Source organism: Coptis chinensis, chromosome 2, assembly GCF_015680905.1.
Source record: "Coptis chinensis isolate HL-2020 chromosome 2, ASM1568090v1, whole genome shotgun sequence".
Taxonomy (NCBI): Eukaryota; Viridiplantae; Streptophyta; class Magnoliopsida; order Ranunculales; family Ranunculaceae; genus Coptis; species Coptis chinensis.
The window spans coordinates 49,316,331-49,388,419 of record NC_141457.1 but is presented as its reverse complement, the minus strand read 5'-3'; the positions used below and the strand labels follow the sequence as shown (position 1 = coordinate 49,388,419).

The following is a 72,089-nucleotide window of genomic DNA, read 5'->3' as shown; positions in this document are numbered from 1 at the left end:
AACTCTTACGTATAGAATTGAAATCTAATCATGCAAATATAACTTACTCATACATTACTAGATACATTAGCATGTGAAGATATTCTACTCATACGTATAGAAATACTAATAGGCAAGGTTGTATCATCAATAAATACTTCAATACATACAGGCAAATACACATCAGTAATACATATACGTAGGCTAATAGGTAGATAGATATTATGTATATGTATATCTACATTAACAGGAAAATTGTAATTACTCATACGTATCTAGATACGGTAGCATGCGAAAATACTATACGTACAACTATATCTACTAATAGGCATAGACAGAACAGATACATAAACTAAACAGGCAATGTATTATATATAGAGTAATATACTATTTGTGTTTTGCATAATAATTCGATTTCATCAATACTCATTGAGATTGCGAATGTCATATAGAGAGCAGCTTCACCCCGCAGGGTTTAGAAACAACTTACCAAACTCATATTTTAACCCTCGTTGGAATGTTCTCCTCTTTCATGAAAAAATCGAGTTATTAAACAAGACAGATTACACATACTTATATAAATACGAAACATGCACAAAAGTCACTTATACGTATAGATAGATATAACCATGTAAAACAGTACCACGGGCATGTATATATACATTAATATGCAATTCATAATCAATTAACCTCATATATATATATTAACCGGCGTATTCACATGATTCATACAAATTTCTAACCTAATACGTAAATAATAGTCAATTACCTACTGCGTCATATAGCTACAGTCATGTGAAACATGCAAATGTATTATAAATTTTGGAACCTGTAGCATCCCGCAAATCTGCCAAGAAATGAAACTGTTGTTTCAACCCACGAACGTTCTGAATCAAGAAGATAGTTGAAGTATCATTAACAGGTGTAGAGAGTTAGGCCTAATACTGGAACCAGATAGAACAGGAGGTGGTTCTATGGAAAAATGATAAAAAAAGCAGACAAAAATCACTAGCTGGGTAGTCTTGGCGGATCTTGGCGTCGTATCAGCGCGCCGATAGTAATCGGGTACAATTGGCTCAACTTTTTACAGTAGTCTTACACTAGTGTATAGATGAGGCTCCAGGTCCTAACTTTTGGGTCCTGTAAGTGCAACCAAAAACCCGATCAGTGATCAGTACCAAAACACGAGAAAAATTCAAAACAAACAAAAACGACGAAAACACAACAAATGAAAGGAATGAAGGGAAAGAAGTTGGGGGGTTTCCCCTTGGAGCAATTCCCGTATGTAAACAAAGGTCCTTGGGTCTTTAGAATGGCAGTGGCGCCATTTGATCTTCACACTTTGCAGGTATTAAAGATTTGATGTCTCTACTCCGTTCGGTGTAAACTCAAGTCCTTACTCACATGTCTTCATACGTTTAGCTCGAGTAAGAATTCGAACCAACCTAAAGTCTAGGACAGCTTACAACTTATTTATGCTCCTTAGGAAACTAGTGAGTAAGTTTTTATTGTGGATTTGCTAGCTAAGGTTGCTGTGTTTTAAAACAACTTCGGATACTAAAATTGCGAAATACCAAAAGGAAAATGGAAAAACTAAGATTTTTAACTTGTAATTTATAGGAAAGAAAGAGTAGAGGATCATGATTTTCATGCAAGGACTCATTATACTCCCTAAAATTCAGATTATTACCATCTCTAAGCCGTTTTGGGTTCATTATCAAACCTGAAACAGATAGAACGTCGATCCTTAGCAAGATGAACTCATCTCTAAGTCCATTTCCCTAGCATAAGGAGTTGAACTGGGATTTCATCTCTGAAATCCCATCTCAACTCCTAGACTCATACAACATATTCCCCAGAACTATGAAAATAAGAGGTTAAAGAAGACTGTACAGCTGCCCTGCATAAAAAGGAGGCGACGCGAAGTCCTTCTTAATTTCCGCACCTCAAGTTTGGTGGGACACTACCATTTTGGGGTAGTGTGCTATATGTGTCCCAAGTCCGGCGCAGTGAATCCTACTTCTAAGAAATTTATACGAATCCTCACATAAGCGTCGTTAGCCCTCCACCTTGGAGGGTTTTAGCTCATGATCCTTGGATTGTTGAAAGCTACAAGGTATAGTTGTTAGTGAGAGAGAGAAATAAGAAAGGAATGCATAAAAAAAACTAATTACCTAAAGAAAATAATGAACTTTTATTTAAGAACTCATCATGTTCTCTATTAATACTATTACAAGCTTTCTAATAAAACTAAAAAATAAAACAAGACAAGAAATGGAAAAAGTAAAGCCAAAAGAGAGAAGTAAATTCTCTCAAAATAGCCCCCCTAATACATAAGAGAGCTTTCTCTCTTCTCTCACGTGAAACACCCCCCTCATTTACTTTCCTCTTATCCAAACACTAAACCCCCTTTTGACACCTTGCATTTTCTACATAATTATCACCTAAATCCAACTAACTTCATTAATTGCATACAAGGTGTCAACTTTGTCCCAATTATTTGCACATTTGTCTTGACTTGTATGATGACTCATCAAATATTGCGGGCCTGCATAAGGGTCCATGTGCAGTGTCCAGTGGCATTTTTACAACTTCCCGCCTATGCGTAGAGTTCGTCGCACTGATCGTCTGAGCAACTCACTTATCACATTCGGAGTCCTGGTTCAAGAGATATGAGCTTTGGAAGTTTGTTGCTTTTGTGCACGTAATCCTGTTTCTGACTTGATTCTGTACTGTTTGAGTCTTTGGACTTTAGTCCGAATTTGTTGGGCTTCACATGTGCTTAATTGGAAAGCTTATATATACTCCTTATTCTGTGCTTAAATGCTAACTTTATCATCATTTTTTACGTTGGTTGCTCCAACCTGCAAAAACACGAGAATACGATTATTTCATGATTATTAAGCACAAAATTAACCGAAATGTTACGTCTCTACAGGGTTTTATAATACAGTTTTGGGTGCTTATCATTATATATATATAGGGGATGGATCCGTTTACCATGGTTTATACCACCCCCCTTTACAAGATGAGTTAAAAGCTAATATTTTGTGGATATGATTTACTCACTATGGATAGATACTCCACAAAAATTCGGCTCATTTGGAAACGTCTAACCTATTTAAAAATTGTTGACAACTTTGAATCTTTTTTAACGGCCTAGATTTTTCGATTTTGCAATCATCTTTTAACATTGTTAAACACCATCAAATGAGTTGAAATTTTGTGGAGGTGATCTTCATGGTTTGTTAGACATATATATATATATATATATATATATATATAATACTTATTAAAATGACATACACAAGATTTTGTCGAGCCATATATATCATTTGGAATGACATAAGACTTGTTTCATGCCAAATCAAGTTTGCTCTAATCTAACTCTACATTGTTTATGTTACACAATAGTAGACATAATTACCTCATGTCCATGACACAAGATACTTGTTTTGCACATCCTTACCATCCCCATAAAAATTATAGTTAAATCTTAGATTATAACCATAAGGCAAGGTGTAATGTTAAAACACAGCTACTCATATTACTTTTAATTTTACATCATTCAGGTGTCACCAATATCGCCTATTCTATTACTCTTTGGCTTGCCCTCTCACTGTAGTAAAAGATTTTGTTGCTGTGAGGAGCCTTTTCTAATAGCGCTAAATCAGCTCCAAAATTGCATTTTCTCCATTCCATATATGTATGAGCTTACAAAGCACTATCTTCCTGGATGATTGCCTCCATCTAGGTGCATGTTCCCATGGAACTGAATCTCCATCGAAGAATGTATCCTAATTATGGTTCCAAGTCTTCTCTACCACTTAATTATGGTGCAGAAAATTTCACAGTGGTTTAGCAGGCTTGGAGGATATTGGAACCTATTAGAAAACCTCTTAGGTCGTTGAGTACTTGAAAAACCACCAATACATCACCAAGAAAAAAATAAAAATAAATAAACTTCCAAACATTATAAAACATAAATAATGAACCGAGTGTGTTACCATAATTAAAGGTATTTCACAAATTTATAAAAATATGCACCTAAACAAAAGGTGATGTATCATTAACCGAGTATGAAACCATCAATCTATCGCAAAAATACAACATCAAAAGGAGCCAATAGGAAAATTTGATATGAAAAATAGTGAATCCAATCCTAATATAAGAGATATGAGGTGTTACTTCACTGATATTATAGAAATCCATGTGAACACACTCACTCATGAAGTAGAATCAAGGGATTTTGATCCCCACCATACGACTTTCTTTAACGGCACACACACATTTCAAAATATTGTGCGGCACACACATTTCATGATATTGTGTGGCAAGCATGATAGGATAGATATTGTTATGCCAATATACTAAAAACCATGCTTCGAGACAACGTGAAGCTCCATCTCTTTTTGTAGCTCTTCCCTCATTCTTTGGAATTGTTGCAGTATGGGTTATAATAGGGAATACAAATTACTACTTTACATGTGCTTTTTCAATGAACATAAAATGCTAAAGATATAAGAAAGGAAGAAAGACAATTGGTAGAAAATAGTTATGGATCCTTATAGAGTTGATTTTCTTAAGTTATGGGTGGAATAGGTCTCTCTATTCAAGGATATTCAAAAAATATTTAGGTGCAACACGCACAATTTTGACTTTCACTTTTCTGTTAGTTAGCAAGTGAGTATTGGTCCAAAGGATGAAGGTGTTCTATTCATTTTGCTCTTAAGCTCATAGAGTTGATGCATATAAACAAATAGATATCTCTAAATATACAAAATTTGTTGTCTCTAGTAATGTAGTATACTCCTCTAGCTAATGACTACAAAGTTAATAACAAAGTCAAATTTTTGAAGAGTTTGGTGTTTGGACATTGGGTGTTGGTACACTCAACCTATTTTTGCCACCTCCTATAATGTCACGTTCAAAATTTCATAATGACTGAATACCAAAGACACGTGGCATATACAATCATTACAAAACTTCGAGGCGTGGTATGGACTAACCAAGCAAAACCACCTTTACACACGCAGAGGAAAAAAATTCTACAAAATTCTCCTTTGTATTTTCAACATTTTCATAAACTTAAATCGTGTCATAACCTAGAAATCATAACAATATATATATATATATATATATATATATATATATATATATATATATATATATATATATTTTTTTTTTTTTTTTGCTTAACCGAGCTACTTAACCATCTCGACGAATACCATAACAGTTAAGTAACCCTTACGCCTCAAGACAATTTAATTCCTTCCCTCATAAGGCATTAGTTTCTATAGCGCGTAAAATCTACTAAAAACATGGTATAATACTATAATTTACATCAGGATTGTTAGTTCCTCTATACATTGTGAGGCATCCTTTTTATCAAAGTTTACCAACAAATGAAATAAACTTACCTTGTTCAAAAATCTTTATATGGTGATCCGCCCCTACAAGAAAGTATGTATGTTTACCATCCTGCAAAACATATTTTTAAACGAATAAAAAATAGCTAGCATTTAAAATATTTCAAATTTAACCACATAGGATTCATTATAACATTCCACACAAATATCAGACCACAATAGTCACCTCTACACACTATTGTGACTGACACACAAATATCCATCCGTCTCCTTACCATTACCAACACCCACTCTCAATAACAGGCAACCATCTCAGTCGAGATATCAACTCAGGCTCACAGAACGCTGAGAGAGTTGGATCTATGCGTTCGCGTGCTACATATCATATCTCTCGCCTACTCTTGAGGTCGAAGATTAAAACAGCCACTCTTAGGCTAACGGGCTATACCTATCCACCTTGGTGATCAGTCAAGGAATTTTTCTAACACCTTGAACTTAACAAGGAATTTTCAACATGCATTCTCATTAATGCCAAGCCCAATAAAAATATATTAAATCAAATCAGGAGTAGGAGTCATGGTGGACTAGGGACTACAAACAAGCATACAAATTATTATCTTTAGGCATATAAAAGTTTACAAAAGAAAAATATTCAACTTATAACATGGCAATCAGCAAATCACCGATAGGAAATTCTCAAGAAACCAAAACAGTATCACAACTGGAAATAAAATGAAAACAAAGTACACTAAGGCAATTACAAGCCTCTTTAGGGTATACCTTACAATACCCATTTATCAATACACAATCCAAACTTCATCAAGCTTCTTTAGGTATAATACAAACTTAATCATTCAATAACCATTTATAAATAATAATACAAGCTTAATCCATTTAAATTCTTATATCCTCTTCGGAACCCCTAAGTTCCTGTGGTAGCACCACCACCAATAAATATTAGATTTCCACAAAATCTGAACGTGACCACCATCACATATAAATACAATACCACAAGACCACCATTTAGTTTAAACAGTTCAAAGGAAAACAACAATACTATTTAACCTTTAAGTACATCAAGACGAGTAGTTCCTCTTACTTTTCGAGACTCACGGGATAGTTTCTCGTTTAAGTAGAGGCATATAGTTTCTTGACTCGTATGTAAAACACAAGATCATATATGGATACTACATCTATCGCATGCGTATATCGGTCACAAAAACAAAAACATAATATATACTATAGCGGTTACACTTTCAACTAAGGCTGCCTACGTATCCAATCTTTCAAGATTAGAATCAAGCCTTATGATAAGCACCCAAAACTGTAATATAAAACCCCGTAGAGACATCACATTTTGGTTAATTATGTGTTTAATAATTATGAAATAATTGTATTTTCGTGCTTTTGCAGGTTTGAGCAATCAACGTGAAAATGAGGATAAAAGTTAGTACTTAAGCAAGGAATAAGGTGTCTACATGAAGTTTTCCAATTTAGCCCACTTAGAAAATATTACGTAGCTAGAGATATTTCCTAAGTGGGCTAAATATGTCTACATAAAATCTTTTCTTGTAATATATTTCTCATTTTAAAGTACATCTCATGATAAGTTGTTTAAGCCAAAACTAGTGTAATCTAAGTTTAGTAACTTGCATATTAAGTCACCTAGGAAAGTAGGTTAAATAATATTTGTAAAATCTTACTCACATAATTCCCTTAACGAGAAATTTTCATTTGGTTGTTAACTAGAGTTATAGCCTTTTGGTTTGGAACGAAACCACTGCTCGAAATAAATTACAACGTGCATGTGAGCGAGGTGTTTGAACAAATATTCTTGAGTGTGTGTGAGAAAAAGTTTTTACATATGCAAAAGGATATATATCACCTTTACGTAGCTCTTACTTTATATAAATATTAATATTCCGAACCTCATATATTCCCCAAGGCATATCTAACACTAGCACTGGTAAAAATATTTCCAACAAGTTCAATCAACATTCATTATGAATTAATTGTCCTATTTCAATAAGAGAACTTATCTAGAGCTCTCCTCGAAACTCTAGGGTACCAGTCTCCACAACATCTAAGCATAAAATTCCTCAAGCAATTCAATAAAGCGATCAGAAATCAATATGTATAAATCTCATTATATATATATATATATATATATATATATATATATATATATATATATATATATATATATATATATATATATGGGGAGGGATACAGCCACAGGTACTGTAGCCACATTCTGGGCACAGTGAATCCCAGCCATTTATCTGGTGCAATCCAACGGATGTGACCAAAATTTGACCGAAGCAATCGCGAGTTCTAAATCACGAAATATGGGAGGGTATTTTAGGAAACAACAGTTTTGTGATCATTAGCATGACATGTCATTGCCTCAATCCATTTTAACACGTAGTCAATAGCTACCAGTATGTAGAGAAAGTCATGAGAATTTGGAAAGGGACAAATGAAGTCAATGCCCCACACATCAAAAAATTCAATAATTAAAATTGGATTTAAGGGCATCATATTGCGTTGAGTAATGTGTCCTAGCTGCTGGCAGCGGGTGCATGCTTTGCAATGCTCATGTGCATCTTTAAATAGTGTTGACCAATAAAATCCACACTGTAGAACCTTGGCCGCAGTTTTCTTACCACTGAAATGACCACCGCAAGATTGTTCATAGCAGAAGGATAACACGTCATTATGTTCCCAGTCGGGAATGCAACGACGGATCAGTTGGTCAGAACAATACTTAAAGAGGTATGGATTATCCTAGAAATAAAATTTCATAGTGGATAAGAACTTTTTCCAATCTGTATGAGTCCAAGATGAAGGGACCTCCTCGGTAACTAGGTAGTTTACTATATCGGCATACCAAGGAGATGAAAATACGGAATACAAGTGTTCATCCGGAAATGAATCACAGATGGGTTCGGCATCATTAACGAGTCATGATAAATGGTCTGCAACCACATTCTAGCAACCTTTTTTATCTTTAATTTCTACAGTAAACTCTTGCAAGAGGAGGATCCAGCGGATCAACCTCTGTTTTGCATCTTTTTTCGCTAATAGGTAAATCTAAGTTACCGCGATGGTCAGTGTAGGATATTGTGGAAGAACCAACTAGGTAAGGACGAAACTTATCCAAGGAATATATACAACTGCAAGAAATTCTTTCTCAGTGGTGGTATAGTTACGTTTGTAGGAACCGTTATTTCATAATGACTATTTCTACAAACTGCGAACACCACGCGCAGCGAAATTAATGGGTGTCCACGATTTGTAATTGGAAAACATACTTTTGATAATCGATTTAGATAACTCTGAGAATCCAAGCTTTATGAAATCCGAAATCAACCTCTTGATCTTCTGTTGTATTCCTTTAGAATAGATTGGATGTTGTGCGGACAACGATCTACCAACACCCTTCTTTCTCTCAAGATCAAAAACAAATTCAGATCTACTTTTCTTGCCTCTTTTTCAAAACAATGAATAGTGAATTTTGGCAAAAGAGAGAGTATTCTATTTATAGGCTACAACAGGGACCATGAGGAGAAATTAGGGTTGGGCCTCCTGACGGGCTTGGGCTTCCCATGTTCGCCCAGAACACACGGCCCAAGTCCGTCAACAAATGGCTTATTCCACTAAAGGTCATTGTTGCACTACCGCCCTAATCCCAAATTACGTGTCAGTGTTTATGGGATCCATATTATATGCTCGTTGATCTCCCCATGTTTAAGATATCGAATGTCCGTTGATTAAGTTAAGTTACTGACAACTACATTAATCAACTTCTTATGTCCTTGAGTAGTACCACTCAACCTCATTGTCATGTCAGAATAAATCCACCTGCAGGGTTTACATGACAATCTTTTTGAGCTCCTCAAGGGGACATCATCAACCCGACTTCTTGTGGGGCACGGATTCCTTCTATAATCAATAGTACACCTTACATACAATGTTATTACCCAATCCATCGAGTTTGTTGATTCACAAATGAATCTCACTCATTGATGATTTAAAGCAATGTACAATGCATGTAAGTGCTCATTATTATATCCGGATTATGAGGACAAGCATCCATAATAACAGAGGCGTTTGTTCTCTTATATAGTCAGTATAAAGATAAACAACCTCACTTGGTCCTGTTCAATACACACAAAGTGTACTAGTGTAATCCTATAGTCAAGATAGACTAATACCAGATTATACTACAACCGTACTAATGGTTTGTCCAAATCCATCTAGGTTGTGAACGATTACTTATACTTTATAAGGTACTGATGATATGATCTTCTGTTTGTTCACACCATATCATCTACAACATAAAGTATTAGACACATGCATATAACTAATAACATATATAATATGCATAACATTTGTCCATATGATTCTCATTCAAAAAATGAAGAATTAGAGTTAATACAAAAGTAATGCTTTTAGTATATAACCCTATCAACGTTAAGCTTCATTAAGAGTTTTACTAGCGTAGTAAAGGACAATTAACTTGTTCTCTCGGCATTGCCCTAGACAACTCTAATAACGTAGTCACCGCTACACACATTAATTCAAAAGGTTTAGACCAATCAAGTGGTTGAATTATAGGAGCCGTAGTCAGGGCAGGTTTTAAGGTCTCAAAAGCTTGTTTGCAATTGAAAGTGAAGTCAAAGACGACATCTTTAAGCAGGAGATTTGTTAAAGGTCGAAAGCAACCTTTGAGAAATCTTAAATAAATCTTCTATAGAACCCTGCGTGTCCTAAAAGCGCATGTATGTCGCGAACTATTTTTGGTATAGGAGGGGAAGCAATTTTTTCAATCTTAGCTTTATTGACTTCAATTCCATCCTTTGAAACAATATGACCTAAAACTATTCCTTTTGTAACAATAAAATGACATTTTTCTCAATTAAGAACGAGATTTTTCTCTTCACAATGTACTAAAACTTTTTCAAGATTTGATAGACAGCTATTGAAATAATTACCATATATTGATAAATCGTCTATAAAGACTTCCATAAAACGTTCAACCATATCACTGAAAATGTGATGCATACAGCGTTGGAATGTACCAAGTGCATTGCAAAGGGTAAAATGCATTCATTTATATGCAAATGTACCAAAAGGACAGGTGAATGTTGTTTTTTCTTAATCAGCAGGATCTATGACTATTTGAAAATATCTTGAATAACCATCAAGAAAATAGTAATATGCATGACCCGCTAACCGTTCAAGCATCTGGTCGATAAAGGGAAGTGGGAAATGATCCTTATGAGTGACCACATTAAGTTTGCGATATTCAATGCATATTCGCCACTTCACTAGAATACGAGCGGAGATGCATTCATCTTTATCATTTCACACAACTGTAATGCCAGACTTCTTGGGAACAATGTGTACTGGACTCACCCAAACACTATCTGAGATAGGGTAAATAATACCGGCATCGAGTAACCTTAAAATTTCTTCATGTACCACATCCTTCATGGTGGGATTTAGACGACATTGTGGTTCACGTGACGTTTTTGCATTTTCTTCAAGATGTATGCGATGGGTGCACACGTTAGGGTCAATGTCCTTAATGTCATCGAGAGACCATCCAATAGCAGAACGGTGTTCTTGAATGACATTAATTAAACGTGATTCCTGATCGGCAGTCAATTGTGATGATATGATAATTGGGTGACTACCATCTGGATCAAGATGTACGTATTTTAAGTCCAAAGGAATAAGCTTTAAATCAGGGGGGAGGAGCCGGTATTAAAGATTCTTAAGGAAAGTCGTCCTCCATAGAGAAAATAGATTGATGTTCGTCCAAGTCGCTTGATAAGACGGTAGTAGGGTCAACTAGTGGTATTGACTCTAATAACTCGTTTACATCCTGTGAATAATCATCAACATCAAATTCATAATCACCAAAGGAAAGAAATTGGTGTACTTCATCGTCAGGAAAAGAGTGTGTGAAATATTCTTGTACAAGGGTGTCAACCAGGTTAACCTCACCATCAATGTCATTCTCTGGAATTTGTTTCATCAACTTGAACACATTAACCTCGACTGAAAGATTTCTGAAGGACATAGTCATAGAACCATCCCTACAGTTTATGAGAGCATTAGCAGTTGCTAGGAACGGATACCCTAATATGATAGGAATGAAGTCACAAGCAACTTCTGTATCCAAAATGACAAAATCGATGGGATAAAAAAAGTCTTGGACTTTTACAAGGACGTTTTCCATAATGCCTTTTAGATACTTAATGGAACGATCGGCTAACTGTAGAGTCATCGTGGTAGTCTATCAGGGTCGTATATTTGTCACCTAATGTGCATGGAACTGTTAGTCTATCAGGGTCATTGTATTTGACTATACCATTGTATTCGGTGATTGACGGAAATTGTTCGGTAAGGAATGCTTGTTGAGGAACATTTGTTCTCCTTTTTGTGGTGCACATATCTTTTAGAAATTTTGCATGTTTTGGCAATTGTTTTAGGGCATCAAGAAAAGGTAAGTTGATTGTCAAATTCTTAAAAGTTTCTCGAATTTCATCAAAATTTTCGTCGGGTTTATTCTTTGACAAATAGGCAGGAAACGATGCCTTAGGGCGGAATTTGGCATAAGGGTCCGTTTGCTCATTTCCCAATTTTTTAGATGGTGACTTTGTTGAACTTGGTGTTTCCATCGTAGGTTTATTATCGGAAACAGATTCATTGGAACCTCCGGTTACTTTTGTTTGATCATCTGGCATACGGATTTGATTGTCAACAGTTTTGCCAGATCGAAGAGTAGTTATTGCATTCACCTCACCTTGGTTTGGAGCATTTGTACTAGGTGCATTGGTGAGTTCACAGGCAGTATTCGCTGGCTTAGGGTTTGGAACTGCTTGGCCAAGAAACACGCCTTTCTGACTATTTTCTTGCGCTAATTGTTAAAGTGATTGTTGAATAGACGTTAGGATTTGGGATTGTTGGTTCATGTAAGCGAAGAAAGTCTCACTTGTCCTATCAGTAGTGAGAGGCATAGGTTGTGCAACAGGGACTAGTTCACGATTATTGCTGAGAAGTTGTTGATTATAACCAGAATTTAGATTGGCTAGAATAAGGCTACGGTTGTTTTGATAGTTAGCATTGGAATTATTTTGAAACTGATTTTGACTTTGTTGGTATTGCTGATTATTTCCTTGGCGGTATGGAATAAAGTTGTTGGGTGGTCGAACAGTGGATTAAGCGAAACCCGGAGGAGGCATCCGTTGGTTATTCGGGCCAAGCGAAATTCGGATGTTGTCTCCAAGGTGCATTAGGAATGTTGAATGCACATGCCTCCTCCTCCGGTTGGTTGAGTAAGGGGGGCATATAACAAGGGACAATACGCATCAGGATGGTTAGGACTAAGACAAAGGATACATGGTGAAGTGTTAACGTTCATGACCTGTTGTGGAAGTTGATCGTTTATTTGAACTGCAAGGGCATCTACTTTTTTAGTGAGAGATTCTATCAGATTTTTTAACTCAAGATCGGGTTTTACCTCAAAAATAGATGTAGCTTTTGTAACAGTATTCTTAGATGATCTAGAAGAATCAGTGTTACCCCAATGTGTACCTCTTATAGCTTGTTTTTCAAGAAAAGTATATGCTTCAGTAGCTCCTTTGTCCATGGAGCAACCGACGTTCATTATATCAAGAGTTTCTTTTTGATGATCGGATTGTCCATTAAATAATGAATGAACAAGGATTGCGGTGTCGAGCTGATGATGAGGACATTCAAAAAAAAAGATCCGTAAATCGACTTCATGCTTCTGTAAAAGATTCATGTGGATTTTGACGAAAAGAATTGGATTTTCTAAAGCATTTCAGTAGTTTTCTTCTAAGTGTAAAATTGTAGCATGAAAGCTTGGACAAGTTTATTCCATGTTTCTATGGATTGTGGTTGTTTTCCTGCTAGCCAATCTGACACTTTATCCGCTAAAGTGAAAGAAAACAACCGAAGCAAGAGTTGTTCCTTAGAGACGGCTGGATGGTGAAATGTTGTGGCTACTTGCTGAATCCTACGGAGGTGATTGTACAATTTTTCATGATCCTATAAACAGGTAATAAACTAAAAATGTTGGGATTCGAAAATCGCCGACAATATTCTCGAGTTTGATGCATAAAGAAGGTCCTTCCTGTAATGTTGTATAGAAGTCCGAAAGGGGCTTCTCAGCTGGTGGAGTGTCGTCAGCCATAACGAAAGAATGTAATGCCGGCAAGGGATCTTGATGATTATTATTAATAGAAGAAAAACTAAGTCTGCGAGAACTTACGCAATTGCTTATCGTATTTTCTCTCCTACAATAAGTATGTTCAAATTCTTTATTATTACCAGACCTTAATCTCATGCAAGCATAAAATTAGATCTTATGCACACAAGGAACTTATTATTACTTGAATTATATTATTTTCTGAAGCATTCAAAGTGAACAACGTAGGCATAAGCTACCGCTAACGAAAGCGATAAAGCTAGGAATACGGTGCATAAACCAACAACCAGGTCACAAGAAAGACGAGGGAGGATTTCCATGCAAGCACAGTTCTAATTAAGTAACCTCAATCTTTCAAGTTTCCTAGACACCATTGGAATATGTTAAAGATTTATGGGATTTTTTTTTTAATTAAATTTATGCAAGGGATTAGGGTATAATTTTTTTTTAATTAAAATTTATGCAAGGGATTAAGCTAAGGTACATTTTTTTTTTTAAAGATTTATGCGGTAAAGTAAAATCATGCAATCATGGAAATACAACTCTTACGTATAGAATTGAAATCTAATCATGCAAATATAACTTACTCATACATTACTAGATACATTAGCATGTGAAGATATTCTACTCATACGTATAGAAATACTAATAGGCAAGGTTGTATCATCAATAAATACTTCAATACATACAGGCAAATACACATCAGTAATACATATACGTAGGCTAATAGGTAGATAGATATTATGTATATGTATATCTACATTAACAGGAAAATTGTAATTACTCATACGTATCTAGATACGGTAGCATGCGAAAATACTATAAGTACAACTATATCTACTAATAGGCATAGACAGAACAGATACATAAACTAAACAGGCAATGTATTATATATAGAGTAATATACTATTTGTGTTTTGCATAATAATTCGATTTCATCAATACTCATTGAGATTGCGAATGTCATATAGAGAGCAGCTTCACCCCGCAGGGTTTAGAAACAACTTACCAAACTCATATTTTAACCCTCGTTGGAATGTTCTCCTCTTTCATGAAAAAATCGAGTTATTAAACAAGACAGATTACACATACTTATATAAATACGAAACATGCACAAAAGTCACTTATACGTATAGATAGATATAACCATGTAAAACAGTACCACGGGCATGTATATATACATTAATATGCAATTCATAATCAATTAACCTCATATATATATATTAACCGGCGTATTCACATGATTCATACAAATTTCTAACCTAATACGTAAATAATAGTCAATTACCTACTGCGTCATATAGCTACAGTCATGTGAAACATGCAAATGTATTATAAATTTTGGAACCTGTAGCATCCCGCAAATCTGCCAAGAAATGAAACTGTTGTTTCAACCCACGAACGTTCTGAATCAAGAAGATAGTTGAAGTATCATTAACAGGTGTAGAGAGTTAGGCCTAATACTGGAACCAGATAGAACAGGAGGTGGTTCTATGGAAAAATGATAAAAAAACAGAGACAAATCACTAGCTGGGGTAGTCTTTGGCGGATCTGCCGTATCACAAGACGATAGTAATCGGGTACAATTGGCTCAACTTTTTTACAAGAGTCTTACACTAGTGTATAGATGAGGCTCCGTGTCCTAACTTTTGGGTCCCTGTAAGTGCAACCAAAACCCGATCGTGATCGCATTCAAAACACGAAAAAATTCAAAACAAACAAAAACGAATTTAAAACACAACAAATGAAAGGAATGAAGGGAAAGAAGTTGGGGGGTTTCCCCTTGAGCAATTCCCGTATGTAAACAAAGGTCCTTGGGTCTTTAGAATGGCAGTGGCGCCATTTGATCTTCACACTTTGCAGGTATTAAAGATTTGATGTCTCTACTCCGTTCGGTGTAAACTCAAGTCCTTACTCACATGTCTTCATACGTTTAGCTCGAGTAAGAATTCGAACCAACCTAAAGTCTAGGACAGCTTACAACTTATTTATGCTCCTTAGGAAACTAGTGAGTAAGTTTTTATTGTGGATTTGCTAGCTAAGGTTGCTGTGTTTTAAAACAACTTCGGATACTAAAATTGCGAAATACCAAAAGGAAAATGGAAAAACTAAGATTTTTAACTTGTAATTTATAGGAAAGAAAGAGTAGAGGATCATGATTTTCATGCAAGGACTCATTATACTCCCTAAAATTCAGATTATTACCATCTCTAAGCCGTTTTGGGTTCATTATCAAACCTGAAACAGATAGAACGTCGATCCTTAGCAAGATGAACTCATCTCTAAGTCCATTTCCCTAGCATAAGGAGTTGAACTGGGATTTCATCTCTGAAATCCCATCTCAACTCCTAGACTCATACAACATATTCCTGTAAACTATGAAAATAAGAGGTTAAAGAAGACTCGCGCGCGCGGCTAGCCCAGGCATAAAAAGGGAGGCGCACGCGAGTCCTTCTTAATTTCCAGACCTCAAGTTTGGTCGGACACTACCATTTTGGGGTAGTGTGCTATATGTGTCCTGAAGTCCAGGCAGTGAATCCTACTTCTAAGAAATTTATACGAATCCTCACATAAGCGTCGTTAGCCCTCCACCTTGGAGGGTTTTAGCTCATGATCCTTGGATTGTTGAAAGCTACAAGGTATAGTTGTTAGTGAGAGAGAGAAATAAGAAAGGAATGCATAAAAAAAACTAATTACCTAAAGAAAATAATGAACTTTTATTTAAGAACTCATCATGTTCTCTATTAATACTATTACAAGCTTTCTAATAAAACTAAAAAATAAAACAAGACAAGAAATGGAAAAAGTAAAGCCAAAAGAGAGAAGTAAATTCTCTCAAAATAGCCCCCCTAATACATAAGAGAGCTTTCTCTCTTCTCTCAAGTGAAACACCCCCCTCATTTACTTTCCTCTTATCCAAACACTAAACCCCCTTTTGACACCTTGCATTTTCTACATAATTATCACCTAAATCCAACTAACTTCATTAATTGCATACAAGGTGTCAACTTTGTCCCAATTATTTGCACATTTGTCTTGACTTGTATGATGACTCATCAAATATTGCGGGCCTGCATAAGGGTCCATGTGCAGTGTCCAGTGGCATTTTTACAACTTCCCGCCTATGCGTAGAGTTCGTCGCACTGATCGTCTGAGCAACTCACTTATCACATTCGGAGTCCTGGTTCAAGAGATATGAGCTTTGGAAGTTTGTTGCTTTTGTGCACGTAATCCTGTTTCTGACTTGATTCTGTACTGTTTGAGTCTTTGGACTTTAGTCCGAATTTGTTGGGCTTCACATGTGCTTAATTGGAAAGCTTATATATACTCCTTATTCTGTGCTTAAATGCTAACTTTATCATCATTTTTTACGTTGGTTGCTCCAACCTGCAAAAACACGAGAATACGATTATTTCATGATTATTAAGCACAAAATTAACCGAAATGTTACGTCTCTACAGGGTTTTATAATACAGTTTTGGGTGCTTATCATTATATATATATATGGGATGGATCCGTTTACCATGGTTTATACCACCCCCCTTTACAAGATGAGTTAAAAGCTAATATTTTGTGGATATGATTTACTCACTATGGATAGATACTCCACAAAAATTCGGCTCATTTGGAAACGTCTAACCTATTTAAAAATTGTTGACAACTTTGAATCTTTTTTAACGGCCTAGATTTTTCGATTTTGCAATCATCTTTTAACATTGTTAAACACCATCAAATGAGTTGAAATTTTGTGGAGGTGATCTTCATGGTTTGTTAGACATATATATATATATATATATATATATATATATATAATACTTATTAAAATGACATACACAAGATTTTGTCGAGCCATATATATCATTTGGAATGACATAAGACTTGTTTCATGCCAAATCAAGTTTGCTCTAATCTAACTCTACATTGTTTATGTTACACAATAGTAGACATAATTACCTCATGTCCATGACACAAGATACTTGTTTTGCACATCCTTACCATCCCCATAAAAATTATAGTTAAATCTTAGATTATAACCATAAGGCAAGGTGTAATGTTAAAACACAGCTACTCATATTACTTTTAATTTTACATCATTCAGGTGTCACCAATATCGCCTATTCTATTACTCTTTGGCTTGCCCTCTCACTGTAGTAAAAGATTTTGTTGCTGTGAGGAGCCTTTTCTAATAGCGCTAAATCAGCTCCAAAATTGCATTTTCTCCATTCCATATATGTATGAGCTTACAAAGCACTATCTTCCTGGATGATTGCCTCCATCTAGGTGCATGTTCCCATGGAACTGAATCTCCATCGAAGAATGTATCCTAATTATGGTTCCAAGTCTTCTCTACCACTTAATTATGGTGCAGAAAATTTCACAGTGGTTTAGCAGGCTTGGAGGATATTGGAACCTATTAGAAAACCTCTTAGGTCGTTGAGTACTTGAAAAACCACCAATACATCACCAAGAAAAAAATAAAAATAAATAAACTTCCAAACATTATAAAACATAAATAATGAACCGAGTGTGTTACCATAATTAAAGGTATTTCACAAATTTATAAAAATATGCACCTAAACAAAAGGTGATGTATCATTAACTTCGAGTATGAAACCATCAATCTATCGCAAAATACAACATCAAAAGGAGCCAATAGGAAAATTTGATATGAAAAATAGTGAATCCAATCCTAATATAAGAGATATGAGGTGTTACTTCACTGATATTATAGAAATCCATGTGAACACACTCACTCATGAAGTAGAATCAAGGGATTTTGATCCCCACCATACGACTTTCTTTAACGGCACACACACATTTCAAAATATTGTGCGGCACACACATTTCATGATATTGTGTGGCAAGCATGATAGGATAGATATTGTTATGCCAATATACTAAAAACCATGCTTCGAGACAACGTGAAGCTCCATCTCTTTTTGTAGCTCTTCCCTCATTCTTTGGAATTGTTGCAGTATGGGTTATAATAGGGAATACAAATTACTACTTTACATGTGCTTTTTCAATGAACATAAAATGCTAAAGATATAAGAAAGGAAGAAAGACAATTGGTAGAAAATAGTTATGGATCCTTATAGAGTTGATTTTCTTAAGTTATGGGTGGAATAGGTCTCTATTCAAGGATATTCAAAAAATATTTAGGTGCAACACGCACAATTTTGACTTTCACTTTTCTGTTAGTTAGCAAGTGAGTATTGGTCCAAAGGATGAAGGTGTTCTATTCATTTTGCTCTTAAGCTCATAGAGTTGATGCATATAAACAAATAGATATCTCTAAATATACAAAATTTGTTGTCTCTAGTAATGTAGTATACTCCTCTAGCTAATGACTACAAAGTTAATAACAAAGTCAAATTTTTGAAGAGTTTGGTGTTTGGACATTGGGTGTTGGTACACTCAACCTATTTTTGCCACCTCCTATAATGTCACGTTCAAAATTTCATAATGACTGAATACCAAAGACACGTGGCATATACAATCATTACAAAACTCGAGACGTGGTATGGACTAACCAAGCAAAACCACCTTTACACACAGACGGAAAAATTCTACAAAATTCTCCTTTGTATTTTCAACATTTTCATAAACTTAAATCGTGTCATAACCTAGAAATCATAACAATATATATATATATATATATATATATATATATATATATATATATATATATATATATATATATATATATATTTTTTTTTTTTTTTTTGCTTAACCGAAGCTACTTAACCATCTCGACGAATACCATAACAGTTAAGTAACCCTTACGCCTCAAGACAATTTAATTCCTTCCCTCATAAGGCATTAGTTTCTATATAGCTGCGAAAAATCTACTAAAAACATGGTATAATACTATAATTTACATCAGGATTGTTAGTTCCTCTATACATTGTGAGGCATCCTTTTTATCAAAGTTTACCAACAAATGAAATAAACTTACCTTGTTCAAAAATCTTTATATGGTGATCCGCCCCTACAAGAAAGTATGTATGTTTACCATCCTGCAAAACATATTTTTAAACGAATAAAAAATAGCTAGCATTTAAAATATTTCAAATTTAACCACATAGGATTCATTATAACATTCCACACAAATATCAGACCACAATAGTCACCTCTACACACTATTGTGACTGACACACAAATATCCATCTGTCTCCTCGCATTACCAACACCCACTCTCAATAACAGGCAACCATCTCAGTCGAGATATCAACTCAGGCTCACAGAACGCTGAGAGAGTTGGATCTATGCGTTCGCGTGCTACATATCATATCTCTCGCCTACTCTTGAGGTCGAAGATTAAAACAGCCACTCTTAGGCTAACGGGCTATACCTATCCACCTTGGTGATCAGTCAAGGAATTTTTCTAACACCTTGAACTTAACAAGGAATTTTCAACATGCATTCTCATTAATGCCAAGCCCAATAAAAATATATTAAATCAAATCAGGAGTAGGAGTCATGGTGGACTAGGGACTACAAACAAGCATACAAATTATTATCTTTAGGCATATAAAAGTTTACAAAAGAAAAATATTCAACTTATAACATGGCAATCAAAGAAATCACCGATAGGAAATTCTCAAGAAACCAAAACAAGATCACAACCGAAATAAAATGAAAACAAAGTACACTAAGGCAATTACAAGCCTTTTAGGGTATACCTTACAATACCCATTTATCAATACACAATCCAAACTTCATCAAGCTTCTTTAGGTATAATACAAACTTAATCATTCAATAACCATTTATAAATAATAATACAAGCTTAATCCATTTAAATTCTTATATCCTCTTCGGAACCCCTAAGTTCCTGTGGTAGCACCACCACCAATAAATATTAGATTTCCACAAAATCTGAACGTGACCACCATCACATATAAATACAATACCACAAGACCACCATTTAGTTTAAACAGTTCAAAGGAAAACAACAATACTATTTAACCTTTAAGTACATCAAGATTTAGTAGTTCCTCTTACTTTTCGAGACTCACGGGATAGTTTCTCGCTTTAAGTAGAGGCATATAGTTTCTTGACTCGTATGTAAAACACAAGATCATATATGGATACTACATCTATCGCATGAGTATATCGGTCACAAAAACAAAAACATAATATATACTATAGCGGTTACACTTTCAACTAAGGCTGCCTACGTATCCAATCTTTCAAGATTAGAATCAAGCCTTATGATAAGCACCCAAAACTGTAATATAAAACCCCGTAGAGACATCACATTTTGGTTAATTATGTGTTTAATAATTATGAAATAATTGTATTTTCGTGCTTTTGCAGGTTTGAGCAATCAACGTGAAAATGAGGATAAAAGTTAGTACTTAAGCAAGGAATAAGGTGTCTACATGAAGTTTTCCAATTTAGCCCACTTAGAAAATATTACGTAGCTAGAGATATTTCCTAAGTGGGCTAAATATGTCTACATAAAATCTTTTCTTGTAATATATTTCTCATTTTAAAGTACATCTCATGATAAGTTGTTTAAGCCAAAACTAGTGTAATCTAAGTTTAGTAACTTGCATATTAAGTCACCTAGGAAAGTGGGTTAAATAATATTTGTAAAATCTTACTCACATAATTCCCTTAACGAGAAATTTTCATTTGGTTGTTAACTAGAGTTATAGCCTTTTGGTTTGGAACGAAACCACTGCTCGAAATAAATTACAACGTGCATGTGAGCGAGGTGTTTGAACAAATATTCTTGAGTGTGTGTGAGAAAAAGTTTTTTACATATGCAAAAGGATATATATCACCTTACGTAGCTCTTACTTTATATAAATATTAATATTCCGAACCTCATATATTCCCCAAGGCATATCTAACACTAGCACTGGTAAAAATATTTCCAACAAGTTCAATCAACATTCATTATGAATTAATTGTCCTATTTCAATAAGAGAACTTATCTAGAGCTCTCCTCGAAACTCTAGGGTACCAGTCTCCACAACATCTAAGCATAAAATTCCTCAAGCAATTCAATAAAGCGATCAGAAATCAATATGTATAAATCTCATTATATATATATATATATATATATATATATATATATATATATATATGGGAGGGATACAGCCACCACGTATCAGAGTAGCCACATTCTCAAGGCACAATGAATCCCACCATTTATCCGGTGCAATCCAACGGATGTGACCAAAATTTGACCGAAGCAATCATGAAGTTCTAAATCAATTAAATATGGGAGGGTATTTTAGGAAACAAAATTTGACCGAAGCCAAAAATAGAATTTGCTCTCCAAATAGAATCGCGATTGCTCTCTCCTCTCTCTTTGTCTCTGCTGAGAAATCGAAAACCTCAAAACCTTTATTTGCCAATGGCGACTGAGCTAGAAGAACTCCTTCAATTCCTTTCTTTCCCTTCTCTACAAGTAACTTCCATATTACTCTCTTCTCTTGTCACTTTTCAACTAACCATGAAAAAGAACACATCTTTTATTCTCTTTCTTCTGTTACTTTACTTTGTTAATTGAATTTCATTTTTATGTTTTTCCAGGTAAAGAAGGGAGCTGTTGATATAGTGAGAGATTTGACAGGTTCTGAAGATGGATTGCAAGCTCTTACATACTATTCTCAGATTGTGTTTCCTTCACTGTCTTGTCTCTTGGCTGAAAATAAGGTGCCCATTTCATTCTGTAATTTCAGAATAATATATGTATGGGCTACTCAAATTTTTTCCTATGTTTCAGGAGATTTCAGAACCTGCAGCTCAAGCTCTTGTCAATCTATCTGAAAATTCGGAACTATCAATAAAGATGATTGAATATGAGTATTGTATGGCTCTTCATAAGAGTATTGTCTAGCAAGCCATGAGCTCTGCTTATATGTTTAATTATTACCAGCAATGTATGGCTCCATTTGATAAGGACTTGTTTTTTATTCTTGTTAATCCTGAATTTGAAGCCCCAACGAAGAAAATGAGGGCGGTATTACCGACTGAAATCAGTATGAAGGAACATATTTGGAACAGTAGTCAAGCAGGAGCGTTGGTTGCATCAGTGCTTCAAGGAGATTTGAGAGTATTGGGTAAGGCAATGTCATTGGACAAGATTGTTGAACCCAAAAGAAAAAGGCTTGCAACGCGTTGTTGTTAAAGGCAAGTGTCAATAACTTTGTCCCCTGTTGTTACTCTGCTTTGCATTTGAACAGAGTTCTTAACTTCTTTTCAATAATCTAGAACCTTATAGACTGCTCAGATTGGTATGCTTTACTTTGACATATTTTTCTGTTGTCTCTCATTCAAAATTGAAATGGCACTATGTTTCCTATTAGATAGTCATCTGCGTAGAAATCACATTGTCTAAGATGTAGAACTTTCATTGTTCATTAACTAAATGTTACCATTTTTTGGAAGTTAGGGTCATCAGTTTGATGGTTTAGTGGTAGTTCTTGGCTTCACTGTTGTTGTAGGTGGCAAAATAGGTTAAGTTGTTCAGGTTGACGATAACCTTGTTCATCGTTCATTAACCGAATGTTACCAGTTTTTGGAAGTTAGGGTCATCAATTTGGTGTACTTCTTTGCTTCAATCGCCGCTGTAGGTGGCAAAATAGGTTAAGCTGTTAGGGTTGATGATAACCTTGTCAATGAATTGTAAGGATGACCGGAGTATTTGCAACATGTAAAATCGGACTTTATAATCGCGTGTGACGGATTTGTTTAGTTAGTAGACTAATGCCTCTCGAATGAGTGCTCGCTTAATTTGTGAATGTGGCTTAATTAATTGCGGCATGAATTGTGGTGTAGGACACGCTTATAATTTATGAGCAGGTATTTTCTTCATAAATAATAGGAACTGCCTATTCTCATGTTTTTAATGTCAAAAAATAATAAGTCGATTAGAAGAATACACAGTTATGTTGTGATAATTAAATTATTTGAAAGTTTTGTCGGACAAAAGTTAGTTGAATAGAAAGACCATAATAGCATCTCTTGGTGGACAAAACTACAAAGTGAATGGTACAACTAAATTTGGGTATCTCGCTACACGTTTCACAATCTTTTTCTCGCAAAGAGATATTTGGAAGGTGGAGCTTTATTTATTTATTTATTTATTTTATTTGGTTAAGTTGGGTTTTCGGACAAACATTCTCCATCAGTTCAAGTGCTAATAGACAAAATTTGAAACAGTAAAGTGATTGGAAAGACAGAGACCATTAACACCATTAAGCATAGTTTCATAACTATATTCTCAAGGATCTGTTTCATTCTATGAATTAAGTTGCTCGTGTGTTTTTTGCTTCCCTATGTGACGAGTACCTATTTTGAGTTTATTCCAATTCAAAGGTATCTTCTCCCCGGGTTAATCAGATTGGCACGGTTATAGAATCCATTCAAGCAAAGACTAGACTCAAAAGTCAGCGGGATGGGGTGTGATGGTTAGCCATCGAAGTGGTGAGACAGAGGATAATTTTATTGCAGATCTCTCTGTTGGCTTGGCAAGCGGACAGTTTGAATATGGTTCTCCTTAGCCCGGTAGAAATGTTTTGTAATTTTCTTCGAATGTTGAGTTGATTTTTTTTTATTTTTTTCTTACAGATTAAAACAGTGCTCCCTGCCGAATGAGCGGCCGGCTAAGTATAATCAAGTATTTCTCTCTTTCCTTTTCGTAGTTGGTCGGCTTATCTATGTAAAATATGAAAGTGGCATAGCTTTCCGGTTCTACATAATGCAGCTTATATCTTTTACAGTACTACCAAAGCAAAATAAATCGTTCGAAATGCAACAAGACATTTGGTCATGTATACTCTACTTGTAATCTTATTTAATGATCTCAACTTTGATGCAGCTTTTTAGGCATTGAAGAGGAGCTTGGGAACGTCGTTATATTTGGGTGAAGCTTCGGATCTCCTTAGAAAATACCGGATCACACCTAAAATTTTTATCTTAAAAATAATGCATTGAAGCAAATTCACCACAAGGTTGAGAATGGAAACCAATGATTACCTTCGATCTAAAAAGCAAGTTTTTCGGACATTAGAAGTTTTTGGGTGCAGCCAACCAGCTTATATAGGATTTTGATGAGGGACCTCTAGGGGTGAGAAATCATGTTCTTCGTGTGTTTGAATAATCTTTTCGTGAGGGATCTGAGAGATATTTTACTTGACCGTAAGAATCTTGTTTCCATTTGTATTTGTTTTGGTTAAAATGTAATGGTATAATGTTGAATGTGATATGTGTAACCCAGATCCGGACCTCAATTCCCTTGTTTTAAACAAAGTTGTTTGTAGTTTCTTGTTTGTGAATTTCTATTGCTGGGTCAAGAACAAAATTTAAAAAGTAGTTCTCAGAAACATCGTAAATGTTTCTTGTTTGATTTGATCTCAGACCTCGCTTGCCAAATTTTGATTTTATCTATCCCGAACTGCTTATAGACATCCTCTAAATTCTTCCCCTTTCAACTTGGACAAGAACGCGGACCGTTTTTTCGGTAAAGACAGGAACGTTACTTGTAAGAAATGAATACGTACTGGCATGATCACTCAATCTATGTCACTGTGACCTTAAAAACGTACTCACCTTTGGGTAATTGGATACAAGTCAAGTTTGTCAAAATCCTCAATAGCTATTATGATGGGGAGACACGCTGACAATTTTAGGCTGGTCAAGTGAACGACGTTTGTAGACATCACGACCCTATCATGTTAGAATGGTCGAAATCGTGAATATTTTTGAGCCATGTATATATAATTCAATATACTAATTTTATACCTCATGGTGATTTATAGTTTGTGTTTTTGGTATTCACTGCCCATTTTATTATACTAGCCAAGACGCAAAAAAATATTACGTGAGGAGAACTTAAAAGTTTTAGAGTTGGCTTGCTTTTCGGATGCTTTCAGAACTTCAATTCATTAGGTAATTAGCTCCAAGCATGTCTGTGTCAATGTGCGTGTGTAATCTACTAAGTTCATATTCTTTTGAAATCCCTTTTAAGTGAACTATACCAACATAGCGACTGCCAATATCACCATGAAACGAATGCACTTACTTATCCATCACATGCAATCAATAATGATAATTCTAACAGACCAAAAAACAAAACATGAAGAACGGACAAACTGACTTAGAATTAATCTCTAAATAATTGTACCAAACCAAACACGCACAGGACATATTATGTGATATGATGTTCCCTAGAGAAGGACCTATAAAACATCTACTGTCACTGTCACTCTAACCTGTAGGAATACTAACAAGTGAAAAAGCACAAGTTAACATAACAAAACACAAGTCTCTATTGCATGCAAGTTCACAAAAAACGCAACGAATGGAGTTTTCGACTGCTTCTAAGAAAACATCATCAGCTTCGATTGTTTGCAGGAAATCAGCATCTTTAAAGAAGATTTTAATAGCATTCTCCTTCATATATGCTGCCGCATCAGGGCCACGATGACCATCAAACACCCCAAAGAAAGCACTTGGAGTTGGGCAGCTACAGATTGACCCCAAGTACGAGGATAAGTCATCAATCTGAATGTGTTCATCTTCCATATATCTCCGCAGACCAATATAAGCATAGCTACCAGAACGGATGGTACAAATTGTAGATCAGAACATTCAATGGTGCCATCAGGGATGGAGTCAGTAGGCTTCGATTCCTGAACAATAAACAACTAAGATCAGTCATCTTTTCCTAGATACCTAAACAAAGATCAATTAACAACTCGCCATAAAGCATCCTATCCACTTCATCAATCTATAAGCATAAACAAGGAAAACACTAGTGTCCAACACAGTTCCACGAGAGTTTCACTTTGCTTAGGTAAATTATAGTTTTTCAGGGCATCATGTTTACATTCATTATTCAGCCTTAACAAACAGTTCTTGACAAATTGTATCTTCATAATGATGCACAACATCACCCTGTCCTAAAAAATCATGTTTGTCATGTCTCATACAGTGCCTTTTCACTCTTAAGTATAAGTTGATCATTCTCCCCTAGTTGTGGATTTCACTTCTTGTTGGAAACTAGAAGTACACTACTACTCTTAATTTGCTCGTGGAATCTTGCAACTCAGACAATTCTTATTTTTCCTATGGCATGCCTTATCCAACTACTTTTAGACTGTCTTTGTCCGCACTTCAATCTCTTGTACAAGGTGATATCCAAAGAAACAGGTCTCTATCCTTTCATTTTCCAGAATTCAATCTCCTACTTGTCAAGTGTGTGTGGTGGAGAGTGGGTTTTATCTTTAGGCTCGCGAATTTCTGTGTCACTGTGAAAACAAAAGATAACATGGGTCGCAAACCAAAGTTTCACACACTCTACACTAATGTCACGTCTCCTAAGAAAGAAGCTACATAGTTAAACATGCAGTTAGACAGATTCTTATTGAAAAATAGTTTATCAATCAATTATGATTATTCATGAACCTACTCTCCTCTCTTTCTCACGATGTCTCTCTCCTCACATAAAATCTCACGGACAGTTCAAAACACCTAGTTGTAAAAACAAGTCTTAACTCACAAACTCGTTCTTTCATCAATAACGCCCACAAACAAAAACTCTCCTTAAAAAATTCAAAATTTCCAACAATTCTCACACACACATACATAAAATCAAAAGCCCAGACCCAAATTCACAATTAAAAAAATATATATCATACCTTTTGGTTGATATAATCAACATTAAGAGCTAGGTCGGTAAGTTGAAGAGTACCATAACCAAGTTGAACATCAAGTTGTTCTAAATCAAGATCACCAAGTATATACTGCCCTAATTTCTTCTTCAAATGAATCTCCTTTATGGATTGCACACAAAAATTTTTGTTTTTGCTTTCTCCTTTATAGATTTTGGAGAGAGATCGGTGAAATTGGAGGAGAGAGAGATCGGTGAAATTGGAGAGCAAATTCTATTTTTTGCTTTGGTCAAATTTTGTTTCCGAAAATACCCTCTCATATTTCCTCATTTAGAACTCGCGATTGCTTCGGTCAAGTTTTTGTGACATCCGTTGGATTGCACCAGATGAATGGCTGGGATTCACTGTGCCCAGAATGTGGCTACAGTGCCTGTGGCTATATCCCTCCCTATATATATATATATATATATATATATATATATATATATATATATATATATACAAATAAGGAAACCATCGGCTTAGATCATCTAAAAATAGTTACAACAAGTTCCAAATACTCCCACAATAATATATATATAAAGTTTTAGCTCTAATGATGCACGATGAACCTATAAGTCAAACTTGCTCAAAAACGAATTTTACATTTTCAGGTCACCAAAAACTATCTTAAAAACCATGTCGTTCAAAATAAAAACCATTATCTAAAAGTAGGCTACAAATAGTGTACAAAACACCCAGGAATGATATAAGAAGCTCTTAGTTTATTTCTAGAAATATTTCTGAAAATAGGTTCGTGCACCAAGAAAAATGACATGGTATGTTTTCTAGCCAACTTGTCAAAGCAAAATCTTTCCCTACATTCATCCAAATGATACACCACTTGATTATTTATAAACCAGGATATGTAAACTTACTTTTTCGTGTAGAACTCGAAGTCCCAATCTCAATCCTATCTTGGAGTAACTATAGCTCGTCCACTAGGGAATTCCTATTGGTTCAAGGCCTTGTTGCATATGGTCAATGCAATCACATTCTGTGAAACGAGATTAGTATAATAAATAATAAATCATTCATTTATGGTTTTAGTTTTTTTTTCTCATCCTTGCTTAAGGACAAACAAAATGCTATTTGGGGGTGGTGATCAGCTCCCAAATGTGCATTTTATTATCCTTACATTACTGCATTACAACCCTTTTTACGCATAATGAAAAGACAAATCATAGCTTTTATTGCATTTTTCAGGTTACAGAGCATTTCAGACCGCTTATCATAAAAGTTACATCTTAGCGCCAAAATGAGCCTTATTAATGCTTATTATGAAGACTAAAAGCTGCTATGAAAAAGTGCTGAAAAAGTCAAATTCAAAGGTCAAAGTCAAAAGTCAATGACTCAAAACCAAAGGACAAAAAGTCACATCCTTGACTCAAAACAAAATAAGACTTGCTCTAAACCTAGCTTGATCAAGAAGATATGAGAAAAAACATAAAGGAAAAGCATAAAGTAAGGGTATAAGAACCTAAAAGTAAGAGGAGATAATGCACCTAGACTTATTCTAGTGTCATGTAGGAGTAGTGTAATCTTTATTTTCAAGTCATTTACGTTCAAGTTTTGTTTTTACTTTTTGTTCTTCAATTCAATCTTTTTCTTTTCAAGTTTATGTTTCAATCTTCAATCAAAGTTGTTTCTTTCCAAGTTTATGTTTCTATCTTCAATTAAAGTTTTCTATTCAATCAATCAAGTTGTTTCATTCAAGTTATTGTCGTTTAATACAAAGTTTGAGTCATAAAACAAGCCATGAGTTTAAGTTTGCTACATTTTCTCCTTCACAACTCCCATTCAATCCATATTCCAAACAATCTATGGTGAACCTCACTTCAATACTCTTTTGAAAATCTTACTCTCCACTATCACAACTTTAAGTTCCAAACGTTCCGCTCTCTCTCATTTGGCGAATTATCTCCATTTTCATCATCTTGAAGTATCTTATGCTAATATTTTGTTGTCTTCTTTCCACTTCTTAAGCTCTATCAACTTTACCCTATTGGTGGCAACATTTGTCATTTGTGCTAAATACTTTTTCATCATCTTGTAATTCTCTCATCCTTTCTTAAACCTTTCTTTCTCATCTCTTGTTCCCGGTGGTTGTTTTTTCTTAATTGGTTCTACTTCCACCTCCACCACCATTTCCATCCCCAACTTGTGTAGGAAATAGATCAATTGAAACGCCACCAAGAGTTGTCGACAGCGTTGTGGGTATATAGAAGGCACGACTTCGTCATTTACATATATTGAGAATGATGTTGGTTCGTCTCCTCGTTATAATGGTGGACCGACTCTCCAATTCTTCATTCTATTTTGAACTATCCTTGAGGAGAACCCAACAATGCTCAAATTGAAAGTATGAGTTATGAGCCAACAAATATGTTGATTTTGCATCGCCCAACCGATCTTGGATCATTGTGCCACTTCTAGCGGTCCTCTCTGAAGTGGAGATAATTCCCACCCACTAGTTGCAAGCTCGTTGGATGTGTCCAAATCGAGTGGACACCGAATTCTTGGTTCTCTTGTTATTTCCGCCAACTCACTACAAGAAACAGGGTCTTTAGCGACAAAAATAAACGTCGCTGAATATTGATAAAACGTCGCCCATGATATTTAGCGACGATTTTTGGAGTGTTTCCACATCGTATCCAATGATATAGTCGGCAATTATATAGAGCTGCGCTTTTTTCACGTCGCTAAATGTGGCACCTTCAGCGACGATGGTAACTGTCGCCATTGTCCGAATTTCATCGGTAATTTATTTTCGTGTTCTCAATACAATAACATCGCAAAAGGTGAATGTTTTGCGACATTTTCCAAATCGTCGATAATGAGGCCTTACTTAGCAACGTTTCTATCGTCAATAAATGCCCAAAATTTTTGAAAAATTTAGTATTATTGGCGACATTTTGATTATCGCTGCAAGTCTAAAAAATTTGAAAATTTGGTGTTATTAGCAACGTTTTTATCGTCATCAAAGGTCTAAAATATTTGAATTTTTAGTGTTTTTAGCAACATTGTTATCGTCGTCCAAGGTCTAAAATATTTGAATTTTTAGTGTTTGAGCGACATTTTTATCGTCGTCAAAGCTCTAAAATATTTGAATTTTAAGTGTTTTAAACAACGTTCTAATCATCGCTAGAGGAAATAGATATGAGACTATTTTCATTACTAATATTGTCGTTAATTTTGCACAATTTTCATCTGTCCCCCCTCCCATCTAATTATCATTCAACAAATAAACCTAAAATAAAACAACTAGAACATCAATTATTTAATAATATATAATACACAACAAAATTTCAATAAATAAAAATGAGTCAATTCACTCAATTAGAAACAAAAGAGAGTTGCATCATCTCCTTTCATAATTTTTTTTTTTCTAAAGTCATCTTAATAAAAGTATTAACTTAAACGAACACAATTCTAAACATCCCTAAAATAAGTTGTGAATGAAATCGTCTTCACAAAAAAATAAAAAATTTACTAATAACATTTAGATTCATCGGAAGTCTCTTGCAATTCCTTATCACCATTTCTCCACAAAAAATAATACCACTTCTCTTTGGACGTAAAATTATCTGCACATTAAGATGTTATCCATTAGATCACCCAAAAAAAATGTGAAACAAAAAATATAATAGTTTCGTCACGTCAAAATTAAAATCCAGTAAACACAACTAAGAAAGCAAGAATTCAACTAAGATGGGCCACCATACATGATGTAGCACCACTACCAAGAGACATAAATACACTTACACCCATTGCAATCATCCCAGCCTCTTGTTGAGTCTCAAGATCAACCGACTGTTTCATTTCAAAAGACAAACAAACTCCCAAAGTTAGTACTAGAAGAAGACAAAAAAACTATTTCTAATATCTAAAATGAATAATTTAATTAACTATACCATGTCAGCCCGGATACGCAGAAAAGATTTTGAACCAGCACAATGGTTAACGACGAGGTATGAACGGCTGTACTGGTTATGCATACTAACATCCTAGATTAAAACAAATAACCTATTTATCATAAAAAAAGAACTATTATAATGTGTATAATTACAACAACCAACCCTTTAGCACTGCCACTTCCCACATTGCCATAACCTCTTCTTTATATAATGGTATGTAAACTCACCTTGAACTTGAAAAGCCAAACTCGTTTCCCAAATATATATTGTAACTCTATAACATCTGTTAGGACACCATAAAAGTCGAGATCATTTGATTGGTCATCCCCTTCAGTACTATTATAACAAGAATGTGTCTACACCTAACACCAAGACTGGCTATGTCATGCTATGTATAGACTAGTTGTGTTTCTCTCAAATTTCAAGTATAAACACTTCACTAGCTATGTCATGTTGTTAGATAATAATTGACTCACCAAATTATAATCTTAAAGATCTTGAACTTGTGTCTACAACCTAATTAAATAACCTTAAGTCTAACCATACAGAAAAGAAAGATATAGTACCTTCGGTACGTAGTCCATTTTCCACCAGCGATTGTTATCAATCCAGAGGATTTGACATTTACAATATGATCCCTGGAGATGTTGGAAGTGTCTTTCGATGAAGGATCAGTGGCCAAAGAACGTATTCCACTCCACGTGGAGAGAATATCAGATCTCTGAACCTGAAATCCAATTAACTTAAGTACCACAAACCTTATCACATATTACTAGTCTTCTGAAACGAGGTAGCTATAATCTAATTAAATTTTTAAACAATAATATCAAAGTAAACACATAGCAGGTGCAGTTGGTATGTACCCCATATAATCTAATTAATTTTTTAACTACTAGTGCCACCTGCCATGTGGTGTCATGTCACATGTCAAGTACCCATATAATTTAAATATCCTGGTGTTAGGAGCCATAAATCATATCCTTTCCATCACAAACACACAAAATAGAAGAGAATGGCGTCAAGTAAGCTAATGCATTTATATTAACTAAAATGCACTATCCAGACTAATAGCAGATGCATCTGATTACAAGAAGCTTACTAGAGAAGGAAATGGGTGATCACCTGATCGAGGTAATTTAAAAAAAGTTCAAAGCATCTATGTCATGGTGAGATACTCAAAGTGAGGTGAGTTTGACCATAGTGTATACCTTAATATTTAAGTAGTCACCAATGGCACTCAAGATGAATTCTATCTCCTTTTCATGTGGTTTTGGTAGATCAATTATGATAGAGCTAGTATCTGTTGTTCCAACCAATGTTTTCCCACCCCTAGGTAGCATAAACACCACACGAGCATCTTTGGTTTTTGGAATAATTAAACCCATATCCTTTGGAGTAAAGTAATTTGGAAGGACCACATAAGCGCCACTGCTGGGACTAATGATGTTTGTAGCACCATTATTTGCCATCTTTCTTAAACTGTCAGAAAAAGGGCCAACAGCATTTACGACAACCTTTGCATATACATCGAACTCTTCATCTGCAACATATTTTTGAGTCAGATATATCGGAGTATATGTACATACAGAACAATCAATGAAACATCTACATATACAACATAAAGACTAGAAGTTTGATGATAACCGACATTTGCTCAAAGTGTCCAAGCAATAACCGCATTTTGGAACCCCTGGTAAAGATGAATACTTGGCAATAACAGTTTTTAAGTAAAAACATATTTCAATATAATTACCATATGCACTTACTAATCTACAAAAACCATGCAGCCGGAAATAACACTGACCTCAGAAATGACACAATTGACCAACTCGTTTGTAAGATGATGTGGACGGCATAGTAAAATATTCTGGAGAAAGTAGAAAATTTAATGTGTTTCTTTTATTTAGTAAAACAACTCTTTATTACCTTATTGATCATCTATGCATAATATTAGTCTCACAGTTACGAAATTTTAGTATAAAACACTTCCGCTTGGTTGTTTAACTACATTAAAAATATTAAAACCATCACACTGACTCAACTTTACTCAAGGATACAATCATTTATATGAATGAGACTTTTTCGGAGATGAACCAAGTAGCACGTACAATCTACTACACAAGAAAATTTGTCTTACATTTGATGAATGCTCAAAATGAGTACTACTGATGTGTCCAAAAACTAAGTTAAGTTTCATCTAAGGTGACAAAAGGTTTTACTACATACCTATTAAATGGTCTCGTATATGAGCTCCGATTACATGTCCGGAGATCTTATCTTTATTAAGAGAAACCACTTCAGCATGGTTAAGCATTGAAGCACCAGCTAAAGCCGCAGTGCAAGCTATTGCAACGTTGAGACGTGAATCATCCATCTGTCCATCAAAATAAACAATAAACAACTGCACCTCTCAACTTTAGCACCTAATTAGCTGAAAGAATAAAAAAGGTAAATAAACTACTAGAATTCTTGAATTGGGCAAATAAACCCAAATTCAAAGATAAAGGTAGAGTATATCAAACATAAACTTAACTGCCATTAGTATTTGGATCACATAGTAAAAAGATGATGAAGAGAACTGAAACCAGTGGCAGCAACGACATTTTAAAAACCCTAGCTTTCAAAATTCATAGAGAAATCTCAGCATTGGAGCGAAATCTCAACAAACAATCCAAACCGAATTCAATTAAATATAACCCTAACCAATTAATCAAAAACAAAACTATTAATTAAAACCAAAACTATTAGAAATTCTAAATCTAAAATATTCTAAATTTAAGGGTGGGGAACTCCATTTCAATTCCAACATTGAAACAAAAATAGCGAGTCAGAGAGATGTCCACGATGATCTCTTATGTTTAGTTTGGTTTCTAAAATACGTAATGCTTATTAGAGCTCTATAGTCTAAGAAAACTAAGCAGAAGGTTAAAAGAGTAAATATCCCGAATAAAAATAATTCAATAGACGAATTTTACCTCAAATTGCATGATTTCACAAACAAGGCTGATTTCTGCAATAGATGGTCAAAAGCCACCCAGTAAGAAATTCCCCTCCCTTTTGAGCCAAATGGATTCAAGTTTTAACAGGGATAAGGTAAAGAGCTTTTCAGCTGCAGCAGCTTCTATTGGATTTTGAGGGAGACCAAGAACAGGTGCTAGCACAATATGGAGTACGTAAGTAGCTGTTGAGAAATAGACAACATTAAATATTCATGAGACGGGAAGAGAAAATTATTACTAAGTGCTCTTAATAATAAATAGATAAAACCTTCACTGTTAGTGACTACTGCTGATAAAAGTAAAATGAATAATTTTACCTACGCATAAACGATGAAACTTAAACGCAAGTAAAAAACTAAAACTAGACTTTACGTGATGTTTATCAAAGATTTCTACTCTCGAATATATCGAAATAGAGTAGAGTAAAATATTCGTTCCACTCCTAGTTTTTAGCATTCAATATTTTCTATAACTATCGGTCTATCCAAAGTTAATGAGAATAATGGTGGGAATTTAATACTACGATGCAAATTTAACTAACAAGATATGAATAACTCAACTACGAAATGCTAAGGTTTAAATCTAGATAAAAAATTAGAGGAATTTGATTCCACCTTGAATCCAACTTAATAAACTAGTATATATTGTTGTAATCCAATTCTTACGTTCTTACGATAAGAATTGGTCGTTCTAATCCCTAATCAATCATGACAATCTTTACCAAATAATGACTAGCATGTTAGGAAGTTCAACTCATTCTCATGGCGAATCAACTACCTTCTAGAGTGGAATAGACTCTTACAACTAGTTCTACACTACACAATCAAGTTTTCATCAAAGCTTCATCAAACCCCTCTAATGGAGGTTTAGCCTTGATTCATCAAACTATCATTTCTCATGACATTTCAAACACGACATCATATAAAAATTCTAACTTTACTAAATTGAACTAATCAATAATTCAAATCTAAATTAACAACTAAGAAATGATTAACAACTAAGAAATGATTAACAACTAAATATGAATTTGACAATTCTAAAACTAATAAGAATTTAGTTCATAAACTAAATTGAGATGAAAATGAATATTTTATTATGAACTAATATTTGATTCTAAATAATAATCTACTTGTTCTAGCACTAATTAATTGAAAGGTAAAACTAGATCTAAAACAATAATTGAAAACTAACTAATAGAATAAAAACTCAAAACTAGATCTAGATCTAAAAAAACTATTCTCTAATGGCTACTTGCTACCTAACCTCCTTGATTCTTAAGAGTTAATTCTTCTCTATACAAATGGAGGAGACAAGATCCACATGTTCGTGCATGGGCTGAGGAGCCATGTTTTGGGCCGGAAAATCGAGCCTAAAGCTCAATTTCTTCAGTCCACAGACCCTTTTCCAGTTGGATTTGACTTTAGCAGACTTTTCGTCCACTTTTGCTCCTCTGATTGGGTCAAGGCTTAGACCATTGGAAAGCTTTTTTCGAGTCGGTCGTTTTGACATAAGGTAGGCCCAATTCCGAGGTGTGAGCCCAAAGATGCGGTATTCGGAAATTCTACTGACTTTTGTGTGTTGTTTCTGCCCGTGTTGACTTTGACTTTTCAGCTTTGACCGGGCTTTTTAAAGGCTTTTTCTCCTTAAATCTTAACAACCAACCCTTGCTCTTTTATCTCGCCAAAGTGACACATTTCTACACATAATTGACTCCAAAGCCTGAAATACATAAAAATACGGAATCAACATTAACTCTTATTTATTACTTGCATAATTGGTCTAAAAGTATTATTGTTAAGGGGTTAAAACTACAGTTTTGGAAACAACATTTTGCTTGTCCTCAAGCAAATATGAGAAATTAGTATAAGTGACCAAAAATAGAGTTCTAACTAATCTCGTTTCGCCGAGTGCAATTGCATTGACCATATGCAACAAGACCTTAAACCACTAGGAATTCCCTAGTAGACGAGTTATAGCCTCGTGAGAGTTTTCCAGTGAAGGTACTCACAAACTTCATCTATACTACAACGACTAAGAAATAAAACTATTGTTTCCTTATTTATGCTTCAAATTATCTATATATCTCACTAGCAATGAATAAAGAATAATCAAGTCGAAACCTAAGCTAATATATGCATAATAATCAATCATCTACGAATAAACATGTATACAATGCGGAATACTAGGAAATGTACTAGCAGGTCTGTTTCTGAAAACTCAGAATAGCGTCCTTAAGTAGGTCCTCACATAAATGTCAAGACAAAAACCACTCTGATTTTTCCGCTCAAGTTTCACTACTCCAAATCATGCAAAGTACACTTTTACCTTTACAATCTTAATGACATACAAGGAACGAAGCCGAAGTGGATCAAACACATCTGTCACTTACTATCACACTAACCTATTTCTAATTGAGCTAGATGTATTTATTAGGTGTTGCGGGGATTAGGAGATGGTTTAAGAAGGAAGGAAATGGATATTCAAAAAGGACAAGTCTAAGATAATAGAGTCTTTATATTATGTAACTAGAGAAAACCTTATTCTTTACTTTTGCTTCTACACTTTGTTTCCATCCTTAGCCATATTTTTCTTTTTCTTTGGCTTTTGACTCATTTGATTCTATTTTTGGAGTTCTAACTCTTTATTTTATTTTATTTATTTATTTTTATTTGGGTGGAAACTTTTTTTTTTCTTATTTGAAACGACTAACAAATTCTTGATTTCAAAGGTCTTTCTCTTTTCTATTCTTCATCTCTATTCTCAGACTCATTCTACAATGGGTAGGTTGATTTTCTTTTTATTTTGTTTTGTTTTGTTTTTATCAACTGCCTACTAGGGCTTCCATGGTTACATTTACAAAGAATGTTTGGAGCACATTTGTCAAACAAAATCTTCAAAATTATAAAGATTCGGCTTTTGGACCACCAATACTTGCACGAGTATGAACACTTTACAAGTGCATATAAATGTTATAAATAATTGGTGACCTCACTTTTTGAGTAGGCACAAATACCAAACTTACTGCATGCCAAAGCTGATTTGCATGACAACCAAAAATCATGCCAAGAGACACATTGTTAAGGACAACATGATGCTTGTCAGACTCTATAAAAGAGCACAGGAGAGTGTGCCATTCAAGACTTCAAGAGGTTATAAGCAAAAGTCGATTCATCACAATGGTATGTTTATATAACGTACACTAGTAAAAACTGAAATATAGATACAAAAGTTGGAATTTACACCACCTGCACCACGACGTAGATTGGAATGATGCCAATCCAAGACTGAGTTAATTTTGGCTCTTTTGCAAAGATCAGCAGGATACCTTACAAAAGAATACAAAAAAGGACTTTCATAAAGACGGGATAGCAGATAGCATGTGATAAGAGCAAAGAGATAAAGTTACATGAATAGATAAGTAATAACATAGACCAAGTATGCATGAAGAGAGAGATATTAATTGCAGTATCGACCTATCGACTATTGTCTATGTGACAAGAACATTATCAAATAGATAGATAGGTTGCTATATTTTACTAAAAAGAGGAGAAACAAGATACAATATTTAATTTCTTTATTAAATTTATTATCAATCCTGAAAATTAGTAAGATACACCAATGGAGATACTTTATGGATGAGTTCCGGGACTACGTGGAGGACCTGGGGATTGGGAAATTATTCTCTATTTCATCTGCCTGAAAACGTTTTTGGGGTCATTAAACAATCGACCCTCTATGTTCATTTTGATGGCTGAGCTCGTACAGAGATGATCTCACGATCGAGTTAATTATAGAGGATCCATTGAAGGTTTCAGACTTGAGAGAGATGACGTTCTTGTATATCATCTTCAAATCACACATGATAATGTAGTATTTGTATGAAATTGTGAGGAGCAGGTTAGACTGCTTAAAGAGCATTTTGGGTTGCTTTATTCGATTGTTAATCACCTAAATCAAATTCCACCACTAAAATACAAAAATTAAACCTAATCCACTCACGATGCTAGTGAGATTTATACCAGATCACAAACACACCCTAAACCACTCAAAGCTAATTCTAACATAAAAAACAAAAATTGCATTGCAATGTTTTGATTTAAACCAAGTTAACTTTAGCTAATGAGAAAGATCTCATCAAAAAGCAATTAAACTTACCAATCGTCGGCGACACCTGGGAACGCACACACAAGGTAGCTTAGAATTACATGACTATAAAATAGCCACAATCGATATTGTCAACACAGAATGGACATAACAAGTAGCAAAAACAAATGCGACAACAGCTAGCAACAAGCATAGTTTAATAGTACTAACAACAAGCATAGTTTAATAGTACTAAAGGGTGAGTGAGACTAGCTAGAAGGAGAGAATAATGAGGTGAGAGAGGAGAGAAAGAGACGTGATTTCCAATTGCTTTGAGAGATTTCATTGGAGTGACGGTGTTATTTCCTTTCTTGGAGAGACGACGGTGAGAGAGGAGAGACGGTGGTGGTTTGTTTCCTTAGCTTTTAGCTTTTAGGTCTTTTTCTTTATTTTATTTTTCCTATTTTTATGCGGCCAAGTATACTATTTTTCCATTTTCTTTTTTGATTCAAATTATTTCGTTATACTGCCAAAACAGAAGGAGGGAGCGAGATACAAAAACCCAAGCGGCAAGATCTAATTTTTTTTTTTGCAATGGGGTGTGAAAGTTTTAAGGACGGAATTTTGGTCCCAAAAGCCATAAGATTCGTGATGTTGTGTAAAAACCACACCAATGACAACGTTTTTAAATGTCACCTTATGTCGAAAGATTTTTCCAACGCTCATTGCGTCGCCGAAAACTAACTCTCAATTTTATTATTTTATAGAATTTGGATTATGACTTTTGGCGATATTAAAAATGTTGCTAAATATTGGTTTTAAACACCGTGACAAAAATTTATTTGTAACGCTTGTAAACGTCGCCAAAGGGAATCATTACTTATATTTTTTCAGCGTCGCTAAAATTTTTGTCGCTAAAGAACCAGTTTGTTGTAGTGACTCTCTCTCGAAATTTCTCATATATTCTTTCCCAATAGTGTGTAACTCGTTGCCCCGCACCAACAATTGAATCTTCATTAACATATATTCGCGCCTTACAAAGAGCTTCGTCTTCTTGAATTGAGAAATTTGCGGACCTTAATGTAGTATATGTTTTTTCTTCCTTTTAATGTGGTTGTTTATTCATTTGGATCATTATTGTAGTTGGAGTAGATATAAATTTTATGAGAATTGTGAGCGAATTGTGAGCAAATTGTAAGAGCGTTGTGTGAAGTAGTGTATAAATATGCAATTTCATAAAAACGAGTAGTTTTCAACTATTGGAATGGTCTGGATTATACAGATGGTAGTCTATGTTGTATGTCTCTCGAACTTAACAACTGTTAAAAAACATGGTTGGAATGGTTTTTTTATTTTGGGTAGCCAAATTTGGCTTGGCAAGCTAAAAGGTTAGCCCAATTTAGCAGCTCCCAATTAGACAAAGTAGAATCCACATGTATGCCTATGGCTGTCAATAGATCGGTTTGGGTATGGTTCTTGAAAATCCAAACCCGAACCGATAAGAAAATTGGGAACCTGAAATCAAACCGAATCGATAATATTATATTTCATACGAAACCAAACCAAACTGATAAGATATATTGCAAATCGAAATCGAACCGACCCAAATCGAAAACTATAAAATCAATTAAATCCTAAATTAAATCAATTAATTTCAACCACACAATTAATAAACATATTCAAAATTAATCATAAATATTACTAAAATGGCATATATCGGTTTGGGTTCACATCGGTTCGGTGGAGGGCAAAGCCGAAGCCGAACCAATATCTTATTAGTTTGGTTTGGTTTGGTTTGGTAGAGGGCAAACCAAATTATCAAAATCCAAACCGTTTTTGATATCGGGTTATCGAAACCCTTGACAGCCCTACGTACGCCTGGCATAGCCATGAACAGCACGTGTAACAAAAAAAGAAAAATCTCCGTGAAATTAGCAGCATCCCCCATTTTGTTTCACTCTTCATAATTCTCTCCTCCAAATTGGCGCCCTTTCTCTCTTCTTTCTAGGGTTAGGGTTTCACAAATTCACACCCTTTACCTTTCTCTCTTCAGGATAGAGACAGAATAATTGATCATCATCGTTCTGGAATAACAATGCCTTCTTCTCGATCATCATTCGATAATCATCATCACAGAAACCCAACTTCTACTACTACTAATTTCTCCGCTCCGCCACGTCATCATCAACCCTTCGATAGCCCCCCACCAAATTACAATAATAATAATAATAATCAGAGACCTACTACTACTGGTTTCTCTGGTCCACCAGGACAACAACAGCCACGTCATCACCAACCCTTCGATAGCCCTCCACCCAATTACAACCCTAATAATAATAATAATAATAATAATAATAATCAGAGACCTACTACTGGTTTATCCGGTCCTCCACCTTCACAACAACCGCCACGTCATCACCAACCCTTCGATAGCCAGAGACCTACTACTACTGGTTTCTCTGGTCCACCAGGACAACAACAGCCACGTCATCACCAACCATTTGATAGCCCTCCACCTAATTACCCTGTAGGCGGTGGTGGAAGAGGTGGGTTTCGACCAATGGGTGGAGGAGGTAGAGGATTTGGAGGTGATTTTGGGATGGCTCATGCAGGGCAGAAACGCGGGCATCCTTTTTCTGCACGTGCTGGAGGCGGGTCTTCTCCAGGTACATTTTTACTCAATGCTGTTGTTTACGCTAATGTTAAAGTTTGTTACCTGGATTTTCTGTTATTGTATTTTCCTGACGAGGGGGTTTTTTCAGATGGTGGTGATGGTGGCAGTTTTGCTAAACTTTTTGTTGGGTCTGTTCCTAAGACAGCTGTTGAAGAAGAGGTGAGTCAAATTCATAAATTCACAATGATGAAGTTTGTTCTATTTATGTATGTGTATATGTAAGTCTATATATACTAGAATAACTGCATAGCAGTGGGGGCGTGAATGTAGCAAGGGGAGGAGATGAGAGGAGGAGGAAGAGGAAGAGAGAGAGAGTAACCAAGTGACATTTTACCCTCTTTCTCCACCCAAGAGTTCGCATACGCCCACGGATGAGTGTATGCACACCGATTTAGATAGAGTTGGTTGCATCAGTTCCTTTGTTTTACTCTAGGTTACATTGACACGGGTAGGTGTGTCCGTATCGGACACGGATACAAATTGTCGGACATGGCAAAATATCAAAATTCAAGGTAAATTACATACAATATGTGTCCGACACGGATTTTTTTCAAAATTATGGCGTGTCCATGTAACCTAGGTTTTACTTAAATGCATCCTTTGCCAAAAGAGAGTAAAAAGCTAAAAAAGAAGAAGGTTGATCAAACTATGTGTTCTCATGTGATGCAGTCTGGCATCTCCTGTTGGTTCTTGTTAACTCTCATTGCTTCATATACAGGAATTCCATTTTATTTTTTGAATTGAATGTTGCTTATTTCATGACAGATTCGTCCATTGTTCGAGGAGCACGGTGAGGTTATTGAGGTTGCATTGCTCAAGGATAAGCGAACCGGCCTACAACAGGGTATAGTACAATTTTTGTTTTTTGGTGAATTACATGTGATTTACATTATTGTCCATTTTCAGGTCCTTTGAGGGGCTGACGGGAGCACCAGTAAGCTCATATGTCGTCCCAGTTAGATTATGGAAAGATTTTCACGCTAATTGATTTTGGTTACAAACCTTCTGTTTTGTGCGTCCCGTCAATCAAGAAGGGTGCAAAGACCATGGAAACCTACTAAAAACTGGTCACGTAATTGGAAGAAAAATAATTCACCTTCTTGTGCTACTCACTGACTGCAGCGTGAGATGTCACCAGCACTGACCCATCAAGCTGTTTGTAGTAGGAGTTGTGTATTACCATAGCTGTAACATTTGTATATCCAGATTTTTAGACATATACAATTGTTGTACAGTCAAAATTTAAGCAATCAAAGAGAAAGGCATTATTGATTGCATTAAGTGGGCATTACCTTTTTAGCATGTGATGTGGAGGACTTGAAATGCCCATATACTAGTCGTACTTCACTAAATTATTTGTCTTTACTGTTTATGGGATCTGGTTAGGCCTTGAGTTTTTTTTGTGTTCAGGATGGATGCATCTTTCTGCATTATCTTCTCTAAGAATTGTGTCTAATTGGAATTAGAGTTTTTCTTGTGGCTGTGAGGATTGGTCATTTTTGTGTGTTTGCATTTGGAAATGGGATTGCGTTATGTTTGGATTTGAAAACTTTGATTAATTTGGAGATTCTCTTGTTTTGTGATGGATTCTTCTGTTATTTTTAGATTCACATGTGGATGTTATGTGTGTGGTGCATGGTGTTTGAGTTGCTGATTTCATGCCTGATGTAGAATAGAGAGAGCCAGGGGGGGGGGGGGTGTTATTTATGTGGAGCTATCTCTTACTTATCCCTCCCCCACGACGTCATGTTTGGACTTAGAAAGTTTGATTGAATTTGGAGACTATCGTTTTTTTATGTACTCTGCTTTTGTCTTTACTCTTGAGATTCACATTGGATGTTATGTGTGCAATGTGTGATGTTTGAGCTGCTTAGTTTGTGCTTGATGTAGGAAAGTAGAAAGAGCGGCCATGCGTTAACTTAGTATTTTGCGGAGTATTTCTGTTTGGTTTTGTTGTTGTTGATAAAATTTTGATTCTTCTAGAACTAGAGCATATATACTGTGAATTGGAGGGGCTACCACTGGCACCTTTCATTTATACTTCGATAAATTGAATGGACAGGATTGTCGATTATTAGGGGCGCGTTTGGATTATGATGTTTAATTGAAGATGATATGCCACATCACATCATATGCGTTTCTTTTCGTCCTATTATGTAAATATCTAGCTAATTTTACTTTTTGTCGGTCTTCTCTTTTATGAATGATGCATGAGATGGTTTCTGGGATTTCAAAGTTCATCTCTCAATTGTGAATGTGACATTTATAGTAGTAACTCCTCGGCACTGGAAACCGTACATGGCCGTAGATGTGTGTTTTACTTTTTCTGAATATGAACTTTAGTTTTGTATGGGATCTAAATAGTTCTGTTTACCTGTGGCGTTACTGATTTGGAGATATTGTATTTTACTTTTGTAAGTGCTGAACGTAGTGAGCAGACTTTTTTCCCCCCGGTGGGAATTAGGGTTGTGGTATCAATGTATTCCTTTTTCTCTAATAGATCATTATGGGTTTGAACTTTGAACGTTTCAACTGAGCATTTGACAGGATGAATGCATTTATGAGTTTTGTAACACATCAAAAGTGAGATGCTCAACTTCTATTATTATGGAAATTTTCTCTTAGCTTTTGAATGCAATGTGTCTTTGGTTGGAATAATGGAATATTTGTTGTTACAATGGGAATGACTCATAGAAGCAGATCACGGACAGAATTACTTTTTATTTATAGAGGTGGTGTGGTAGCCTGGTAGGCATACAGGAATTCATTTGAGCTGCTTATCACACTAACACCTCTTAGATGTGCTTCTTTGCATTGTGACCTAGGACAGTTAAGTGGACGCTTTGTGGAAACATTAAATGATTTGCTTATACATTCCATTAAGATTGTTTATCTTTATGAAGTTGATGTGTTTATTTATTGTAGTCAGTATTTGGAGTTTGGAGTAGTGGGGGCAATTGAAAAGAACAAAGGACTAAGTGAACATCTCTTTGCTTGACAGCTGAGTCTTCCATGCAACTTTTGCAGTGCTTACTTCCACTTATAAATTGATTTGTTCAACTTTTAACAGTTTGTGGTTGGTTCTCAGTATGTGTGAATTCATTCTAAATCTACTTGCGTCCGGTGCTTACTCCATGAAATATAAGTTTGGAAGTTAGCACTCAAACGAAAACTTGGATAGGTATTCAACTTATATAATTACTTTTTTGCAGTCAGGCTATGACTCTCAATGGTTACATAGTGATGCCATGCAGCTTTTCTTGTAGTTGCTTGGTTTGGGTGTACACACTCACACATTGTTCATATTACTACCTTCTAGGACTCTCTTTGTATGGCACCTTAAGAAAGTCTCAGTTTACCACCTGTGAGAGATGATGACCTGATTCTTCAGTGTATGTTTGATGCATGTATGAGATAGAATTAGTTGTAGGCTTGTAGCGCTCGAGTAACTGAGATAGATTTGTGATCCCAGGTAAGATCAATGCATGTATGAGATAAAATTAGTTGTAGGCTTGTAGCGCTTGAGTAACTGAGATCGATTTGTGATCCCAGGTAAGATCGGTTCAAGTGAGAACCTTTTAAATTTTAAATACAGGATGCTACAACTCTAGTCGAATTTATTTTCAAAATCTCATTTCCTTACCTTGTCATAAACTGGCTATTGGTTGATCAGTTTCAACCATTCCACTTGTCATTTGTCAAGATCATGGATGATGAAGTTGATCTTCTGTTTTTTTGGTTAGATCTTGTTATGAGGCGATTGCAGAAGTCTTCTCGAATATACTAAAGCCGATCATAAATAGGTACCAAGATAATTATTGCTTAATTACTACTTTCTAGCCAGTCCGAAGCAGTCCGTTGGAAGTAAAAACATGAGCAGTTTCAGGATACATGGATGAAAGTGAAGTAAATCTTACGCTTCTGTATGTTTCTCAGAATAGAAGGTGTTTGTACAATATCCTATGAATCAGGAATGTAATATACAGAATCAAGGGGCTGCTAACCTCGTTTACTCTCAAAATGCTGCAATCTATGGTCATATACGACCTAATAGTATGAGTGTAAGAAATTGTAGGCCCACAAGACTGAGCATATATTGGCAGGATCTTTGATGAAAATTAGGTTAAAGGTTTCGGGTATTAGTTGGGTATTATTTTTAAGGGGCGAGAGGGTTTTTGAGAAGTAGCTAATGCCGATAGGAATTAATTTTAAACTCTGGTATATGTTCAGAAAGTATGGGAGGAGATTGAAACTTATGATCATCTGATAGCAGGAACTGGCTTCGCTGATAGTGGGAGGCCGGATTTAAAAATGTAGATCTTCTGCTATATTTCCAGGTGTATTTGATGTATTCTAAGTAGAAGCTATAAGAGTCCTTGGAGTCTAGGATAACAAGATTGAGGAGAATGGCCTCTAAAGTCACTGAGAAAGGTCTTCTTGAAGGACATGAAGATCCAAGTATTTCCAAATGCGGGTCGCCAATGGCGCACTATCATTAGCATTCGTATGTAGTTATATGATAGTGGGAGGTCGAGTTTAAAAACATAGATCTTCTGCTGTATTTCCAGGTGTATTTGATGTATTCCAAGTAGATGCCATAAGAGTCCTTGGAGTCTAGGATAACAAGATTGAGGAGAATGGCCTCTAAAGCCACTGAGAATGGTCTCCTTGAAAGATCCGAGATCCAAGTCTTTTACAAATGCGGGTCGCCAATGGTGCACTGTCATTAGCATTCATATGTAGTTATATGATAGATATGTTTTGGTTCAATGAAGTAACGGATGTTCTTGATTTGGTTGCACGTCAGGTGTCAGGTATTATGGTAAACCTAGCAAATGAATGAAATATTTGGTTCTTCTGAGGGTTAGTTACTTTGTTTTCAACAAACTACTTTGACATCGAAGGAATTGTCTTTCCTTTGGCTTTCTTTCCTAAAGAAAAACCACAAAGCAAATTATATCTATGGTCCTAGGAAATAAAGAGAGCTGGAGGAGTTGGTGTTCACTATTTTGGCCTTGAGTTTTGAAGTCAATTCTTAGACAGACCTTGTCAAGGGTTACATTTGTCGTTTTAATTGTATTTTATATTATTTTATTTCCATTTACTGTTGGTTTTTGCAGTTTGCTTATGCTTTTTGCATTTCAAAGTAGGCCTCCATGTTGTATTTGTATCTCATCGTACTTTTATTAACAAATACAACTGGCTAGTTTATCAATCCTAAAAAGGTTCTCCTTTTGCAGCTTTAAGCTGGGCTTGTGCTCACTTCCTTTTTGGTTTCAATTTGTTTTATTTCTTCTGCTCGTCTCTTAAAACCAATGATGTCAGTTTGGGGTCTAGTCACAGTAAGATTTTACTCATTTACATTAAGTTATGGTCTGAAGGCTGTAGGTTGGTGGTGCTGATTAAAATTTCAGTCTGCTTCTATATATAGTCATGATTGCTTTCTGCTTTACACACAGGCATCCTATAGGATGTTCTGTTCCATTTTGTTATTACCTACTTTCTCTTCTTGTTATCACCATAGGATGTTGTTGTTGCTCTTGCTATTGTATCTCCCGATGTAAGATAGTAGGATATTGTTCATTTGGAAATGACTGAATATATAGGTTTATTGTATCTTCAATACTTTATTTTTGGCGGGAATGTATGGTGTACCATTTTGAGGAGCGTAAATTGTTTTGTGAAGTACCATATCCCTTGAAATCAACTTAGTGCGTGTTGTTTGTTCAGTTCTGGCTGATGTTCCATTGGACCTAAAATGCTTGAGGAACCACCGTTATTTAGAACATGAAACTGTTGCTAGCTTGATTGATGGGACATCAAGGTTAACTTATATTAATCTAGTCGTTTTGTCTTTGGTGAATCTAACATCTTCACTTGGGGTTTAAAAATCCTGCAAGTGCTGATGTGAAAGTGCTTTAAGTAAAATCCTTAGTGTTGGTCATCTAACTAGACTGATAGACCACTGTTAATTGTTTTACCCTCTTCCAGTTGAATTTTGTGAATTAACATTCTTTTCCAGTGTAATATATCGATGGCTATTTGATTTTCTTCCACATGTTCAGAGATATTTATGCTCTTGAGTTGGTTTGTCTGGTCTTCTCATCTTGTTCTGAAGGCCATTTCAGATTGTTAACATAAACTGTTTTTTGCCACATCTAGAGATTTTTGACAAGTTGGGTGTCTCTACTAGGGTAACATGCAGAATATCATTCTTAAGTGTTAACACCTCATCGATATTGACTTTTGTGAGTCTGTGATCAATAATATACTTGATGAGTTACTCTTCGTTATCTGTACCTGTTCCACAACACTATTGTATGTAACGTTAACATCTTTTAGATAATCTAATGCTTGGGGAAAAATGTGAGTTTGTTTAGTGCCGGGATCTGGTCAGTGGTTGAGCTGTTAAGAAGGCCGCCATGCTACAATAGTTGTGCTTTTCAGTGCAAGGATAATCTATGCAGCGGTGACTTTTTTTTTTGAAGGTTTATGTATCAATGTGACAGTGAATGTTTTACCTCATTCGAAATATTTCTAGGTTTGTTGTCTTTAGTTTTCCCGTAAGTGAGTTTAGATAACCTCAGATGTAGGTTAAGGCTTTGTTGGTGGAAATGCTAATAATGTTAGTGGTTTTGTCTTTACACGAGTATTCTCGTGAATTTTGGTTGGTAGTGGCGCTCATTTATTCCATTCCTAACTTGAAAACCATTGTTTGTATCTATCTGGAATGTGTTTAGCGCTCATAGATGATTTTGTGATTTGAGGTTGGTAATGGAAATTTTTGTGAAAGGTTAAATTGATCACCCCAGTCGTCTTGTGGCATCCGTGCTGCTTTCTTAGAATGACACCAATCTGGGCTTTAATTATATTGTATGCATACTGCTTAACCCGAAGGGTCATAAACCCCACTACCCGAATTTTTTTTGAGGTTTTCTATATTGTAAACAGATTATTTTCCTATATAAAAATATTTAGAGGAGGCCGAAACTAACTCAGCCGAACTCTCTTTTCTCTCTCAACTTTCTTCTTCATTAGCAATAATATAATTTTACTGCAATGTTTATATATCGATCACTATGTACGTTAATAGAAAAATATCTGTAACCTAATGGAGTTGGCATACAAAATTTTAACTCCTACAGGATGCTGTTTCATAAAGTATGCAACATCAGAGGAAGCTGACAGGGCAATCGGAGCCTTGCACAATAAGTACACTTTGCCCGGGGTGAGTTTTATTGTTTTACTTGGTCCCATCTCTAGTCCAACAGTAACTTAAATGATTTGAGCCATTTTTTTGGGATTTTTCAGGGAGTTGGTCCCATCCAAGTTAGATATGCTGACGGTGAACGAGAACGTCTTGGTAATTGCTTAACATTTACATCAATTTTATGTTTCATAACCTTGCTCTGAACGCCATTATTATGATTTATGACCTTCAACACACGTGTAGAAGTTTTGGGTTTTTCTAGGATTGCAATGCATAGATCACATAACTATTTCCATCTGCCAAAGGTTTATGCTATATAACACTTTTTTCCTTTTTATCGGTAAAGTATAATTTTATTAATATAACTCAAGATAGATACATAAGGATGAGATATCCTCCATTACATACGCATAGAAAAAGAAAAGGAAAGAAAAAACTTAAAGTGGCAAGTCTCTTATGCTATATAACATGGACGCACCTTTGTTTTAATAAATTGTCTGACACACAAACACACATTTTGGACACATCAGTACTTTTTCAGGTTAGGTTTTTTTAAGACCTTAACATAGAAGAAAATCAATAGGAGTTAGAAAGGAGTGAAAAACAAGCTGGGATGAGAAATACAATATTCACTTCTAAAAGTGAGAGAAAAAAGGAAAATGAGATAAATTCATTTTAACAGTTTCATTTATGGGTTTAAATTGGAGTGAATAATGGATAGGGTAAGTTTAAAGATAATAGATGTGATCAGATAGCTGTGAGAACAAAATAAACCATGTGAAGGTCGAAGCAAACCCAAGACCTTGGGCCCACAGGCTTAACTTACTAAGGCTTGATCAGTAGGCCACTGCACCACTCGACAGGTAACCTCTCTAGCTCCTTGGGTTGAAGTGGATATATATTGAAGTTGGGACCACCTAATATGAACAGAGGATTGAAATGGCCCCAACTCCTTGATATGTTACTACTATTGGAAGGCGCCAACCTCCTAACTTCCTCGTGTTAAAGTGCAAACACATATTGCGTTTGAGTAAAACTTTGTTGACGAAAATGGTCATGGAGATTTGGAGAGGACAAAGAGCTTTTCTGGCGGGAAGCTGTGTTGCATGGGTATGGGACGGAGTGTCTGGTTTGGACACGGGTACGACGATTTGGACACGGCAAGATCTGAGAATTAGGGTCTGTTTTGCTTGTGTCCGTGTCCGTGTCCGTACCCGTGTCCCACGCAACAGAGTATACAAGTATGGGTTCAGGAGAGTAAGTGGATGATTAAGGAACCTAGAAATCTTTTTGAGAGAACTCTTTGGAATGGAATTACAAGTGGATTCTCACCCAGCACCGGTGACAATTAAAAGAACAGTTGGAGGAGGTGCATATTTTGGTATGAAACAAGAAGGTAAGAATCTCTACATGACTGGTGGAGTGAATGTGGTGGAACAGAATGTGCCTCTTAGAAGAGGACTCAATGATTGGGAGATTTAGAGTTACGAGTTTTTCTTGGCTTCAGGCAATTTTTACTATCCTAAAGGTAATAGTTTTGGTGAGTTGGACTCGAGGTGGTGAATTTGGGAGGAAAATGAGGGGTTCACAGTGAAAACGTTTTGGCTAAGGAACAGTCATTGGTGGCGGTTGATAAAGAGGATGTCATTCCAAATTTTCCCTATTAGACAATTTGAAAGAATTCCCTTCCATTCAAAGTTACTTACCTGGGAAGAATTAAGACAATTGACAAGTAGAATCCCAAATGTTTGTTCACTTTGCAACACCAAGGAGGAGAGAGTGGATCATTTCCTTGTAATTTGTCTTTTGGTTCATGGTGTTTGCAACATATTTTTCTTCTTCCGTATGACTTGGAAGTTTCCTTCTAATATAAGAGAGGTGTTGGCCAAGGATATTGTAGAGGTACAACAAGCAAATAAAGCGAAGTGGTTGGTTGATCTTCCACCTATTGCTATTGTTTGAACGTTATGGAAGGAAAGAAATATGAGAATTTTTGAACAAAAGGAGATGAATTTACAGAAGATGTGTGTGTTGGGGGAGGGACTTTGTTCGAATGGGCGTGTGCGTATCTTTTTGCTTCCGAGGAGTAACTTTTGTTGACTCTGTAATTGGGCTATGATTGTAGCATAAGAGTGCTACTTTGATGGCCTTGTAGCATGTTGCTACTATGGTGCGTACGTTGTAAAAGATGTAATTCTAAAAATATATATGGGAATGAATTGGATTTTACTGATAAAAGAAAGTGTACCAATTTATTTGTAAGTGGTCGGTCGGTTCAGCATGTTCTGAGCCTACAAAAGCAGTTTATGAGCCATTATATGTGTATGGGCTCTATTTACACAGGATTGTTTTACACATGGGTTTACTCCTGTGAACCTGTAAGATGAGTTAGGGGCAGATATTTTGTGAATGTAATCTCCTGACCATTGGAATCACCTGCATAAACATAGTTAACTTTTTGTATATGAAACATTTAAAAAATTGTCATTTCACTCTAATTATTAACACTGATACTCGTGTTCTTTTCTGATGTTTTCTCTCTTTATGTTAGGTGCAGTTGAGCACAAGTTATTTGTCGGTTCCTTGAACAGACAAGCTACAGAAAAGGAAATTGAAGAAGTATGTTTAACTCAAAGCAAAACCTACTTTTCTTTCACAAATCAGAATTATTAAATATCTTCCTCCAGCCACCTCCTCTGTTGTTGCTACCACCAGCACTGCTATTGTATTGTCGGAGTTATTCATGTGAAAAGTTTCTTCTGTATGGCCTTATTTATTACCAGCCTTTTAAAACTTGTTGCTTTTTTCTTGTCAGATCTTTTCTCCTTATGGCCGGGTTGAAGATGTCTACATTATGCGTGATGAAGTAAAGCAAAGTCGTGGTGAGTTTTGTTGCTTTGATTTCTCACTTTTTGTGGGTAATTGCTGAAGAATATCTTGCTTCTTAGTGGTAGGATGGCAAGTAGACACATCCTGCCCTTTTCTTTTTGCTTAAGGTTATAGTTACTGTCTCACCGTCTGCCCTGTCAAATTTTTCTGTTGGAATGTTCTAGTAACTAAAATGGTATGAATTGAAGGCAGAAGCAACTTCAATCAACACATCATTGTTAATTATGGTTAATGCTAATCCTAATTTGGTAGAGAAGGGGATTTTATCATAACCCTAAAATCAACACACTTTTAATCCAAAAATGACACTTAAGATTCTCAATAAGACAACCCCTTAATTTGTGAGACCATAGGTCTTATTTATACAAGTAATCCCTTGGAGCTTAAGAATTAATCCTAATTAGAATGCAACTAAAATTACACCAAGCCTACTATAATACCAATTACTAATTAGACTAGGTTACTAAATACGTAATATTACTAATTCCATCATAAAACTAATTGGTTGTTGGATAAGTACTGGATGGGTGATAATGGACTCAAACATGAGCTCATTTGAGTATGTCGGTTTTGATAAGGCTAGAAATATTCAAATGAGCCGATTCTTTGTTGTTGACCTTCATGGTCACGAGATCATCTCCACAGCAAATCAGCCCTTATTTATTGTATTCATTTTATGTGGGAGTGTACATAGAGAGTGGCTCTATTGCTCCACACACACACACACTTACACACACACTCCTGCGCGCACACAGAGGCACACACGTAATTGAACACACAGACACACTACCAACGAGTGGATCTACACAATAAGTAGTGTAGAGAAGATCTACCCAACATAGAATCATCTCTAGAGAAAATCAGCTCAACCAGATATGGCGAGCATTGTCAAAAGTTATGTTCAAGTTTATTATTTTATTCAACGGTCTGTATTTCTTCAATTTTGTATGTCTTTAGATAAGGTTATACATCCGATTGATCTGATTTGTTATGGAGATTACCTGTGGCAGGGAGATCTTCTCCGCTAAAAAGTAAAAACCAGCCTCTAACTCATTGTGTCGGCCTACTGTTGCGACTTTGGGAAGTCAGCTAGGGGTGCTAAGGTTGCCTGACTGTGTCTTTATAGTTTGTGCCTGTGAGAACCATTATATCTGGTGCTCCTCATTCTGGAAGAAATGGTTCTGTACCTAGACAGTTGTTTGTATTGGTTCTTGTTCTAGCTATGCTGTTATATTATCCAAAATACTATCGACATGCTCATTCTATAAGTCTCTTCTTATTTGTTGAGGCACATGTATTTAGTATTTTATTCCATTTTATGTCATTTCTGATATTATTTGATTTCTTCTGGAGGTTGTGGCTTTGTTAAGTTTTCTCATAGAGAAATGGCTGCAGCAGCTATAGCCGCTCTTAGTGGAATCTACGTAATGAGAGTAAGCTGTGGTCCACCTTTATATTAAAATTGCTTCTAAGTTATTGTAGCTATAGAAGCCTGTTCATTGTTGGGTGTTTTCTGCTACTTAGGGCTGTGAACAACCGTTAACAGTTCGATTTGCTGATCCAAAGAGGCCCCGAGGTGCGGAATCAAGGTTTGTATACTTATGCCTCGTTTTCTTTTCTCTGCTGATCTGTACATCCCAGTTTTTGGTCTGTGTTAATAGACATTTCTTTGTGTATGAGGAAAAGAATGTGACATTCTTACTTTTTATCAAGATGACCATTCAGTTTGTTTCATATATTACTACTTTAACTTGAACTCAATAAGATTATTATAAAATCTTTGAATTTATTGGTAGATCCTTCAGTTAAGACCTGTCAAATGGGTTGTCATATTCCCTTAATTTATACTAAAAGTTCGTTTAAGTGTAGACAGTGGTTCCTGCCTACAGTTGTATTCTTCACATCTTTTTGTAGTTCCTTTTGGCTACGTTGTACTGATTTATCTTTTTCTACTCTTCAGGGGTGGCCCTGCATTTGGGGGTCCTGGTTCTGGTCCCCGATCTCAAGCATTCTCAGGGGTTAGGTATGTTGTAGATCATTAACAACATTTAACCCCAATTTTTTTCCGATTGAAAATACTGTTGGTTATTCTGACTTCACTAATTGCAGGCCACCACCCTATCTTGGTGACCCTATGGGAGGACATCCTCCACCTAATGCATGGCATCCAATGTCTTCTCAGAATGTCGTGCAATCTCCTCAAGCTAATAATACTCATGGCTTTGGTAGTCATTTAACTACTAAAGGTGGTATCGTACCAGCGCTTTCAGCCATGGTTAGTGCAAACTTCTCCCGAAGACCCTTGTTTACTTTTTAACGTGTTTGTATGAATGTGTGTTATCTTCATTCCTTACTGTTATTAATATTAATCTGATTTTGTTTGAGAGAACTTGTCCAGAGGAAGATATTCTGGCTCTCGGATTAAAAGTTAAGATGTTATGAAACCAAAGAACATTGTGACAGATTCTAACTGAAGTTATAGTTGTACCCTGAATAGCGTATATGATATGACCAAAATTTCATTTGTTTGAATATATTTTGCCTTCGTACTTGAAAATTAAAATAGAATTCCATCTAGACACTCTTTCACGAAGATATGGGCCAAAGAAGCGTCTGACAGAAACCAGTATGTTCATGTTTTGTCTTTTGAATTTTTATCTTCCTGAATGTTCCCATTTTTTCATTTAAAATCTTAGGGTGGTGCAATGGGAGGTCCGACGAATGGGTCTCATGCGGGACCAACTTTTCCATCATCATCTTTGCCACAGGTGTGTCACAAACAGATTTCTGTTTAACAATCTACTAATACATTTCAAATATTCATGATATTCAAGTTTTACATTTCAAATATTCTTAATATTCAAGTCATTCTTACTTTCTGCTAGACTTCCGATCCATCTATGTCTCAAGCCTCGTCTATTGGTCAGCAAGTGTCTCCTATGCTGAAGCTAAATCAGTCAACCCAACATTTTCTACCTCCATATCAGCTGCACTCCCAACAAATGGGGGTGTCTTACTCCCAGAAGGATACTCCACCAGTATCAATACACCAAATGGGGATGCTGCAAAATTCTAGTTCTACCAGTCAGTCTTCCTCAAGTCAGGCGATGCCATCCCAACAAATATTTAATTTGAGTGGACAATTACCCGTTTCACAGTCTCATGTCCAGCAGACTGCTTCCTCTGCTGCAGCACAGTTTGTTCCTCCAAATTTTCAACGACATGGTATGTCTTCCACAGCAAGTCAGCAGTTGTCTGCACCTGCTAGCCAGCAACACTTACTTCAGCCTCTACAGCAATCACCCACCCAGTTAGCTCAGGTGCTATCTCAACAGACACAAGCTCTACAAGCGAGTTTTCAGTCATCACAGCAAGCATTTTCTCAGTTGCAACAACAGTTACATCTGATTCAAAAATCAACTCAAAGCCCAAGCCAGCAGCAGGCTTCCCAAGTTAATAAACAGCAGGTACTGCATGTTTACGGGTCCGGTCATTGTGCTATAAATTTATAGAAGATGAAATCTCAGATACTAGTTGGCATGGCTGGATCATCTAGCAAATAAATGCTTTACGCTAGCAAATAATTGCTTACCATATATCCAGCAAATAACTTATGTATCTGCTTCTTGATTTACCCTAGTTAATCATGTCTTCAGTATGATTTTTCTTGTCAGATTCTTATGTTTAATAATTGTCTTTGCTATGTTGGTAAGTAAAAACAATACTTTCTCACTGCAGTCTCCATGGCCTGGAACAATACCTCATACAGGTGCAAGCACTCCTGCAGCACCGGGGATGGTTGTGCCTTCTACGTCATCAGCTGCTGCTGCGCCTAGTATCCAGATGACAGCTCCTCTGACATGTAACTGGACTGAACACACCTCGCCTGAAGGATACAAATACTATTATAACAGTGCAACGACTGAAAGCAAGGTGAGAATTTTAATTTATAGTTTTTTCTGCATGTCATACAGTCTCTATACTTTTACCATATGTGACTGTTTTCTGTGAAAATGAACATGTAGTGGGAAAAGCCTGAGGAGCTTGTCTTATTTGAGCAGCAACAGCAACACAAACAGCAGCTACAACAGCAGCAGCAACAAAAGCCTTCAGTTCAACATCAAATCCAATCTCAAAGTCACCCACATTCACAAATCTTGTCTTCTCAACAAGTTTCTCAAGCACAACAGGTTCAGCTCCAAGCACAGATGCACAGTCAGCAACAGTTTCAACTCCAACGAGCTTTATCTTCATCGGTGAGTGGTTTGTTGTTTCTTATATATTGCTATGTCTCGAATTTTTTAAGTTGCATAGCTCCATCACTGGGATGTTTTCTCTACCATGCTTCTGGTGTGATTGGCCCTTAAAATGCTAGAGCTGCAAGTGATCCAGGAACTACTTTATATTAGAATTTTTTTTATAGTAGAGGTTTAAAATTTTAAATGGATGCTATATTGCCAAATGACACCTGGTTTTCAATTGTTGGGAAAATGGCTTAACTGAAATGGCTACTTCATTCATATGATAAACATGATAAAGTCCGAAAAATAAAAGCAGTTTATCTAAATGAAATCTATCTTCCAAGCAATTTATCTAGTGTAGCACCCTTCAACCTTGAACTTCTGGAAAATAGGTAGGTACTAGCAAGTAAGAGTTTTTTTTGGTATGTGTACCTCAAATGTACAATTCATGCTTTTAGATTGTGGAATATTACGGTCAGTCATATTTTGTTTTAGTGCAACATTATCCAACTTGATGTTCAGTGTTTGAAAAAACACCTTTAAGCCTCATGGCGTAAACCCATATTCAGGCCGGTTCAACCCTATAGCAACATATGCAATTGCTTAGGGCCCTGCTTGAAAAAGGGTCCCGGACCATTCCTCCCAAGTGAATCTTATGGTAAAAACCAGAGATGGCCATGTGTTGCTATTATGAAGAGAAAGGCCCAATCCAAGTTATACAGTTAACCAAACTAAAGATCCACTTAGTTCTATTTTTTCTGGGCCCTTGTGATTACTCCAAAGTCTCTAATTAATTTGAGTTTAACATAAAAACAAGATAAATTTACAATAAATACCATTACTCTCTGCTGCCCTATTTTTCTTCATAAAAATAAAAGAAATGCACATGAATTTGCGTATATAATGTAATTAAGTCCTTTATACATATTGAGCCATCACTAATTTAAAATATTAAACTTAAGTTTCCATATTTTATCCAGAATTTGATTTTCAATATTTCATTTCAATATCATTTGTAAAGTTTTACGTTTGGATAGAAAAAATTTATATGTACAATGCACACAAAATTTAATTTATTGATATGAGAAGGTCCACTTTTAACTTTTGCTTAGGGCCCCGGAATGGCTTGAGCCTCCCCTGCCCATATTTCAAATAAAAAAGATTGTCTGAATGGGTGGGGGAACCTGACTTCTCTCCGCAATGTTGCCATAATCCCTCTGCGATACGTGCATATTTATGTTATTTTTTTATAGAAATTAGACTAACTTCTGTATGGTTGTTTTGCATGTAAAGTTCAACATAGTGGTACACAAGAATACAAGATACCTATTCCGGAAGTGAAACTTGAATTTGTGTGCCTATTCTAGTTGCCTGGTAAATGATATTAATTTCCTCATTATTGGATGTTCTGGTAAATGGTATTAATTGCAGGATCCTGGTTATACACAATCGCAGCCAGTGGGGAGTTTAGGTGTTGATCCTGCTCGTTTCCAACAGGTATTTGATGCTTTTGTAAGTAGTTTGCGGTTTAAGAGTTAGACAGATGATATGTTTTGGCATAAGCATTTTATGCTGAATTTTTGCAGGGGCCTCAGGCAACACAGGAGTGGATGTGGAAGAACAAGCCAGCAGGTTTCTATCAATTTAATTCACCATTAAAGTCTAGGATTTGATTTAAAATTTGTGCAGTTGGTTTTTCAGTCCTTCGAACAAAACCTTTTGGCGTTATGTAACCCAGTAGTCTTGGTCAGTTCACTACATGAGCAGCCTAACCGATATTTTTAGAATGATAAGGGTAGAGTATGACACTAAATATGGGGAACTATGGCTCAGACATGCATGGGCAATATTTTGCGGAATAATGAATCAATGTTAAAAGAGAATGGGAAGTGAGGTGGTTTGCTAAAATGTGGTGAGGCGTATGACTCGACCCTTTTTTTTCTCGTCCAAAAAATGTTTCAAAATTCACAATTTGTTTGCCATTATAAGACTGAAGATTGCGGGCTGTATGATTTAGTCATTTTTTAATGGGCTCTAAGTCCTAACAAAGGCCCAATCTATAAGGAGGTAGGGATTAACAGAATTATGTGATAAGTTTACATGTGGTGAACCGTGAACATCTATTATCTGTGTAGAAAAGATAACAAAATGTTCTCTTGGTTTCTCCTTACGGTATTGCTGTATTGGAAAGTCTTTGAAAAGTGCGACAATGCAATCTGAGGAAAATGAAGTGTCATAGGATAGATCAAGAAGAGGAAATTATATATAATTTTCTTTGTTTTTTTTTTTCTTCAATTGGTGAGAATAACATCCAATTTTTAAAAAAAAAACTCGAGGCATGCCGCTCTAGCCAGCCTTGAGGCAAAAGCATTGTGCAGCTCTGTTGTGGCGTGCACCTTAGTATCTATTCTGTACTTGAATGAAAGAAGTATCCGCTGCCATACCATACCCATTTGAAATACCTGGGTCTCATAACTTCACTGCAATTCTCCTTGTTTGTGGGGTATACAAGGATGTTCTGTGTATATCATAGATTTGTCTGATATTTCATTCTTCCATTATTTTTACTGTCCGTTCAAATATTAGTACAAGTATGCGTCATCTGACTGGAGAAATGTGTAGGATATCAACTGTGGTGAAAGCACAGGATTTCACCATGTGTCCAGTTTCTGAGATTCTTATTTAGACTGTAGTTCAATTTTAATCCGTGTTTTCCTTTTTCAATAGCAAACGTAATGACTAAATCTCTTATATCCTATAGGATCATGAGGTGGAAGATTTGCATTTGCCACATCATGCCGGTGGAAAACTTTCCAGAATTCCAGGAACTGGAGTCGGCAGATTACAACTTAAACGGCGTGCTAGTAAAAATGTGCATCCTGGAATTTCAAATGAGAGCAGCAAAGAGGGAGATGCTTTATGAGTGAACAACACCGAGATGTAACAGAAACTTCAGTTCTCCTCCCCCATCATAAATGCCTTTTCTATTTCACTATAAATATTATGTATGAAAAAAGAATAAATTAGAAGTTCAGTTTTTGCTTGTGCTGCTGGGTGACTTGATTAATGAGGTTGTTTTGGTGGTGTACTTACCGTGGCTAGGATAACATTAGATAGATGAATCGGTGCTCGGCCATGCAGCATTCGTCTTTGTTATCAGTAGTTCCTAACATGAGGTTGAATGAGGTCATGCTGATTTCAAGAAACCTCAAGTACGGATACGTTTGTTCTAGATAATTATGGGTGGATTGTTTTATATCGGTGAGCAGCAATCAGCTGCAGCTAAAATAAGATTCGTGAAAATGTGTTTGTTGAAGGCTAAGATCCTTCATAGTTGATTAGAGTAGACTTCATATAGATTCCTAACACAGCTGATTCTGGATTTCAAGGTCGGGCATACCTTGTATACCATAAGATGTTACAAAGTTAAAAATATAGTTGACATAAAAGGGGCGATTGAGCAGCTAAATTACTATGGAATGCTTGGGAGTAATTAGTTGACGGACCTACATTTCCGACGGATCTCGCCATCCTGTCCTAGGAGTGGATTCAATCCTCCCATCTTCACCATTGAGGTTTGGAAGTCTTTAAAGAACGAAATCATGTCATCTGCATAAGACTTCACAAGCTCACGGGCAGGGCTGTCTCTGGACACGAGTGCTTGGTCGGATGCAAGGAGTCCTTCGCCCGAAATGAGGTTGACAAAGTACTGGTTATCAAATGTTGCTGGTGTTACTATGTCAAGAACTGCTAGCGTGTTATTTTCTGCTTGAGAGTCCGAGCAAAGTTGTTGCAAAGATGAAAGAAAATCCAAGTTGAGGCCTGCTTCATCGGTGTTGATGCTGCCTTGCAGGCGAGAGTTGAATGATGAACATCTAGCTTTTCCAATGGTATGTGCCCCAGAGAGGGTTACCATATCATTGAGGTTCAGGCCCAGTTTCTGGAATTTGGCCAGCAGAGTTGCAATGTCAGAGTTTGGCCCTGGAATGTTTGTGTTTGCTGCTGTTTTGTTGGCTGTTAAGCTATCTCTCCTTCCCATCTGTACATCCCACCCTGGTCCACCTGACTGCCATTACAAGCCAATAGAAACCAGATGAACATTTTTAAAGGAAGTACCATGCGTCATTAGTGAACCATAAAATTGTTATTAGAAGAATGGAACTGGCTATCTTAAATTTAATGAAGCAACTTGGCATATGCAACTACAAGTCTACAACTAATCACATTAACTTTTTGATACCAAGAACTAATCACTTGGGGGTTCGTTAATTTAAATGCATGATTGCATGAATGTTCACCCACCACAACAACCGAGTCTCGTGCCACTGCTGCTAGAATGTCAGCGCATGATACTATCTCAGGACATACTAATTCTAGATCACATTTTATTGCGTCGATCACTTCAAATCCCCGTAGAGAATTCAAGTTTGGTGCAGCCGTCTTTTCTCCAACGAATGCTGTTGTATCGTCCAACAACAATGATGCATCGCAGCCCTAAAACATTTCACTTGTTACATCAATACACAATGTACACGGGAGTTCTTCAAAAAATTTAAATTTAGAAGCTGCTTCTTATGCTATACTTACGTTAACAAAGCAATCATGAAAGTGGAGACGTAGGAGTGACGCCGCCATTCGTGGATCCTCCATCGCCACCTTCTCAACCCAAGCAAAGATGATAATTTCTGCTTCAGGACAGCTACTTTCGTAGAAGTTAGCTTTCAGAGGGCCATTATTGTCGTCAAGGCATTCTGGGGACTTCAGGGCGTCCCCCATGCACAAGCACAAAAGGATGACAAGAAGTCTCAGCACAAATAAAAAGCAGGGTAGGTACTTGGTCATCTTGAAGTCTTAACAGTACAAACAGTACTCACTTCAAAAAATAAGATGAACACTGGCACTCTTATATAATGTGGATGGTGGAATATATATAGATTTTGCAAGTGACCCTCAAGTAGTGAGATAGTGTATAGTTTGAGAGGTGATGGAGGGGTTTGTGAGGGTTACGTATGAGGTCGTATATATTTCACGAAGACAACAGAGTGGTTAAAATGAGAAACAGTCAAGTTTGGAAATGGTCAAATATATGATGGTGTATGAATAACGTCTGATTATGTAGATAGACTGGGACCTGCCAAATCCCATGTCCTTCTTGATGCTTTCTTCACCTAAGCCTATGAGGTTGCATTTTGTGCATCGACATCATGGTCTATTGTGGAGGTTGAAATTTTCAAATCATGTTTCCTTTAGGATCTCTTTGGCTTTTCCTTTTTCTTTCTATTTTTTGACAAGTAATTAAGAGTTTGGGTTGGCTAAAAAACATCAAAAGGCTAAACAAACACCCAATGTAAAGGGAAGGAAAGCACTCCAGTAGAACTTCTTAAATGATTTGACTAATCTGGATTTTGTGTAATGTTCTAATAGTTTAACAATTGATTTTAATGAATCATAATGTGCAAATATTTCTACAAACCGCGAGAACCACGTGCAGCGGAATTAATGGGTTCTCACGATTTGGATAGAGAACATACATTTTAGGAATCAGCTTAGATGTAATCTCTGAGAATCAAAGCTTTATCAAATCCGAAATCAACCCCTTGATCTTCTGTTGTATTCCTTTAGAACAGATTGGACGTTGTGTGGGCAACGATCTACCAATCCCCTTATTTCTTACAAAGTTAGATCCAATTTTGGATCTATCTTTCCTTGCCTCTTTTTCTAATCCAGTAAATAGTGAATTTCACCAAGAGAGAGAGTATTCTATTTATAGGCTACAACAGGGACCATGAGGAGAAATTAGGGTTGGGCCTCCTGACGGGATTGGGCTTTCCATGTTCGCCCAGAACACACGGCCCAAGTCCATCAACTAATGGCTTATTCCACTAAAGGTCATTGTTGCACTACCGCCCTAATCCCAAATTACGTGTCAGCGTTTATGGGCTCCATATTATATGCTCGTTGATCTCCCCATATTTAAGATATCGAATGTCCGTTGATTAAGTCAAGTTACTGATAACTACATTAATCAACTTCTTACGTTCTTGAGTAGTACCACTCAACCTCATTGTCATGTCGGAATAAATCCACCTACAGGGTTTACATGACAATCTTTTTGAGCTCCTCAAGGGGACATCATCAACCCGACTTCTTGCGGGACAAGAATTCCTTCTATAATCAACAACACACCTTACATACAATGTCATTACCCAATCCATCGAGTTTGTTGATTCACAAATGAATCTCACTCATTGATGATTTAAAGCAATGTACAATGCATGTAAGTGCCCGTTATTATATCCGGATTAGGAGGACAAACATCCATAATAATAGAGGCGTTGGTTCTCTTATATAGTCAGTATAAGGAGAAACAACCTCACTTGGTCCTGTTCAATACACACAAAGTGTACTAGTGTAATCCTATAGTCTAGGTAGACTAATACCAGATTATATATACTACAACCGTACCAATGGTTTGTCCAAATCCATCTAGGTTGTGAACGATTACTTATACTTTATAAAGTACTGATGATATGATCTTCTGTGTGTCCACACCATATCATCTACAACATAAAGTATTAGACACATGCATATAACTAATAACATATATAATATGTATAACATTTGCCCATATGATTCTCATTCAAAAAATAAAGAATTAAAGTTAATACAAAAGTAATGCTTTTAGTATATAACCCTATCAGTTTCTACCAAAATTCTTGGGACATAGTGGGTACTAGTATTGTTGCCTTTGTGAAGGATTTTTTCATCAAGGGGGTGCTGAATCCTACCTTTAATGAAACTTTTATAGCTCTTATTCCCAAAATGAGCAATCCTGAGGTTGTGGCAAATTTTAGGCCTATTAGTCTCTGTAACTTTTGCTATAAGGTGATTTCAAAACTTTTAGCCAATAGGCTTAAGTGTCACTTGAATAAAATTGTCTCCCCCTTCCAAGGGGCATTCATAAAAGGGATAAATATAGGGGATAATACTGGTTTGACTTGTGAGTTGTTTCACCACATGAAAAATATGAAAGATAAGAATCATGAGTGGGTGGCTTTAAAGATGGATATGGCAAAAGCCTATGATAGGGTTGAGTGGTCTTTGTTGGATAATATTTTTGATAGGTTGGACTTTAATAAAAAATGGAGAAGTCTGATTTAGCAATGTTTATCTATTGTGTCCTTCCAAGTCTTACTTAATGGTAGCCATATTAATAAGATTATCCCTGAAAAAGGTCTCAGACAAGGGATCCCCTTTCCCCATATCTTTTTATCATCATGTCTGAGGCCCTATCTAGGATGATTGCTAAAGTTGAGATAGATGAGAAAGTTCATGGGATAAAGATTAGGAGAGCTTCTCCTCCTATCACCCATCTCCTCTATGCAGATGATTTGATTCTATTCACCAAAGGCAATCTTAAGGATGGGGGTCATCTCAATAGTATCCTTCAAGATTACTGTGCGGCCTTTGGTCAGCTTATCAATTTTGATAAATCTAGCATGTTCTTCAGTAGAAATATTAACTTTAGAAATAAAATCAAGCTTAAGAAATTCTGGCAGATGAGATTGTTTGATCAAAAAGATAAATATATGGGAATCCCTATTATGCTATCTCAAAAAAAGGCAGAAGACTTTGATTACTTTGTAGATAAGATTCATAATAAGATCAAAGGGTGGAAGGCTAAGGTGTTATCTCAGGCTGGTAGGGCTACTCTAATCCATTATGTGGTACAAGCCACCTTTTTGTATGCTATGGTCACTTATATGCTATCTGTGTCTACTTGTAATAAGTTAGACAAATCATGTAGAGATTTCTTTTGGCATGGCACAGAAGACTCAAAAAGTGTCCACACCATTGGGTGGGATAACATTTGTAAACCCAAGTTTGAAGGAGGTTTGGGGCTTAGAAAGATGAGGGATATAAACTTATTTATGCTAGCCAAGCTTCCTTGGAAAGCTGCTACAGACATAAGCTCTATATGGACAAAAACTCTAGCAAGCATTTATGGGAAAAACTAGATTGGGGACATCTGGAAACCTCCTGGGTATGCTTCCTACTTTTGGAAAGGCATACACAGAACTTTCAACCTCATTAGTGGAGGTTTGATTTGGGGGATTCATAGTGGAACCTCCACCTCTATCCTGGATGATCCTTGGGTATTATATAATGGAAAACTTAAGACTCTAAGGGAATTAGGAGTGGAGGATTCCAGTCTGAATGACCTCCATGTGGCAGACTTGTTCAAAGAAGATAAGACTGGTTGGGATGATGCTAAGCTTACAGCCCTATTCCCTCCTTTTCTAGCTTTGAGGATCCAAGAAGTTATGATTAAACCTTTGGGCTTTGGCAAGGATATAATGGTATGGAGTGAGGATAAGTCTGGGAAGTTCACTGTGAAGTCTGCTTACAAATATATCACTAACGATAAAGTTGTAGGGCAGAGCTCCAGTTTCAACTCCCAAACTGCAAAGCTCCTCTGGAAAGCCAAACTGCCAGTCAATATCCAACTGTTCTTATGGAAAGTTTACATGTATGCCTTACCTATGAGGGATAGGCTAGCAACAAGGAACATGTTGGGGGACTTCTCCTGCCCCTTGTGTTTCAAGACCTTAGAGACTGATGGCCATCTGTTCTTTGACTGTGAATGGTCTAGAGCAATGTGGTTCTCATCAGGCTAAGGTCTGAGAATGGAGAGCCAAGGAAGGAACAATTTCAAAGGTTGGGTTACTAAGTTCATGAGCTGGTGTCATAACAAAAATCAAGATATATCTCAAGCTGGGATTAAAGCTTGCTACTTGTTATACAATATCTGGAAAACAAGGAATGAAGCTAAGTTTGAACATAAAAGACCTAACAGAGAAAGAACCATCAGGAGGAGTGCTATGGAGGCTGACAAGTGCTACACAAGCCTTGCAACATGAAACCTATAAAATAGAAATTCTACTCCTCCTGTGTTTTACTCTGAACAAGCTGATTTTGATTCCTTATTTCCTATCATCCCTAATGATTGTATTAACATAAGGCTTGATGCCTCCTTCCAGACCTCCACAGGATGGGCAGCAGCTGGTACCATAACTTGGGATAATGAAGGCAAGATAGTAGGAGCAGGAACCAGAAGATTCAAAGCCAGGTCAGCAGAAGAAGCCAAAATGGTGACAGCTGAGGTGGCAATTTTGCTAGCAATAGCTTCTGGGTGGATTGTAGTTCTTTTGGAAGGAGATTGTGTAGAGGTTATCAAAGCACTCAATATCCCTAACTGCTCATGGCTATATGAAAGTTTGAGAGACTATGTTTTAAACTTAAGTTTTTCCTTCTCATTTTGTAAGTTTAAGTGGATCAGTAGGATGTCTAATTGGGAGGCACATTTGTTGGCAAAATTGGCTAACCATCAGCAGCAAATGTGTAAGCTACCAAACTGTATTCTGACAAACAATGTTCTACCTGTAATGGTGTTCTACCTTATATATATATATATATATATATATATATATATATATATATATATATATATATATATATTATCGAAAAAACAAAAAAAAAACCTTAACACAATCCATTAGTTATGGTGGGTATGGATGAACGACCATCTCAATGAGTTGAGGGCTTGAGGCAACCGTGTGAATAATTTAGCTACCCCCAAAGATTAGATTTCTACACCACTACTCTTATGTTATATAGATAGATTGACAAGCCCATGACTGCTGTTAACCGAAAACCAATGTTCTAAAAAAATGCTAGGCCAGTAATCGGACGGTGGGAGAGCGCCTAGACAGTCTAGGCGCTAGACGGTTTTTTTTCCTAATATATTTTATAATATATATAAAGTAATACACACCTATACTACAAGAAATGAAGAAAATCATTTACCATACTCAAAAAATAAAAACAAACAAAAATACTTATTACAAAATTGTGTAACAGTTGAAGAAGATCGACTTCATATAAAAACATAATCTTTCTTATAGTGCCATATGGAAACTTGGGCCTTGGCAGTTGCTCATTCAAGTTATTCTGCCCATCTTTTGCTTCATTACCTACACATTTATAAGAGCATCTTCAATGATGATACTTGGATTTCAGCTACATTCTCAATCAATGAATTATCAAACATTTGATGAATGGCGCAACTTCAATGTTTCCATCTAACTTTCAGGAACACACGACGTGCCACTGATAGGGTTATATACTAAAAGCATTACTTTTGTATTAACTCTAATTATTTATATTTTGAATGAGAATCATATAGGCAAATGTTATGCATATTATATATGTTATTAGTTATATGCATGTGTCTAATACTTTATGTTGTAGATGATATGGTGTGAACACGTAAGATCATATCATCGATTACCTTATAAAGTATAAGTAATCGTTCACAACCTAGATGGATTTGGACAAACCATTAGTACGGTTGTAGTATAATCTGGTATTAGTCTATCTTGACTATAGGATTACACTAGTACACTTTGTGTGTATTGAACAGGACCAAGTGAGGTTGTTTCTCTTTATACTGACTATATAAGAGAATAAACGCCTCTATTATTATGGATGCTTGTCCTCCTAATCCGGATATAATAATGGGCACTTACATGGATTGTACATTGCTTTAAATCATCAATGAGTGAGATTCATTTGTGAATCAACAAACTCGATGGATTGGGTAATGATATTGTATGTAAGGTGTGCTGTTGATTATAGAAGAAATCTGTGTCCCGCAAGAAGTCGGGTTGATGATGTCCTCTTGAGGAGCTCAAAAAGATTGTCATGTAAATCCTGTAGGTGGATTTATTCCGACATGACAATGAGGTTGAGTGGTACTACTCAAGGACGAAAGAAGTTGATTAATGTAGTTGTCAGTAACTTGACTTAATCAATGGACATTCTATGTCTTAAACATGGGGAGATCAACGAGCATATAATATGGAGCCCATAAACGCTGACATGTAATTTGGGATTAAGGTGGTAGTGCAACAATGACCTTTAGTGGAATAAGCCATTAGTTGATGGACTTGGGCCGTGTGTTCTGGGCGAACATGGAAAGCCCAAGTCCGTCAGGAGGCCCAACCCTAATTTCTCCTCATGGTCCCTGTTGTAGCCTATAAATAGAATACTCTCTCTCTGGCTGAAATTCACTATTCACTGGATTAGAAAAAGAGGCAGGAAAGATAGATCCAAAATTGGATCTAGCTTTGTGAGAAAGAAGGGGATTGGTAGATCGTTGCCCACACAACGTCCAATCTGTTCTAAAGGAATACAACAGAAGATCATGGGGTTGATTTCGGATTGATAAAATTTTGATTCTCAGAGATTACATTTTAGCCGATTCTAAAAGGTATCTTCTCTAATCCAAAATCGGGAGAACCCATTAATTCAGCAGCGCGTGGTTCTCGTGGTTTGTAGAAATATTCGTTATGAAAATAACGGTTCCTACAACCACAACAATAACTGCTTCGTCCAAGCCCGCGCCACATCAAGAACCACTTCACTAACGGACCAAGCCCAAACGCCTAACAAGAATGTGCTACTTTGTTAGCCACTTTGGCCTAAGTTTAAATCCCATGTGCCACTTAATAAGCCGCTTGATTGGGGTAGTTGAAAATGTCAACTGTATAAGGCATATAACTTGTTTAACTACTTCATACATTTGATGAAACATTAACCTTGGCAACAAATAGAGCCCCATATATTTGCTGCCAAGGTTGTTAAAATTTTGATGTTGGATGGATGTTTGGTGGAAGACTGAAGATGATTTTCATCAAAATTTAGAAGATGTTGTGCTAATGTCTAAGTTGGTATCACCATTAAAGATGCTCTAAGCTAATACATATACATTATATAAAACGATCCAAGGTATCCAAATATTGCACAGATGATTATATTCTTCACTTACATAGTAACACCTTCACTATTCATCGATCAGTGATCAAGTGAGTGTAATATGTTCAAGTTTTTGCGTACCTCATAGAAGGTTAGTGCCTTTGTGGTAAAAAATAAAATGTAATTTTGTAAATCTCTACTAGTAGTATCTCCTATAACTAACTTGGACTCTTAAATTCATTAGGGTATTTTTCTTACGCATACTATCCCTAGATGAATAATTAACTCAAAACACCCAAATAATAATTAGAATGACTACTTGGTCTTTCTAGCTTTTGTGAATTTCTGGTAGCCATAGTGTCTTTAAATTAAAGTATTGCTCAAGGCACTTTAAACAGGAGTAATTGGTCATTTCATGTGTTGGAGAATAAAAAAACAAACTCCATGCATCATTTGAATTGTACGCCACCATTATTAATACCAACTTTAATTAGCCATTAATACCAACTTTAATAAGCCATTAGGCAATCCCTTCCTCTTCCCAACCCCCAGTTTTATTGTTTCTATTGTCAAGTGACTCTCAATTAACCTTTTCTCTGTTTATGTTATTCATCTAGTATACATGAGGACCGCCTTTTTATGGTAAATTTCCTTTCTGTTTGCTTGATATTTATGGGCTCCTTCGCTTAATAGGAGGGGATTAAAAAGCTGCAGACCTTATCCATGAAGAACCTATAGAAGATGCTTCAAATAGCATCAGGAGTGAGACAAGTTTAGTGTTTTCTTCCCTCCCATCAGCTATTAAATGACTCATGGACAGTGCTTAGCAGAATCGCTCTGTTCGTTTTCAGCTACTTTTTTCCTTCTCTCAATGAATGTTTTAGTATTTTCATCTTATTGATTTGCTTAATTGATGGTGTTGAAATGTTGAACTTTTGATAGTATTTAGACATACTTTTGCTCTCCAAGTGTTAAACAAATTGGATGGTGAGAGACTCAAATTTTCCCTAGATTAATTTGTTTTAAAAAATATAAGTCGTTAAGCATGCATATAATATGAGAGATGAATTAGGTATCAAGCACTGGATAGCACCACTACTTAAAGAAAAAAAAAAAGGTTGAAGACCAACTTTGACTCTGCAGGAAAAATTGCATAAAGACACCTTCAACATTATAAACGGCACAACCTTGGGCGTGTCACCATCACAGGAGCAGCAATGGCAGGCAGACGACAATTGCACAAACTTCATCAGTCATCACCCAATTATATGCAATCTACTGTTTTTCTTTACTTTGGTTGATTTGTTTTGACAATTTATTTTAGCCGATGGATTTGTTTAATAGTTGAGATGGTGAATTGAGTTGAATAAATAATTATAGTATTATTTTTTTTAGGCACATGAATTGTATTGAGAACTATGGGCGGAGCAACTGGAAAACTTGATGAGTTGGTCAGGGGTTTGAATTTTTCATGCAAATTATTGCCGGTTTTCATTGTTATTGGTCTAGTATGTGCATTTGTGGTGAAAAGTTGCTGAGGTCAATGATACGCCTTTGCCGGTAAGAATTTTGAACGAATTAAATAATATGGTTCATATTTTACTTTGCTTTCAAGTTAGTTTCTTAGAATGTTTTTGGGTTTTGATATATTTTCTTTTGCTAGTAAATGTTGAGCAGTAGTAGTAGGTTAAGGAACTCAAGAAGATATTTGATTGGATTAACGGAACCGATTGTAACTATTGAGTTATGAATATGACTATGCTGTTCAATTAACGGAGACACACCTTTTCTTTTTCTTTTTATGTTTTTTTTCCCTTTTCTTTTTTGTTAATAACTTTACTATGAAACATGTGTTTGGTATAGAGGTTAATCTGCAATGAATCCCATGCAATGGCATGTTTAATCAGATCCCTAACCACCTCATAGCAAAACTTTTATTAGTCTTGTTCACTTATAACTAGATTTATACACTTGCTAATGGTTATGTGTACAACAACCATTGCTATATGAAACAATAGATTATAATTTTAAGACTTAAGCTTATAAATAGATTTGTATGGACAAAATCCATTGCATAAAGCCGCCATTGTTATCTTGATAGTTAGATCATTGTTATATCTTGAAGCTTAATTTGGGTTGTTGAATACATGTATTAGATATCACCTCTATATTTCTTGGATAAGAGCTTATTTGTAAGCTTATGTCACTATATGCTTATTTGGAGAAGGGCTTATTTGAGTACATTTTGGAAAACAACCTATATGAAAGAGATATCTTAATGGCTACCTAAAAAGTCACTAACCAAAGTCGTGATTGTTATAACAAACAGATCATATAATTTCTTACCTCAATGAAGGTTAGATGGCACCTTAATTAGCGACTCTTTTGACACCATATGGAGGAGAATGAGGTCAACTGAACTTGGCTCAATAAACTACAACCTATGCAATGCAATGGGGGCATATAAACATTGTAGAGGAGAATGTGGCAACTGTTACGGAAGAAACCTTCTTCTTTTCATTGTTTGAGTGATCCATTTCTTTTGTTAGTACGTTATTCCAGTTTCCCCTTTGAATAAAGTTGTAACATTCCTCTAATAATGTAGTGCTAGATGTTGCAAGATTTTTACAACAAGGACTTTAGATCAATGGTTGTTGTTTGTTTATTAGAAAGAGTACCATCTACCACATATTTGAGAAAGCTGGAAAATGATTCTTCCACTACACAACAAGGGAAAAAGGCTTTACTTGAACTTGGAGGTGAGTCTGGTGCTATATTACTTTGAGATCGATGGGTGATGAATGATGACAAGAGTGGTGTGAGTTGGAGGAGATTTTAGATAATGGGAAATCAAGGGTCATGGTTTTGGCTATAGATAGGAATCGGTTAGTTAGAGAGTTACCCGAGAGTTCACAACATTTGCATGAATTTTGTTGACGAGAATTCAATGCAGCAACAAATGGGAATGTCAAGTGGAGGAAAAGATGTTAATGGGGAAGTTTACAGTATGCCGGGGTTGCAAAATATGTGGCTTGGACCAAATGTTTGATATTTCTCATGACTGGATTCCCACCAATGTATCCTGGGCAGTGATGGATTGATGGTTCCAAAGAAACTTTACCAATGGTATGATTTTGTGGATTTTTGAAACTTCTGTTTGAATGCATGTAGTTATGTTTTCTACTATTTTTTTTTTATTCATGTACCTACTTTTTCGATATTATTCATATGTAGAATTCAAATATATGAAGTATATAACTAATGTATTGACAGGTATCTGATGATAAGAGTCTACCTACATACTTCCTTTTATTATGATGTATTAGTGATCAATATTGTATTTCTCCTCCAACAATTGAGAATATGTGGAAACACCTACCGTAGATGTAAGTTCGGGAACCAAGGATCATGTATACTGCCCAACTGCGTTAGTGACTTGCTAGGTGTATGTAAATATCATACCGTTCAGTCGTTCAATAATAAATGATGTTAGTTTGGTACAAAAAAAAAAAATGTATACTGCCCAACTGTCCAAAGAAGAGGACTCGTCAAGAGGACTTAACTTCTAACTTTATTACACATGAGTCGCAAGGAAGAATCTGAGACAAATAACATTACAGAATGAATCTCCATCTTCTGACGACATTCATATATAAAAGCGTGTTATGACCCTTTGCTGTTCAAACTTAGCTATTTTACTTGATTCTCTTTTATTTGCACATTAAGTCAATTGTATGTTGAATTGTGAGAGTGAGGTGGCTTCTATGTGTGTTCTTGAAGCTGATGCCTATTTGCATCTAGCCATTATGGTGTGTATTTATTCTTTTTCTTTTTCAGGGGAATGCACGTAGCAAGGGAGCTATGGAACTTCAAAGTGGGAAGTAGGGCGCCAATGAAAGAAGGAATCCAATCCATGTTAGATGTTTCGACCAAATATGATCAAAACACCAAGTGTTGATGAAAAAGACGAAGAACGTAGAAAAGTATTTAGAAAAATGATGGTGATCGGGGGAATGATGAGACTGTACCTTGCGGTTGCCTACGTACCCAACTTATCAGTGGGATCAAGTCTCAAGAACGTAGTTCTGAATGAAAAATAGTTTGGTATTTATAGAGGTAGAGTAGAGAGTCCTTGTAGCTCAAGTAATCTTGTGTCTTGAGTAATTGTGATAGAATATAACTGTCAACTGATAATTATCTTTTTGATAAGAAATGAATCTGGACATAAATCAATGTATATTAGTGGCAAGCCATGTGGCTAAGGTTCAGCCTTAGACACATGAGTTAATGGGCCTCGCACATTGATCCATGATATTGCGAATTGGGCTTTAGCCCCGTTGATTAAATGAATAAAATAGAGACCCTACTAATGGACGCTTGCCACGTAGGTGGGGTCGAACATCACCCTTTTTGTCGTCGGCCGAACAAAGTTCGCATGGCAAAGAAGAGAAGATAAATCACGGAAAACGTGAAATAATAAAAGAGTAAGCGGAGTGTATAACAAAGTGTCGTGTGAACGTAAACGATAAGAAAAATGTACAATCAGGAAAAATCGTGAATTAGCGGAAACGAAATAATGTCAAATAAATGTAGAAGGGACGCAATGACGTAGTTAAAGAAAAGATGGCCGAAAAATGTAAAAAATAAAATAAAAGATGCATATAAATAAAAGTGCAAAAGAAATTGATTGGCGAAAATGTACCGAACGCGTTACGTGATAACGCGAAATCCGAATTCGATGAAGCGTGCCAACGGATTAGCGATATTTGGATTATACCGTTGAAAATTAAACGGAGGGGCAGTATAGTAATAATAATAATAAAAGGAAGTTAAACCGTAATTGGACTCAAAGTGTTCGGATAAGATAAGAATTGAGTGTAGAGATGAAGTCGGAGTTGGAGAAGAATCCCACCAGCACTGGAAAACCTCGTAAACCTATATAAGTGCTGTAGCCGCACATCCCATCTCATAAAAAATAATCTTCGCTCAATC

The 72,089-nt window shown here is 36.0% G+C and overlaps 2 protein-coding genes, 2 long non-coding RNA genes and 1 pseudogene across 6 annotated transcripts; 2 read left to right on the top strand and 3 right to left on the bottom strand.

The window, feature by feature from the left end:
• Nucleotides 1–21,878: 21,878 nt before the first annotated feature.
• Nucleotides 21,879–22,730, top strand: LOC147516380 (uncharacterized). Its single transcript, XR_015213645.1, has 4 exons — nt 21,879–22,019; nt 22,145–22,267; nt 22,338–22,422; nt 22,463–22,730. It is a non-coding gene; the product is annotated as an uncharacterized LOC147516380 (long non-coding RNA).
• Nucleotides 22,731–32,359: 9,629 nt separating this feature from the next.
• Nucleotides 32,360–33,558, bottom strand: LOC147516379 (glycerol-3-phosphate dehydrogenase SDP6, mitochondrial pseudogene; annotated as a pseudogene).
• Nucleotides 33,559–33,583: 25 nt separating this feature from the next.
• LOC147516378 (uncharacterized) lies at nt 33,584–38,472 on the bottom strand. Of its 2 annotated transcripts, XR_015211022.1 has the most exons (4): nt 38,339–38,472; nt 37,429–37,508; nt 34,160–34,365; nt 33,584–33,882 (listed from the first exon to the last, which is right to left on the bottom strand). It is a non-coding gene; the product is annotated as an uncharacterized LOC147516378 (long non-coding RNA). The 2 variants fall into 2 exon arrangements; XR_015211021.1 differs by having other exon boundaries at nt 33,584–34,365.
• Nucleotides 38,473–40,160: 1,688 nt separating this feature from the next.
• FCA (flowering time control protein FCA) lies at nt 40,161–58,323 on the top strand. Of its 2 annotated transcripts, none has more exons than XM_086588996.1 (18): nt 40,161–40,932; nt 41,029–41,099; nt 41,706–41,784; nt 48,086–48,168; nt 48,252–48,303; nt 50,708–50,769; nt 50,966–51,032; nt 52,393–52,472; nt 52,564–52,628; nt 53,000–53,062; nt 53,149–53,314; nt 53,736–53,807; nt 53,925–54,506; nt 54,778–54,972; nt 55,065–55,295; nt 56,712–56,777; nt 56,867–56,912; nt 58,042–58,323. In XM_086588996.1, exons 1-18 carry the CDS (start codon nt 40,362–40,364, stop codon nt 58,047–58,049), a joined length of 2,559 nt encoding a protein of 852 aa, XP_086445122.1. In that variant the 5' UTR covers nt 40,161–40,361; the 3' UTR covers nt 58,050–58,323. The 2 variants fall into 2 exon arrangements, with proteins under 2 accessions (XP_086445122.1, XP_086445121.1); XM_086588995.1 differs by having other exon boundaries at nt 50,702–50,769.
• A 312-nt stretch (nt 58,324–58,635) lies between these two features.
• LOC147516376 (peroxidase 40-like) lies at nt 58,636–61,015 on the bottom strand. The gene is made up of 3 exons (XM_086588997.1): nt 59,868–61,015; nt 59,583–59,774; nt 58,636–59,346 (listed from the first exon to the last, which is right to left on the bottom strand). The coding sequence occupies exons 1-3, from the start codon at nt 60,120–60,122 to the stop codon at nt 58,774–58,776; spliced, it is 1,020 nt and encodes a 339-aa protein (XP_086445123.1). The 5' UTR covers nt 60,123–61,015; the 3' UTR covers nt 58,636–58,773.
• Between the last annotated feature and the right edge of the window lie 11,074 nt (nt 61,016–72,089).

Excerpts from the sequence above, each read along its gene's own strand:
- FCA (XM_086588995.1), top strand. The coding sequence starts at position 40,362 with ATGCCTTCTTCTCGATCATCATTCGATAATCATCATCACAGAAACCCA. Across the intron at positions 54,507-54,777 it reads CCCAAGTTAATAAACAGCAG|TCTCCATGGCCTGGAACAAT; the intron begins GTACTGCATGTT and ends TTCTCACTGCAG. Across the intron at positions 56,778-56,866 it reads ATCCTGCTCGTTTCCAACAG|GGGCCTCAGGCAACACAGGA; the intron begins GTATTTGATGCT and ends GAATTTTTGCAG.
- LOC147516376 (XM_086588997.1), bottom strand. The coding sequence starts at position 60,122 with ATGACCAAGTACCTACCCTGCTTTTTATTTGTGCTGAGACTTCTTGTC. Across the intron at positions 59,775-59,867 it reads TTCATGATTGCTTTGTTAAC|GGCTGCGATGCATCATTGTT; the intron begins GTAAGTATAGCA and ends GAAATGTTTTAG. Across the intron at positions 59,347-59,582 it reads CACGAGACTCGGTTGTTGTG|TCAGGTGGACCAGGGTGGGA; the intron begins GTGGGTGAACAT and ends TTGTAATGGCAG.